The 70530-nt window shown below is 55.2% G+C and overlaps 1 protein-coding gene across 1 annotated transcript; it reads left to right on the top strand.

Annotated features, from left to right (window-relative positions):
- Positions 1–31344: 31344 nt before the first annotated feature.
- Positions 31345–48463, top strand: LINGO1 (leucine rich repeat and Ig domain containing 1; the record flags this gene model as incomplete). The annotated part of the gene is made up of 2 exons (XM_079912450.1): positions 31345–31996; positions 46607–48463. Exons 1-2 carry the CDS (start codon positions 31991–31993, stop codon positions 48461–48463), a joined length of 1863 nt encoding a protein of 620 aa, XP_079768576.1. The 5' UTR covers positions 31345–31990.
- Positions 48464–70530: the final 22067 nt, after the last annotated feature.

The following is a 70530-nucleotide window of genomic DNA, read 5'->3' as shown; positions in this document are numbered from 1 at the left end:
CTGCCAGCACGTCATCCCCTGATAAGCTGACTGGCTCAGCGCGTGCACTGGAGCCCCCAGAACCCCCCGGGCTAGGGGCGCACACATGCTTACACGTGTGAGTCCTCCCGGATCAATAGGGTAAGGAAGTGCAAAAGGTATAATTCAATCTGTCGGCCCCGTCACTAGTTACTGTGCTGGCGGTGGTTCCTGCCCCTGCTCTGCTTCTCCTCTCGCCTCCATTCAGAGGGCCAAGCAGGATCCTGGCTGGAAGGAGAGCTGGGCCGCATGCAGCGTGGGCAGTGTCCCGGGTAGGAATGACCCGTGAAGACTGAGGCAGAATCTGGGACAGCCTCTCCCTGCCCAGAGCCATTGGCCCTTGGAGGGTCTGTAAGAACATCTGAGTCAGCATAGCCATCGTGCAGACAGGGAAATCGAGGCCCAGCGAAGGTAGAGGGCCGCCCTGTCCCAGCTTGCTCAGCCTGCTCTGAGAAGGATAGGGGGCAAAAAGGAGCAGAGGGTGGGGAGGTCAGGGAGGAAAGGGGTGTAGGATCTAGAGTGGTGTGAGGATGTGACCAACTGTTCACCCGGCGAACGACATCTACTCCCCTGGGCCAGAGAAGGGCTTGTCTCCGCCCTGCCCTCAGGGATGGTGGCCCAGCTGGGGAATGGAGTGACCTGCACTGTGTCTCACTTGGAGCCTCATATGGCCTGGCAGGGTAGGCACTGTTATCCCCATTTCATATGCACAAACTGAGGCCCAGAGGGAGGCCTTTCCAAGGCCTATGTATAGGGAGGGACAGTGCCTGCGCATAGGAGACAGACCTGCTCCTGGTGAGGGGTCTCCCACAACTGAACACTCTTAGCAAAGGGAACTTCTCTTGCTCCCTTGAGGCAGAGCTGGGACCAGCTCCTCTGAGAGGCCGACGCTTGCCTTTAGGACACCAGACTCCTCAGTTTGTTCCTTGTGCTGGCCGAGAATTTCTTCTGCAAGTCTGACCACAGTCCCTCATGCTTTAACTTCACCCTGCCACTCCTGTGGGATCTTGTTAATCCAAAGGCCCTACTGCCTCTCCTCGGTTCCTCTACCTTCTTCATTCCAGGTGGGTACGGGGGCATGCACACTGGCCCCCGCGGCCTGGCTAGCCCGTGAGGGCAAGGGGCGAAGCTGACCTACCCCAGCCTTCCCAGCCAGGCCTGTTTGAGAATCAGCTCACCTTTGCCCAGCATTGCCATTCTCATCACAGTTTCTGCCCATCTCATTTCTGTTAAACTCATTTGCCATCTGAAGGGCTTCATTTTCTACTCTGTTTGCCCATAATCACCCTCCAACCCATCCCCATCTCCCCAGCCTCCCCCTGCAGTGTCCAGAGCAGTGGCGGGCAGGCAGCCAGGCTTGGGCACAGCTCAGTGCCTCCCCTCTACTGCCAGCCTTCCCTCCTGCCTGTCTTGGGAAGAGGTCTGTGTTCCAGGCAGGCATCTCGCCCCTACCTCTGTGGATTTCCCTGCTACCAGACCAGACTCCTGGTTTGGTCGAGCACTAGGGTCAGACTCTTGAGCCCTTGAAGGCTTTTCACCCTTCACTCTTTACCTTCTCCACCCACGCAGGCTAGGAAGACCTGGGCGACATCACCCTGAAGTACAATGCTCAGAGGCCAAGGTCTTTCTTATTATGTGCCCCCCACACGACAAGCTCCAGATTTACCCTCATCCCAAGAGAAGCTGACCTTAGATGGTTGAGCAGGAAAGCAAGATGGTTTTATAAACTAATTCATACTAAGGTGTGAGTGATTGGTAGCAACTTATCCTGCCTATGGTATTTGGATTTGAACAGAAGAGCATTAGAGTAATAGTGTTAATAATAATAGCAATAATAATCACTAACAGTTTTTACTGTGGGTCAGGCACTGTTGTTAACACTGTACAAGTCTTAAAAACCTGTATTAAGCCATTTAATTAATCTAATAACCCAAATTAATTGGGAAGAGTGTTGAGGGGAAGAGTGTTGAGGGGCAGGAGGAGAATGGGGGAGCAGACGGCAAACCCCTGCCTCCTCCAAACCTCTACCCCAGGTGTACAGAGAAGTACCAGTACATCCCCATTGTACAGGGATTACCTCCCACTTGGCACAGAGAAGAGAGTCCAGTTGTTTGCACTGCAAACCATGTCAGGCATTCACTTGAGGTCGCCTTGCAAGGGCAAGAGCGAGTCTCTGCTCCTCCCTGGGGGCTCACGGTTCTCCCAGGAGACACCTGGGAGGTTGGTGCTCCAGGGTTGGCAGCCTTCCTGCAGGAACCTCAGAGCATCCCTTAGAAAGTCCCTTGGTGCTGAGGGTCATCTCACAGGCCGCCTGAGAAGTCAAAGGCAACGTCCTCCGTGGTCTCTGAACCCCTCCGAGTCTCCTGTGGCCGAGCAGCTGCCCGGCCCTCTGGCCACACACTTGACCCTACAGTAGGCTGGACATGACCCAGAGCCCGTCTATAAGCTTGACTTAACGTGAGCTTCAAACAAACCCTACAGGGTGAGTGGAGCTGGGATGAGGATCCCCGTTCTGCAGATGGGGAGACGGAGACTCAGAGCAGAGAAATAACTGTGCTGAATCCTCCTATCCAGAAGGATGCCCTGATGAACTCTGTAGTGCGGGGCGAGGAGGGCTTATTGCATTCTGACAGGGACCTCACCACTTTAAACAGACAAGTGTGAGTTAATGGTGGCATTTCAGTCCCCACCCCTTTCCCTCTCCACCAGGCGGTCTCCTGTTTCCCCTGGAGACCCCCCGTTGGAGGAAGCTGAACACTTGCTCCTAGGCTACCCCCTCACCTCACCTCCGCCTCTCCTGCCTGCCAGCTTGCAAGGTCAGGTGGCCTGGTAATTCAGTAATTGTTCTGGGAGACTTCCATTATAAATCTCCCAGCCGTGGCCAGCTTTTCCCATACAGCCAGCTGCCCTATCCCGCAGCCCATTCCGTTCAGCTTTCCCTGGTAATGACCGCTCATCTATTCCTTGTTTTCCTCATCCCCACAGCCCTGTGGGCGGGGCCCCAGGGACTCTGAATTCAGAAAGAAGTGACATGGCTCTGAACTGACCTCAACCACCAAATGCTGTATGGTCTCAAGCAAGCCACTTCCCCTCTCTGAGCCTCCGTGTCCACATCTGGGACGTGGATCTGGTCAGATGGCTTTGGGGGCGCTAGTGTGACAATGTATGGGAGCTGGCAGGGTGGCCACTGTGATGAGGGTTCCCTTGGGAACCATGCTTGAGGGGCCTCAGGGTGGAGGAGCCCAGAGTAGGGCATGATTGCACCTGCCTCCCTCAGCAAGTCAGGAAGACTTCTCAGAGGAGGTGGCATTTGGGCTGGGCCCTGAAGGATGACCAGACTCTCCTACATTTGGGGGTGGGGACAGTGATGTGTGGTATTCTAGGGCCCTACATGGAGGCATGACCAGCCTGGGGCCTTAGGATTTCTTACTTGCAAATCTGACCACATCAAGCCCCTACTTTTATACCCTTCAGTGGCTCCCTGACGCCCTCGGGCTAAAGTCCCCGTTCCCTTGGGAAGCTTCGGGGGCCTGGCAAGATCTGGTCTCTGCCAGCTTCACATACTCGAGCCACTGTCTCCAGCCTTGATGAATTTTAAAAAAATTCTCTACAGGCTATAACCTTTGCACCAGCTGCTCCCTAATTTGACTCTATGACCACGATAAAATTTGACTCTGTGACCAAATAAAACCCCTACTCCCTTCCAGGGCCCACAAGGCCCTAGGATCTGCCTACTCCCTCCCCCTAGAGCCCACCCGCTCTCTCTCCGCGTCCCAGACCCTCACACTGAATCCCCATGTTTGCGACTCAGCTTATCTATGCCCAGCTTAAAAGTAGCCACCAGGTGGTCCGTACCATCCCGGTCCACCTGGGACCGAGGTATCTCCAGGGTGCAGAAGCTCTAAAGCTAAAACCAGGACAGTCCCAGAGACATCAGGATGACTGGTCACCTTAATTCCCCTCCAGCCCTGCTGCCAGGCCCACCTGTTTTCTTGTCTTCACCACCCTTCTGCTGGAAGACATTCATTCACTGAGTGAATGAATGAGGGGCATGGACTTGGACCTGGGCAAGCCCCTCCTCCTCTCTGGCCTCGGTTTCCCATCGATACCATGAGGGTGGGCTCCCAGCCCCAGTGCATCCAAATGCAGCAGACTGGAGAGGAAGGGCCGTGCCCAGCTCAGTGAGGGGCTGCGCATGGGCTGGACTGCAGGGTGGGCAGAGCTGGCGGTGGCCTGGCAGCAGGGTGGGGCAGCACGGCGGGGGGAGAGCAAGGATCTAAGCGCTCACCTTCTTAGACATCCCGCCGTTACCTGAGGGCCATTTCTGGACCAGGACACTGGTCCAGACCTAGGACTGGGGGTGTCCAGAGTGATGACACCAACTGCCGAGCCCCACTCCCCTCCCACCCCCGGGGAACAGATGGCCCAGGCCTGGGCGGGCGGCGGAGATGGAGACTGGCATTTGTGTGTGTGTGCGGTTTTTTAAAAATCAGACACATTTTTGTCACATCTTGCTGCATCAGAACAGTAAAGGAGGCGGGAGTGTGAAGAATGTTTTAACTCGCAACTTTGTAACAGTTCCAGTTTCTCCAGGCCTCCTCCCCCTCCCCCAAGCCCCTGCGGAGGAGCCTCAAAGCCCATCTGTTCCTGAATCCCTGCTCCCGGCTCCCCCCGCCCCCATCCATCCACCCATCCACCCATCCTTCCCTCCATCCTTCCTTCCTTTTCTCCCATCAGCTGAGAGGGAGGGAGAATCAGAGGAAGCAGGTTGGTACTCCAAGAGGACACTGGGCAGGGAGGCAGGGGCCCTATTTCTGGGGCTACTTGACACCAGACTTGCTGTGTGACCTTGTGTAGTTTCTGACCTTCTCTGGGCCCCAACTATGTGCTCCTAAGGGCACAGGCCCATCCCCTTTGGGGTTCCCTGACTCTGACACTCATAGAAATGTCTGGGGAGAGGGGATTAGAAATGGGGGAATACAGGAGGGATCAAGACAGGGAAGTTTTGGGTTTAGAGCATCCAGGGAGAATGGCCCCAAGATGGTGAAGGGAGCCACATTCATGAAGCCAGACTAAGTGGGTCCCAACCTTCACTCCCCTCAGGTTTGGGGCTTGGTCCCCCCATTAACTCCCACTACACCTAACCCACCCAGGGTGGTTCTTTGCAGGTGATCTGAGTTCTGGGCAGCTGCTCCAGGGTCAGGTAGAGGGATCCAGGCAGTACTAGGGACCTAGACGTCCCTCCACTGCACCGCTGTGCTTGTCTGTCCTGCAGGGCCCTGGGAAAGGAAGCAGAGTGGGTGCCAGGCCCTGGAAGATTTGTTTCTCAGCCGCCTGCCCTGCTGTCTCCAAGCCTGCCTGGCACTAGCTTCCATTTCATTAGTCATGGAAATGCTAACTGGCCTGGAAAACCATGAGTCCACATAGTAGGCTGGTAGGCGCTGCCCTGGGCATGGAGAGCAGCTAGAGGCATGAATGGGCAGTGCCCTGGGGCAGCTCAGCCATGGCAAGGGCCCAAGCCGTGCTTCCTCATTCCACAGCTCAGAGACCAGAGCTGCTGGGTACCCGTGCTGTGTCTTGGGATGGGGGCGAGTAGCTGGTGCACGATTGCCAGGAGCCAAGAAACAAGCCCCAGTTCCATACTGTCTCCTGTATCCATCCACGCCTAACATGGAAATCCTAAAGTCCAGGGAACGTACCGGGGAGCAAAGGCAGAGGGAAGGGGGAGGCAAGGGAGCTCCCTCCTACCCTGTTAGGCCAGCCCACTCTGCTCTGCCTTTAAGGGTGAGAAACAAAGTCTGAATCAGATCAGAAAAGCCCCCTCCCCAGGGCTGAGGCAGCTTATGAATATTGCCCCCCCCTCCCTGCACCCTGGGTAGGACTTAGCACCCCCAAAGAGTCCCTGCAGGAGGTGGTCTTGTTTGCTCAGGAGGGTAGGTTCTGCCCAAGGCAGCCGAATAAACCAACATAGTCTCCGTTGAGGCCTAGGCCTGGGACCCCAGGGCCCAGCTGAGTCAATGCCATGTGAATCTCACCATATGGGCGCAGGGCGGCTGCGGCAGGGAGGAGCTGGGGTTGCCATGAGAACCCGCATGCTGGCATTTCCTCTTTGGGGGAGGCTGAACCATACTTCGCAGGCGGTGTAGGCTTCTGAATCCCATTTCTCTGTGTTTTTTAGGAAGGGAAAAAGGGCAGGGGAGGGGGGTGGGAAAGGCAAGGAGGGAGAGACGGAGTAAGACCGAGGGAGCAGTAGGAGGGCGGGAGCTCTGTGGGGCTGTTGAGGGTTGATTGGGGTCCTGTGTTCCCCAGAACTCAGCCCAGGGCCAAAACAGGCCTGGTGTCCCCTGTGACCCCCTGTCCAGGCCTTGGGTAAAACTTTCCCTTAGAACATGTAGCCCTGGGCACTGCCTGAGGGTTCACATCAACTCCGCGGCCCTTTCTGGGTTCCTCATCCTATCCCTGTCTCCTGAGTGTTCACCCTGTGGACAGTGACACGGGGGCAGAGACAGCAGAAGACTCGGGCCCTTCTCCTGGTCAGGGGCAGGCATCAAAATCTAACCGGAGTACGTCCTAGACTCATTGGGTGGTCGTGGAACTCCACATGGCCAGGGCAGATGCGGAAGGCTGCCTGGAGAACAGGGAACCGTGCAGAGGTGGGAGGTGGGAGGTGAGGCTCGGAAGGATTGGGGGAGCTGAAAGGAGAGGACTGTTTCCACCCATCCATCTGGTCAGGGATTGAGGGGGTAGGTGTGCTAAGAGTACAGGCTCTGGGGACATGGCTGTGAGTCCAGCTCCCTCTTTTCATACCTGTGGTACCTCCGGTAAATGAGCCTCCCTGAGCCTCAGTTTCCTCATTCTGTAAAATGGGGCTGATAGCCCCTACCTTGAAGGGTTCCTGTGGTGTGCACACAGCACCGGGGCTAGAGTAGGTCTCATGAAGTGGTAGCTGCCACTGGTGTGGTCATTCAGGACATGATCTCTGGCATTTGCTGGGGACATAGGGATGTTTTATGTGGTCCTGAGCCTGGAGGGGGACATGCCCTGAGCAGAGGCGTGGTGGTGGGACCTAGTGTGGCCATGTTCCAGGTAGGCAGCAGTATAGAGAGGGGCTATCCGGATCAAGAAGAGTGAGCTGGCAGGAAAGAGGCTGGGATGGCAACTAGGGATCTTGGCTCTGGGGCCAGAACCGGGCCATGTGGGCAGCTCTAAGGCAGGACCGTCACCTCCATTGAATCTCCAGCTCTCCCCTAGCTCCTCTTCCTGGAAGCCCTGCCTGGCGTGTCTGGGGCGGCCAGCCTTCCTTCTCGGGAAGTCCCCTCCAGACCCTTGGAAAATGGGGCTACTGAGCAACACTGTGACACCAGCTCCACCAGAACTTCCTGACGTGTGATGCTGGAAAAGCCTCTCCTCTCTGACTCTAAATGGGTTTACAGAGAGCTATCCTTCCCTCCTCCAGGGGCTGGTAGGGCCCTGTGAGAGGACGGGGCAAGCTTCCTTTAGGATGTGTCTAGAGAAAACAGGGCAGGGAAGTCTGGCTTTATTCCGGTTGAGGAGGTGGGGAGGGCAGAGGTGGAGAGTTGGGGTGGCCTTAGCTCTGGGTGTTGCCTCCAGTGATAACAGAGCCCAAGTATCAGGTCCTACTATGTGCCAAGATCTTTGCATCTCATTTCATTCTTGCAATAACTAGGGAAGTAGCATTATTCCCATTTGACACCTGAGAAGACTGAGGCTCAGAGAAGGACAGTAACTTGCCCAAGGTCACCCAGCTAGGGTAGCAGAGCTAGGACTAGAACCCAGGTCTGCGTAACTCGTAACCCTATCCATGACCTCTCCAAGCCTCTCTCCTCTGACCTCCACCAGCCCTCACAGACTGAAAGGCCCCAGTCCGGCCTCTCCAATGGGCCACTGGGAGGGGTTACAGGGACACTCTGCTCAGCAGGTGGAAAATGAGGAGAAATGGATGCTGAGAAGCAGGCCCCGATCCCCAGTGGCTGGAGTCTGACCACACCCAGCCAGCCTGGGGCAGACACAGGACCCCACCTTAGGAAGAGCATGGTCTTGGCATCAGGTACATTGAGACTGACCGAAATTTGCTTCTTACTCACTCTGGTTCCCCAACAAGGTACTGAACCTCTCTATGCCTCGGTTTTCTCATCTAGAAAACAGAGCGGCACTGTAACAGTCAGACGAGATAGGTTTTGCTGCGATAACAAACAACCTTCAAAATCTCAGAGACTTAAAACAGCTTAGGTGCATTTCTTGCATGACTGTGACAGGGGGAGGGAGGGTCTGTTCTTAATGGTCACTCAGGACCTTAGGCTGAAGGAGTTGCCCCCATTTCAACATGTGCACCCATGATACCGTAGCAACAGGAAGAGGCATGGCCAAGCTGGCAGTGGCTCTAAAGCTCCCTCCTGTAAGCGACACAGGTAATTGCCACTAACAGTTCATTGGCCAAAGCAAGTCACATGGCCATGCCCAGCTTCAAAGGCAATAGGGAAGTACATTTCCTTACCACATGCCTGAAAGAAGAAAACTGAGATCTTAGCAAACATTGCTTACTGATGACCACCGGCACTGCCCCACAGGGATGCCATGAGCATACGATGTGCTAATACAATGGAGACCCTGGCACACAGAATGTGCCTAATAACTGTTAGCTCTCTTCCCCTGCACTTCCAACTCGTAGGGAATCCAACCCCCTTTCCTTTTCTGGCTGTCTCCCCTGATGTCATCAGAGCTGACCGACAGTCCCCGCCTTGAGGATGAAGACTTTTTTTTTTTTCTGGTACGCGGGCCTCTCACTGTTGTGGCCTCTGCCGTTGCGGGGCACAGGCTCTGGACGCACAGGCTCAGCGGCCATGGCTCACAGGCCCAGCCGCTCTGCGGCACGTGGGATCTTCCCGGACCGGGGCACGAACCCGTGTCCCCTGCATTGGCAGGCGGACTCTCAACCACTGCACCACCAGGGAAGCCCGAGGATGAAGACTTTTGCTTCTGGGACAGAGCAGAGCGGTGTCTTCCTCTGGGGCACATGGCATGGTGGCAGCAGAGCCAGGACAAGCAGAAAGCAGACAGATGTCCTCACTCCCAGCTGAGCACCCCTCCCCACACCCTACCCCCCCCCCCCCCCCCCCCCCGCCAGTGCCTCTTTTAACAAATGAAAAAAAGCAGGAGATACCAGTAATACCTTGACTTTATTAAGGGCTTTATAAGACCCAGATCAAATTACACCTCCTGCAATTGAACAGTAAATTCAATTCTGTTCAACAAATGTTGCATTTGACATGGAGAAGGCCTGGGGTGGTCTGCGTGACCCACCAGGCTGAGGACCCCTCCTCTCACTCAGCACCTTCCCTCATCACTCAGGAAGGTGCCACCCCCCCCTGGCTGGAGGCCATACATCTAACTTAGAGTCCAAGATGAGTAACCAAGAGCTGGGGCAGGGAGGGGACGGGGGGCAGGGACAGTGACTTAGGACTTGGGCTTGAGTCCATGGCCACGTAAGGCTGTGTGACCTTGGTCATGTCCCTTTCTCATTTTGGCCCTCAGTCTCCTCCAATGAAGGGATTGACCTAGGTCCCCACCCCCACCTCTGACATCAGGGTTCTGAGAACTTCTTTACCAACCAGCATTTCCCCCTCCCCAAGGTGAGGTGGCTTTCCCTTACCCTACCCCTCACCCTATACTCACTGGGCCAGTAAGACCCTGCCCTCCCCTGCAGTAGCTCACAGTCAGAGGAAGAGATAGGCAGGTAACCAGGCAAAGACCAGGTAGTGAGACAGAGACACACTCCCTCCAGGGAGGCTCACTCCTTACCAGCCATGGCACAAACCAGACAGGCTATAGGTTGAGCCCAATTTCCTGCCTTCTCTTCCCTGGTCCTGCCATTGACCACTACTGGGCTGGAGAAATCCAGGAGGACTCCCTGGTGAAGGAGGAATTGGATCTGGACCCTGAACCACTTAGCTGGACAAGGAGCGGGAGCAGGTTCTAGGTGGAGAACAGCAGGAGCAATAGCTTGGAGGTGGGGTGCATCTGGACTGGGTGTGAGTGACAGATGTCACCTGGAGGATATATTTACATGGAGAAAGGTGATTTCCATGTTCTAGCAACACACACACACACACATACACACATACACACACTTTCCCCAGCTGCAGCCACAGGCAAGGGATGTTGGGATTGTCCAGGAAGACAGAAGAGCTGTCAGCCAAGATTTCATAGTGCAGAGCAGAGATGCTGCTGGAAGGCCCAGACAGGCTTCTGAATCCCCGGGGACTGTAGGAAGGGACCCCCCCCCCCCTTCTACTCAGTGAATCAATAACAGCAACAAGAATAGTAGTAATTCTTTTTGGCACTTTACTGTTAATGAAGTACTCGAGTATTCATCGTCTTATTCAATCCTCACAGTGGCTCTTTGAGGGGTGCTCTGTCCCATTGATTCCCTGATTCACAGAGAAGGCAAACGTTTTGCCCAAAGCCGGTGGGTCCAGGAGGTGTGCTCACGCCCTTTGACTCCATGGTGTATTCTGCCTGCTCTTCAGAAGCCACGTGGGCCCTCATGAGGGGGAAGCTCCTCAACTCCTTGGTGAGGAAAGGGAGCAGGGTTCTCGCATGAGTGGGAAATGGATTCTAGAGTCACTGCTCTGTGGCTGTCCTTGACTTCTCGAGTTTGAGAGGTCTCCCAAGGCTACCTTGCCCAGCCTTCAGCTGAGAGTCCCCGAGGGCTTGACCAAACCCAGAGATCCAAAGACCCCAGGCCCCAAATTACTTCAAAGCCTCTTTCCCTTGAAGCAAGACTGTGGCAAAAGTAGCCAGTTCATTGGGTGAAGGGGTCAGCCACGACCCTGCCCCAGAATCTATATTTCCACTAGCCGGAATTACTTACCCATCAAGAAGTTTTGAGTTTGTATGTGTTCTTCATTTGAAGCTGTTTGGAAAGCGTGACTTCCAGGACTTCAAGCCGTGAGGTTAGCACGAGCTTCAGAATCATGGCTTATTAAGTTAGAGCACGACCTAAAGAAATCTAAACACGTGGGTACAATGTGGTACTTTCTTGGTAGAAATGGACTGTTATCAGTCACTACTTGATACAAATTTGGGCTTTTATCATTTGACCTTAAGAAGGAACTGTGACCCCTTTTTCCAAATTTGTGTTGCCAGACGCTCTGGGTGTGCCCTGGGCCACATGATGTTCAGAGTCCTTTGATCTCCTGGGCCAGCAACCTCCTCATTTGTATTTTTAGGTTGGCTTGGCTTATTTTGCTGCTTAGCTTTCAATACCAGCCTGCAAATGATCAGAGACAAGGTGTCAGCTGCCTCCTTAGAGCTTCCATGTAGCTTTCTGAACACCATACATTCAGTCCTTTGTCATTCATTCATTTGTTCAAAAAAGTATTTCTTGAAGTCAGGCACTAAGGATACACAATAAAAGAGGTAGTGAACTCCCAGCTACTTTCCACAAATGTAGGACTCTCTCTTCCCCCCAGTTCAGTTTTCCATTAAAAGTGGCCTCTGTGCGTACCCAGATGCATGAATCCGCCATAGCTACTTTTTTCCAATCAGGATTTTTCTTATCCACATTTCTCTCCTGCCTGACCCCTGCCTTTGAAGCCCAACCCTGAGGCCAAATTCACTCTAGACCCAGCCTCTAAAATGACTACTTGCCCTCCATTAACATAGGCTCAGGGGTGGCTTGGGAGAGCCACTAGCTTCCACACCATGCCCTGTCCACTCCAGCACCTGGACCCCCCAACACTTACTCCATCTCCCAATCCTTATTCCATCATCTGTATTAGCCATGCATGGCCTCTCCCCTCTGTGACCACCATGTGGGACTCCCTTGCTGCCTCTGGCAATCCTTCAGCGTCCCCATCTCATCCCCTCCCCATCCTGAGACTTCTCTACCTTCAGACTCAGCTCCCAGTCTCAACCTGGCCTGGCCCCACCACTAGGCAACTCCTGTTTGTCCATCGTGGTGGCCTCCAGAAGAGAAGGAACTGGTGACCTCCAGGACAAGGGTGCAGTACTGGACCCAGCCCCACCTTCTAGCATCTGCTGGGCTGACTCACTCTGTTCAGCCCAGAGAAACCTGCAGAGTCCAGGCTGCCCCCTGCCGGATGCCCAGAGTTGCTATGGCGACCCTCTGCCTGTCTTCCCTGCGTGGAGACAATCGAAAAATAACAGCAAAGACTGTTTTATTCTGTGTCCCACCTGGGAGCCATTTAAGCCTCCCCACTCCTTTTGACACGTAAAATTTTTTTTTTTTTTTTGCTTTTAAGATTATCCTGAAATCTCACTTCCTTCTCTTCCCCCTCACTTCAAACCTCTGTGGCAGAGTCTCCAAAAAGGTCATGAAGAACCTAGGGGTAAGATGGGAATAAAGACACAGACCTACTAGAGCACGGACTTGAGGATATGGGGAGGGGGAAGGGTAAGCTGTGACAAAGTGAGAGAGTGGCATGGACATATATACACTACCAAGCGTAAAGTGGATAGGTAGTTGGGAAGCAGCCGCGTAGCACGGGGAGATCAGCTAGGTGGTTTGTGACCGCCTAGAGGGGTGGGATAGGGAGGGTGGGAGGGAGACGGAAGAGGGAAGAGATATGGGAACATATGCATATGCATAGCGGATTCACTTTGTTATAAAGCAGAAACTAACACGCCATTGTAAAGCAATTATACTCCAATAAAGACGTTAAAAAAAACCATACACACATGTGTGTACGTGCTGTGCACATGCTTACACACCACGTAGACATGAAATTGGCCTCCCTGGTGCTTATCAATCAACAGCAAAGCCCCAGGGACCAGGACTCCTCCACCTCACATTGCACATCACTTTACAGTTTTCAAAGCCCTTTCACATCCTATCTCGTGTGGGAACCGCACAGGAGGTATTAACACAGCCTCTGTTTTTCATGGGAGAAGATTGAGGCTTGGGGTCTTAGGTGCATTGACCAGTATTATTTGCTGGCTGACTAGGGCTGGAACTAAGGCTTCTTGACACTCTTGTTTTATTTTTCTGTCATTGACCCCCTGGGATGATAGAGTTGGGGGTGGTGGTGGAAGGATCCCCACCCTTTCATCCTCCCCGCTCTCCCCTTGGTAGGGCCTCACTTGCCCAGTCCTGAGCAGTGGAGCCCAGCCTGGGTCCAGCTGGGCACACAGGATTCCAAGGTCCCCTAATTGCACTTCGTGTTCCCTTGGCTTCTGTTTTCCAGCTAGAGGGCTTCCCCAGCCACGTCTGGACGCCAGCTGAGCAGGTTCTCCACCTTGACCCAGGAGCCAGAATCCACTACCCCCAGCTTCTTTCTGCACCCTCTTCCCCGCTCAGAATCCTCCTCTCCGTTCCACATCGTGCCCCTGGGTCTTTCCTCTCCCTGTGCCACCCTTTCTCACCGTGATTTCCATCTCTGATAGTCACCCCCATATTGCAGATTCACATGGGTATTTGCCTCAAGCTTGCATCTGTAGTGAACACGTGCGTTACCACTGACCCCACGTGTGCATTTCCATCGACCAAATGTATTTTTCATCAAGTCCTCTGTCTTACCAAAGACTGGACATTTACACTGAACACAGCATCACCACCTATCATGTTCACTTTGAATTCATGAACATTTACACCAGCCACAATTAGCCTAGAACATTCCCATTGACATGAACATGTGTGTTGCTATTTAAACACATTTACGTTGGACAGCCAAGCAGGGCTCTGGGTTTGCAGATAACAGACTGCTATCCTATATTACTCCCAGGTCTGATCCAAACAACCTTTCTTAGCTTGCAGGATTGATAGTCATTCCTTGGATGTGTCTTAAAAGCACTTTCCCTAAGTTTGGACTTGAGGGTACACAGATCTAGACCCACAATAACACATGCATAGCTGAGGGCCACCTGGCCTTACAGGGGTGCTCCAGGGTGTGTGTGCAAGATTCCTGGGAGCCACTGGGCTGTGTAACAGCAGGTTTGAGGCCCAGGCCAGGGTTCCTGTTGTCCTCTCCTTGTGTCTTCTGGCCACAGGGAGCAGACTGGGATCCCAGAGGAGCAGGGCCCTGGTCTCCAGCCCTGCAGAACAGAGTGAGCAAAAGGTAACCTTTGGGAAGGAGGCATGGGTTGCTCAGCATGGTCCTGGGGGGCCTTGGCCCCAGTTCATGTGTTGCTATCCAGGGCCCAGGCTGTCCAATCTCCCCCTTTCTTAGCAGGGTCTCTGAGGCCCGGACAGGGCAGGTCATGAGGACGAGCCAGGCTTAGCTGGCAGCTCTGTACCCCTTGGCCTGAGGAATCAGGTGTGGGTCAGGATCAGGCCAGGTCATCCTGTGATTAGAACTGCTGTTTAATGTTCTCTTGGCAACAGCAATCAACACAGAGTAGAGCCCAGCTTTGGAATGAGAATGTAGACAAGTGTGGGTTCAAATCTTGATTCTTCCATTAGCAGGCAGCTGGAGGGCAGGGGAAGGTTGCAGCTCGCAGAGTGAAAATGGGCATGGTTGTATGGGGGGACATTCCAGCTCTACGGGCCCAGCTGTGTGGTCTTGGGCTAGTGACTTCCCTTCTTTGAGCCTCAGTTTCCCCCTCTGTAAAACAGGGTCAGTAATGTATCTGCCTCATAGGTTCATTGCATGTGAAATGTCTAGCACAGTGCCTGGCATGCAGCAAGTGCTCCTTAAGTGCTGACTCTATGGTTAGTGTTAGTATTGTGATTATTGTTGTATCTGGGTGATCTTGGGCCTCAGTCTCCTCATCTGTAAAATGGGCTTAATGATGCTACTGAGGGCCCCAGCTGCCCACCTGATGCCCAAGTCATCCCCATTTACTACCCTTCTCCCCCAGCTGCTGTATGACTGCCCGGTCTTTCCTAGATTCCCATAGAACAGAGCCCAGAGAGGGGGAGGAAAGAAGGAGACAAGGAAATAGATATCTTACCGTCCATCCATCAGTTAGCAATGGTGGCATCAGTTTTCATGAGAAGGGGAATCTGCAAAGTAGTCAAAAAAAATATTTTCTCTTTGACTCCAGCAGCCCAGCTGTTCTCTTTCAGGAAGAGTGCTGAGGGCTGAAAATAAAATAAGGAACAATGATAGAAAGACACAAGGAAAGAAGGGAGGGAGGGAAGAGAGGGGTGGGCAAAGCAGACAGGGAAGAGAGGGCATGGGGCACAGCAGCAGAGAGGGGAGCAAGGTTTTGCCAGGGCCTTTCTCAGGCTGCCTGGGACAGCATTCAGCAAGGCTGCCATTGACCCAGCATGTGCTCTAGTGAAAGAAACCATCTGTGATCTTTAACACTGGGATTGTTTTTGTGAGTCTTCCTAGTCAATTTCAGGGAGGGGCTCGGATCCCTTTGGATTCTGGCTTTTTAGAAAAGGTTGCATCTCAGCAATGAGTTAAAACACTGCCCTCAGTGCTGGGGAGGGAGACCTTGGAGAGGAATTCCCAGGCTTCCACTCAGCCTCTGACTGTATTCTGACTCTGACCCCATGCTGGGCAGTTGTGGCCACTCCATGGGCCTTGTACAGACCCCACTCTGTCCAGCCTTCATACCTTTATACCTACTGTTCCTTCCTCCTAGAATGTCTGTGCCCCTCTCTGAAGGTCAGGATCCTACCAATCCTGAAAGACTGCCTCCTCCAGGGAAGCCACTGGGATTTCCTCCCTTCCCTGGGGTTCATCTCTCCTCCTTTCCTGCTCTGATCACTACTCATCTTGTGTCAGACCCTCCTGTGAGCTGGGCCTACCTATCCCCTGGCTTGTGCTCTGGCAAACGGACTGGGACCCTTTCATCTCTGGCTTCCTAGTGCCTTCTGTCAGGGGCAGGACAGCATGGGGGCCATAGCAGGGCCTGGTCTGGGAGCCTCCAGGGGCCTTGATTCTCAGCAGGGCACTGGCCCATCCCTAGACTCCCACCAGGAAAGCTACAAGAAAAACTGTCCTCCCAGCTTCAGCATTAGCACCTATAAAATAGGCAATTAGACAAATGAATTCTAGGTCCCCTACCACACACTCAACCAGCTTAGAGCCTTCCCCGACCTCCACACTCTACAGCTGGAATGTACCCAGGGGGCCACTTACTTCTCTATGACCTTGTGTAAGTTACTGTGCTTTTCTGTGCCTGTGTTTCCTCACCTGTAAAATGGGGACGCTCATAGCACCTTCCTCATAGACTTGTTGAGAGTATGAAATAAGTTAATGCCTAGATTACAGGAGGGCCCTGGTACCTGGCACAGAGTAAACGTTCCGGAAGCGTCAGGCATTTCTATTTTTTCCTACCATCTGTGGTGGGGCCTGCCTCTCTTCTGGGCCTAGTTTAGAGGAGCACACCCTACCTGACTGTCAGCTAATCCCAGCCCAGTCATTTGTGACTGTCAAAGTCCCCGCCCTTCCTGGGGTACTCCTGAGGACAGAGACACCTACCTCAGAGGCTCCAAGGAGGACATCGCTTATGCTGGAACCTCAGGCAGCGGGGATGCAGGTGGGAGCAGAATCACAGCAGACTCAGCAGGGGGAGCTGTCTGGGCCAGGGGTTGGCCCTCAAACCTTGCCCTGAATGTGGGTTTTTCCTCTCCGCATCGGTTCCCAGGAGAGAGGGCCGGCGGCCTCTGCTCTGGTCTCCTTGGGGGTGGGGGAAGCTCCAGGTTCCTGCCTGGGCTCTACCTGCTCAGAGATTTGTGACCTATATAGGGGACACAGAGAAAGAGGAGGGAAGGGGCACTTGGCCCTCTCAAGTGGGCTGTGAGCCGCAGCCCAGTTCCCTCAGCCCACTCCTCTTTCCCCATCCCTGCCCTGACTCAGCTCTCTTGGTTGCCATGACAGCAGGGCTCTGGGAAGCGGGACTCCGTATGGGGACAGAACCAGAGTTTGCCAGCCTGTGTGCCCGGAGCGGGGAGCTTCGTGTACGTGCCCGGGTCCTCCCGCACACTGGGGTGTGGTGGGGTAGCGGTGGGGGCCATGTGTTTGGGTGGGGTCCCTGCAGGGCTGCAGGCCTGATTCACACACACACTTCCCTGACATGTAGCTAAAGCACAGGCAGGAACAATCGAGGCCTTTACTGACTATGGGGGCCATAGATGTGTCCTTCCCCTCAGTGGCTGGGTGTCTGCCCCCATCACACCCCCACCAGGCTCATGCAGAGGGCCCTTCTCGTGTCTCTGACCCCTTCAGGAGGCAGGCAGGATAGACAGTGCAGTCCCAATGTGTAGATGGGGAAACTGAGGTCTCGTCATGCACTCGCTCATTCCCTGCACTCACCCTGGACTACCAGCCAAGCTGAGGCTCTTCTGGGGCATCCTATGACCCTGGGCTGTCTCCTCGTCCACTGGGAAGGCAGACTAATGTCCACCCCAAGGGGAGAATTATCAGCAAGATGTTTAACTTTGCTTCTCTTTATTCTTCAGTTCCCAGAGCTAACTAATGGCTTAAGGAAAGCCCGCTAGCCTTTCTAATGGGGGTCTGGAGCCCGCTCTCCAGGGGGACCAGTAAGCTGTGCAGTGAGTGAAGGTGTGTAACAAAGTGAGCGAGGGTCTGAGGCAGCCGCCCTGCCTGCATTAGGGGACAACCTGCCTGGGGATGGGAGGGCACACGCTGTGGGCCTGAATTTGTTCACGATGCTTCCTACACTTCAGACATTAGCTGGAATTTATCTTTAGCCATGGGATGTGCAGGTACCCCCTCCACCCCAACACACACCTCCTGCGTGTTAACTAAATGTGAAGCTGTCCCTGCCAAGTTCAAGAATGGAGAGAGAGCTGGGCACTGGTGGAATGAGTGGTGATAGGTTCCACCTCTCCACTTCTGCTTGGGCTGCCTCTGGGGAGAGAGACAGTGAGAAGGAGTGGGCCTCGGGCTCAGCCCTCCGCTCCACCCCATTCTCCCAACCCCATTGTGTGCCCTGGGACCCTCCCTGGCCCCTGCTTCCTGGGCTGGGATGTATGGAGTCTTTGCAAGCTGGCTGGCCAGGGCTCCTCCCTCCCAGACCCCTCAGCCCCCTGAGTCGAGGAGTGGATGGGTGGTCGTCTCTACCCCGCTCTCTTTGGGGGAGGAAGGAGGCTCCCAGACAAGCCAGTTTCGGGGGTGTGCATGTGGGAGGAGCGTCTGGGTGTGCGGAGGCGGGGGTCCACAAGTCTGTGAGTCACTGAAATTTCCTGAGGGCACACCAGACCTCTCTTCCCACTTGCCTGATGAGCCACCACGACAATGCAGGTATTTATGGCTGGTTTTCGCACCCCAGCAGGTGGTGTGAGCACACTGCATCTGAGTGTATGAGTCCATGTTTTGGTTCAGGGTGGGGGGCCCCCATTATTTGGGGCCTTCCAGATCTTTGCACCTCAGGCTGCCAGCCTGAGCCACATCATTTGCCCCACGGAGAAGTTTCCATTTGGGGTTCCTCCTTCCACCCCCAAACCTCTGTGACTATCACCAGGGCCAGACCTGGCTGTTAGTCCTGGCTCCACTGACTAGGACAAGTCACCTCACTTTTCTGAGCCTCAGTTTTCTTGTCTGTGAAATGGGCACAGTAACGCCCTCTGCACGGGTTGCTTGAAGGGAGTGAGGGAACCAGCCCGATGCTGTGTCCCTCAGCTTCAGGGGTGACCAGTGAGAAGTCAGCCAGGGCTCAGCCTGCCCCTGGCTCAACCCTGCTTTGGGACCCATTTCCTGTCATCTCAGGGGCACATGTGCTAGGTTCTTTCTTGCCCTCCTGGTATCACTCATACTTCTATCAGTGCCAACCTCATTTCCCAGGTTAAGGAGCAGGTAGATACTCAGGTCTGCCCTTGGGACTCCTGGAACCAGGGTACCTCCCTCACCCACCTGCCCTCCAGGCTCTGGTCAGCCAGTTGTGGGAGGTGGGCTTCTAGGACAACATGGGCAGAGAAGGGATAGAGAGGGAAGGCCTCCAGGTATAGACCACAATTGCTGCTCCTCTCCACACAGCTGGAAGCCCTGAATGAGGGCTTGGGTTTTCTGTCTGTGGACTGATGGAGCTAAGAGAATGGGGGAGATGCAGAAAAGTCCTGCTCAGGACACCTAACCCTGACACACACAACAGCGAGGACACATCACGTTTAACAGTGATACACACAGAGTAGATCTGCAATACAACACCATTATCATAAAAAACCATAACACAACAACCTGAATACACACACAAAGCAGACATCCCTGCACCAGCTAGACTCATGGTCACGACAGTGCACCCTCTTGAGGGCTGACTATGTGCTGGGCCCTGTTCCCGGGGACCTGAATAGATTATGTCATTTAATCCTCACGACACTTTGGAGCAGGTTAAGGGACTTGCCTAAGTGCTCTGCCCAGAGGGTTCCCTGTTCCAGAACGTTCTCCCACTCATTACACCCACCCATTTCCCTGTTTGCAGATATATCATCCCCCTGCCCAGTCCCGTACTAGAGGGAGAAAGGATAGGAGGGCAAAAATCCCAGGCGTCCTGCCTGGGGGCGGCACCAGACTCTCAGGAGGGATGCCCTGGTTTCCCACATCCCTACCTGAGATTTTCCTCTGACTTGCTGCCTCTGGGCCAGAGCTGTGCCTCCTCTCAAGGTAGAAACCCTAAACCATTGAGCTTGGGGTGGGGCCTCCTGGGGTGGGCCCTCCCTGACACCGGGGCTATGCCTGGCGGGACGGCACACTCAAGAATGGCAGGAAAGGAGGTGCAGGCCCACGTAGCCAGAAGAGGCCCTGAGGGAGTGCCGCAGACCTGAGGCTCCTGGGCCTTCCTCCCTGTGTGCCCACCCTCCACACTCCCCCATGAGCCTCTCCTTCCCTCTGTGTAGGCTGACTATTGCTGACGGTCTGCAGTCCTTATCAAGGGCTGACCTAGCTAAGGGAGGAGAGAAGGTCCTTCTCGCCTTTGAGGGTTGCCTCAGCCCCCAGTCCTACCAGGGCCCTGTGTTTCCCCTGACCCCCTGGACAGCCCTGCTTTCCCACCTGGTCCAGCCCAGGCAGCCTTCCTGCTCTCCACTCCTCAGCTCCCAGCACCATCCAGGAGGCCTGGTCAGATCCACTTGTCACTGGCCCAGGGGTCTGGCCTGCCTTTCTTTCCCCTGACCCTTTGAGAGAAGGAGGGTAAGCCAGAGAGACGGAGGGAGAGACAGACCCTCAAGGGGTCAAGGAGGGGCTGATGCTGGTCTCGGGGCCATGAGGGTCTGTGGGCTGACCTGAGCGGCCCACAGTACACACCAGCCAGTGGCCACACCGCTGCACCGTCTACATGCTCCCCCCGTTTAGTTTGGTGCAGACTTTGCAACCAGACAGATATGTTCCAGCTCCCCCCACATCTGACTTACGATCTTGGGCAAAAGATGTCCCCTCTCAGGTTGGAGGTGGGGGGAGATGTCCTTAGGTCCCAGGTGAGCACCCAGCCCCAAGAACCATCCCTCCAAACTGCCTCCATCCCTCTCTGACCGGGCCACCTGGCTGTCACTGCAGGCAGCTACCCCAGCTGCCCCCACCCCGCTGGGCAGGTGATAGATAGGCAGGTGCTGAGGGCTGGGAGTCCTTAGGCAGGAAGGGCGCTCCTGGGAATGCCACACCACAGTGGCTGTCAGAGTGCGCTCATCCCAACAGTCACGGCACAATGCCCAGCGCCCAGTGTGACAGTGTGAGTCTCCCACTTCCTCCCAGGGCTGAGTCCAACAGGTGTGGGGAGAGGCAGGAGGCCCCAGCTTCAGGCATCAGCACTGACTTGCTGTGTGACCTGGGGCAGCGATGATGCCTCTCTGTGCATCTGCAAAACAGGCTGCAGTGGGACAGACCAAGCCTGTACAAGATAAGATAAGGGGTACAGAGAGGACCCCTGGAGGAGAGGCCCAGCCCGAAGCATAGCTGATAGAAACTCTCAGGATTCCCTTCTTTCTTCTGGAAGAAGGAAACCACTGACAGAACGAACGCTCTCATGGGGGTATTTCAGGACTGGGGAGCGGAACCCATCTGTTGCCCGAAGCCAAGCCCAGTTGTCACCCCCTTCTGCTCCCTGTGTGGCCTCAGGCCGGTTATGGAGGGCGATCTGGCTGCCTCTCCAGGGCACCTTCCCTAGTCCCCAGGGCACCTTCCCTAGTCCCCTCCTCTTGTCTTGCGTGGCCCTCGGCCGCTGAGCACACCATGGGCACCCAAGTGCCCCAATCAGGCTGCCTGGCTGCACCTCCTGGAAGAAAGCATCTTAGAGACTACAGACCCCCAGCCTGAGAGACAGCGAGGTTCAAGCTCTTCATCATCAAGGAGGCAAAATGCTAGCGTTCCCAACCATCACTCCTACCCCTCCCCACTCCCCCTGAGGCCTCTCTGTTGGCAGCTCTAGCTCTAGAGCACCCCCTCCATCTTCTTCCTCTCTTCCCCTGGGGTGAGGGTGCCCTGTGTGAGGTGGAGCCTGGGGTGGGCCAAGACCTGGCAGCTGGACACCTTCCCCCTCCTCGGCTGCCCCCCCCTTCCTCCTAATGTCCCAGACTCAGGCTTAAATGAAGCGTAAACAGAGCCTGGCAGAGGGAAGCCTCATTAGGCCTGATCTAATTAGAAGCCCCCTGTGAGATTGGGGGTGGATGTGGGAGGTAGAGGAGTGTCCTATGCACAAGGGCTTATGTGCACCCAGAGTATCACATACATATGCTCCTAGGACCCCCTCCACAATCCTCCGTGATAGGCATGGCTATACCCAGGTAGCATGGATGGAAAGTGGCTCAGAGGGTGGGTGACTTACCCAAGGTCACACAGCTGGCAGGTGGCTTTCCTGTGATGTGCACCCTGTGTGTCTAGCCTCAGCATCCGGTTTTTCCCAGCACCCAGTTGGCCTAAGCACATCAGACTGGGCAGGCCTCAGAGTTTTTCTGGCTCCTTGTCCTCTGTGACAGGTTTGTCCAGCCTCTGCTTGCATGCTGCAGTGATGGGGAACTCATGGCCCGTTTTGGGCTCTTTATGTCTGTGGACCTCCTCTCTCTCCCAGCACCACCGGACTCCACAGTGGGTCAGGATGTTGGAGGGGGGCAGGGAGGGGGGCAGCCAGTCTCTCTGCCTCTCTCCACACCCACCCACATGCATCTCCCTCTGCAATCAGGGAGGGTGTGGGGGGACCCCACGCAACGCCAAGCAGCGGGCTGCCCCTTCGTTAGTCTTAGCTAACAAGCTGTTTATGGGTGTCACACGATACCTGCTTTCTTCTTTATAACTTCAATAATTTATGGGTATATTAGTGGCCAGGCGGCTGCCCTGGGTCCCAGCCAGACTGGACGGGGAGATGCAGCCGGGTGCCTCTGCCGATATTTACTCTCTCCCACTATCAGGTAGTACGGAGCGCTCCTTCATTTTTGCACATAATTACATACGCTGTTATGGTTCGAACTCCCCTGCTCTTAAGCCTTCTGGAGAGGGGCCCTGCCTGCCCAACAGGGCTGAGCTGGCGTGGGAACCCAGCTGGTTAGAGAACCCAGCAGGTAGACACTCTCCCTACTTGGGAGAGAGATGGTGGCAGCCTCAGCCCCACACCCGCTTCTCAGCTGAGTTGGAACCATCCTGGTCATTGCTGGCCTTCCTTGGGATCTGCTGTCTCTCCCCACCGTCCCAGGGCCTTTGCACCTGCTGTTTTCCTTGCTTGGAGTACCATCCCCCACCTTCCGTCTTCTGGTTGACTCCTACTCACCCTTTGGATTTCAGCTCAGCCATCACCAGCTCCTGGTTGTCTATCCTACCTGCCCAGTGCCTGCTGTGTGTGTGCACGAGCCCCCATGCTTCCCTTCCCTCAGCCTAGATCACGCTGCGCTGAGTCTTGTGCATGAGACAATGGGCTCTTTGGGGCACAGAGAAAGCTGTAGTGAATGTTTGTCGAGGGTATGAATGGGAGAAGGGATGGATGAATGCTTCCACCTGCTTCACCATTAATGAGCTCACTGGAGCACCCCCCCTCCCCCTCCTCCAGGAAACCTGACCTGATTGCTCCAGCCACACACATCTTTCTCTCCTCCCAACTCCTCCAGACCTTCCTGGTCTGAGCTGGGATCCCCAGAGGGCAACAAGGCCTGGGCCCTCCATCTCTGCCCCTAGCACCAAACAGAGGGCAGGTCAGGGTGGAGGGAGGACAAATCCTGACAATCTCAGCTCTGCTGTGCCACCTGGGGAAGTTGCTCACCCTCCCTGATTTTGTTTCCTCATTGGTTATGTGGGGATAATAACAGTTCCTACTTACTGGGTTGTGGTTGAGGCTTACATGAGATAATTTAGAAAAAGCACCTAATACAGGGCCCAGCATGTTGTAGGTGCTCAAGCAATAGTCCTTCACCTTAACTATTGTTTGTGAACTGAGTCAATGCAAAACTGAACTGAGGGCTTCCCTGGTGGCGCAGTGGTTGAGAGTCCGCCTGCCGATGCAGGGGACACGGGTTCGTGCCCCGGTCCGGGAAGAACCCACATGCCGCAGAGCAGCTGGGCCCGTGAGCCATGGCCGCTGAGCCTGCACGTCTGGAGCCTGTGCTCAGCAACGGGAGAGGCCACAACAGTGAGAGGCCCGCGTACCGCAAAAAAAAAAAAAAAAAAAATTGAACTGAACTGCATTGTGTTGAATTTAGCCATCTTATTCACACCTTCTCTTGTCCACACCTCCTTGATTTTAGTCTCCCCTACTATGTAGCTGGCCCCAGGCTTGGCTTATGGGGGGGGGCCTCTGCAAATATTCCAAATTGATTAATCAAGACTTTCCCAGCATCTCAATCCACACCTAGGAAGGGGGAAGGGGAAAGGGAGAAGGGGGGCAAGTCTCTCCCATGCTACAGAAGAATAGACCGAGACCAGGGTGGTAATGTGGCCTCCCCCAAGTTAGCAATAAAGTGAGGAACCAAGCCGTGGCCTCCCACTGCACTCCAGGAAAATATCCCTGGAGATCCCGTGCCTCAGTTTACCCCTCTGTAAGAAGAGAGAATAATAGAATGGACCCCATGGGGTTGTTGAAAGTATTAAATGAGTGACTTAAAACCACTGTGCGTGCTCATGGTAAACACTCTGGAGTATGGGGTTCAGGATAAGCCCAACCCTACCACCCTCCCCTCCTCTGTCCCCAGAGGTAACACTCCCCTGGAATCGGAGTTGATCATCTCAGGCATGTTTGTATGCTTTTCTTATATATGCAGATGTCCATACGTAATTTACAGGGTTTGGGGCTTATTTTAAAACCTTATATAAATGGTACCATCTTTGGTTTTTCCTCAGCTTTGTGTTTGTGAGAGAACCCACACTGACATGTGTGGCTCCAGCCTGTCCATTTTCATCGCTGCGTAGTATTCCACTGCATGGTTATACCACATTCTGTTTATGCCTTCTCCCCATGATGGGCACTTAGGGCATTTCCAATTTTTCACTAATATAAACACTACCCCTGGGAACATTCCTGTGCTTGTCTTCTGTGGACGTGTTTCTCCAGGGTGTATACCCAGGAGGGTATTGTTGGGTCATAGAGTGTGCATCTCCTCAGCTTTACCAGATAACCACCTAGTTGCTGTGTCATTCCTCACCCTGACAGGCAGCAGGCACTTTTCCTGCATTCTCTCAATGCCCCCAGCCATACTGGGAGGAAGGAATTTTTATGCCCATTTTACAGATGAAGCATGTATTAGTTATCTATTGCTGCATAACAAATCATCCCAGAACATAGTGGCTTACAACAACAAATATTTATTATCTCACAGTTTCTGTAGGTCAGGAATCTGGGTGAGCCTTAGTTGGGTGCCTCTGGCTCAAGGTGTCTCACGAGGATACAATCAAGACGTCCACCAGAGCATCAGTCATCTCACGGCTGGACTTGGGTAGGGTCTACTTTCATGCTTGCTTGTGTGGCTATTGGCAGGTCTCAGGCCCTTGTGGAGTGTTGGTTAGAGACATCAGTTCCTTTCCATTCAGGCTTCTCAACAGGACAGCTAATAACATGGCAGCTGGCCTCTGTCATAGTGAATAAGCAAGTGATGGAGAGAGGGTGCCCAAGATGGAAGCCACAGTCTTTTTGTAACCTAATCTCAGAAGTGATATCCCATCACTTCTGCCATATTCTGTTCACTAGAATTGGGTCAATTAGTCCAGACCACAATCAAGGGGAGGAGATTACACAAGGAGGGTATATACCAGAAGGCAGGGACCATTTGTGGCCATCTTCGGGGCTGCCTATCACAGGGCAGCTGAGGCTCAGAGAGGTGAAGTGGCTTGCCCAGTGTCCTGCAGTGGTTAGAGACAAAGCCAGGACTGGAACTCAAGACTGCTTGGCTCTAGGGCTGGACGTCTTCCAAGCTGCCTTGCTGCCTTTGGCTCAAGTTAATAACAGGTTCCGAGTTAATAAACAAGTCTCCTGCACAACAGAACTCAAGACAAGTGCTTAATAAATGGATTTGTTAATAGTGCTGTCTGTTTACACACATTAGCTCAAGTTCCCCCTGACGTGATCTGTGGGGACAGCCGAGCCCAAACTCCTGGGAGAAGTCGCTCTGCCAAGCCTGGAGTCCAGATTCCCAAGGAGCCAGGAAGTGTCCCTTTATACAGACTACTTTTTACATTTGCTGTTTTGTTTTTGCTCTCAATTTAATCATTTGGATATTGTGTGTGTGTGTGTGTGTGTGTGTGTGTGCGCGCGCACGTGTGTGCGTGTTTGATGGCGTGCACGCTTCCCTGTGTTCTTAAGGAGAGCTAACTTCAAGGTCAGGAACATCAGTGATTCCCCTGGAGGGACTTCAGGGTGGGCAGGGCAGATGAGCCCCTTCACTGACTGGCCCCAGGCAAATTTCCTGCTTCTCAGCCATTGTGGATGCAGCAACCAGGCACCAAGCTCAGCACACGGAGTAGGGGCCACCCCCGGGACCTCATCTCTCTGCGGGCTTCTGCCTTGGGTCCTCCAGGAGCCTTTTGGCCTCCCCCAGTTCTCAGTACAATTCCAAGTAGTGGAGGCTGCTACCTACATTGCTTCTAGATAAGTGAACATCACGGATGCTGGAACATTTCCAGTGGAGGCGTGGGTGATCGAGGCCCCCAAGATGAGGGGAGGTGAGAGCTGGGGATTCAAGAGTATCCCTGCTCACCCCACCCCACCCCGCCATGCCCTGGTTCCCTTCTCCAGAGGAGCCCATTGGTCCTTCCTGATGAATGGATCTCAGTTGAGTTTAATTTGCACACAGCAGAGTCTGGAATCTGGGCTTCGGGCTCTCTGAGGAAACTGGAGGAGACACAAGAACAGTCCCTGCCTTCAGGGTGTTCCTGGTTCTTAGAGAATGAAGAACTTGGTCCAGGCTTCTCCTGATGGGAATGCTGAAGGGCAGCTTAGGGTAGACCCCTGTCTTTACGGAGGAGGGGCTGCAGGGTCAGAGGGCAGAGAGCAACCATAACAGTAAGTATAATAACCATAAAAATACCTACGTTTATCAAGCACCTACTGTGTGCCAGGCCCAGCATCAAGTACTAGATATACATTTTGGTCCTTCGTATCCACAGTTTCCACGTCCACAGATTCAGAGGGCCGACTTTAAGGGACTTGAGCATCTGTGGATTTTGGTGTCTGTGGGGAGTCCTGGAGGGATGACTGTACATTGTCATGAGATCCTCACACCAGCCCCATGAAATGCGTTCTACTGATATTCCCATCTTACAGAGGAGGAAACTGAGGCTTAGAGAGGTGCCCAAGGATGCAAAGGCCAGCTCAAGAGCAGGAGACTGAGGTGCTTCGAGCAGGCTTCTGGAGGGAGGGGGCCACATAGCACCCTGCGTTGGAAGGGGAGTGGGTGAAAGGATTCAAGGAAGTGGGTCTAGGGTCTTAAAGCTGTTAATGATAAATAAGACGTGGCTGAAGTGGGGGCTGCCAGGGAAGAGGATGCCCCAAGGAAGTGAGGGTGGGCTCTTCACACCCCTGCCCTTAGAGTCTTGGCCTCAGCCTGTACCCACAGTGGGTGTCCCTCCATGTCAACCAGCACATCTCCACATCCAGCTGGGCCAGCCACTGGTGCAAATAGGTCTCCTTCAGCTGACCCCCGGCGCCCCTCCCTGTGCCAGCTGCCCCATGAAGGATGTGGCAGACCAAGAGCTAGGGTGCACCTGGACAAATGACCTTGAGTAAGTCCTTTCCCTTTTAGGTACCTCAGGCAGACCCTCTGTAACATGCCTAGGTGGGACCCTGGAGTCCCTGAGTCCCTTCTGGCTCTTAGGGAAGGACTTCAGAGGGAGCAGGAAGGCCTTAGGCCTGGCCACAGCTCCAGGCCTACCTCCTAGAGGGGACTTTCCTGCCGGCCCCCTCAGGTGTCCCCCCATCCCTTGCCCCCTCCACAGCTGCACCAGCACGGGGCTCTGACCTATGGATTTTCTGCCACTTCCTGATCCACTTCACTCCAGCCTGAGTCTTTAGGACTTTATTATACCAGCAGCCTCAGCATCCCCAACATGGAGGGCTGTGAGAGCTATGCAGGGCTTCTTCAGTGGCTCCCGGAGGCTATAGGACCTCCAGCTTCTGGGCTTCAGCCTTCTAGGGACTCAGGGTCTTTCAAAGAGCCCCCTCTTGCGGCTTCATCCTATTCTCCCCATAGAACCCTGAACTTAGAGACCCCCCAGGCCAACTCCTTACTGTGTAGCTCGGGAAACTTTCACCCGGGGGGGGGCAGTGACTCCCCCCAAGATGACACAGCAAATGAATGAGTGCTCAGAATCAAATGTGTGGCATAAAGTGGGACATGGGTTCCACCTGCCCCACAGAGACCTCCAGCTGGATGCCAGCTCCAACCCGCTTCCCCAGCCCTGCTCCACGCCCAGGGCCACTTGCCCAGCCCCCACCTGCCTCCCTGGCTCCAGGTCTCCGTTTTTCTTGCTAATTAGAGGTCTCAGTAATGACTCCACTGTCCCAGCCATTTTAGAGCTGTCATTAATTTCAAGTGCCTTCAGAAATAATCATCACTGTAAAACCCTGAGAACTGCTGGGATGCAAGCGGGCAGGACCAGCACAAAGCAGGCACGCATGCAGGCCTGTGTGTGCCACCCATTCCTTCCTGTGCCACAGGGGACTAGGCCCTGCCTCCTCAGTCTCCCACAGTGGGGGAGAGCAGGGCTTGTGCTCTGATACCAGACACACACAGAGCTTCTAAGCCCAGCTCTACCTCTTTCACAGAGTAAGCTTGAGCAAGTCACCAGCCCTCCCAAAAGCCTCAGTTTTTTCATCTGTACAATGGGGATAGCAATCTCAATCTTGAATTGGGATGAAGTATGTAAAGTATAGCTTAGACCCTGGCTTACAGTAGGAGCCAAATAAATGTTGGAGGGTCCTGCCCCTCCTCCACAGTCCCCTGACAAACCCATTCCTAGATTCTCTGCTTTGTTGTGAGCACTCAGGCTGTAGCAGACTGACTCCTTGCAGCCACTAATTCCTGCTTCACTGGGACTTGCTGAGTTTTCACCCTGAAGCCAGCAACATGCTGTCTCAGGCCTGCTCTTGGGAGCTCCTAGTCTGAGGACAGAGAGGGAGGAGACTGGGCCCTTGCCTCTAAGGGCATTTCAGCCTGAGGAGGAGAGACAGGAATAGATGCAAATGGTCTTAGTTTGGTCTTGAAGCACAGGTGGGAACCAGGGAGAGGACAGGCCGAGCAGGTGGACCAGTAAGGATAAAGGCCTGGAGGTGCGGGTGAACATTCTTCAGCTGAAGCTCCAGGGTTATGATCTCCAGGTTGTGCCAGTGAAATCTTGGACTGGGCCATTCTGATGTTCCATACTCTTCATGGCCCTGGGATCCCTGAGAGGGCTGTGTTGGGGACCACCCCGCCAGACAGGAGTGGAAAGATACCTGTCCCCAGTGACACCCTCCCCCTTTCATGGGGTCTCTGGTGACAAGGCCAGGGACCTGCACTCTCACCAGGCCCAGGCTGGACCCTCAAAAAGACCTTTTCTCCAAATTCTTCCCTCCCCGAAGCCTTCCCTTCCCCATTGTTCCCATTGGTGAAATAAGACAGGGAATGCTGGGAGGGGTCATTTCGTTTAGAGAAACGGAAGGGGAAATGGCTTGGATACTGTTCACATGGAGAACTAAGACTCTGGGGCAATTCCTCCCAGACACACAGCTCTTTGGTCATCCCTGCTGCCTCCAAGGTGCAGAGGGACAATTGTGGGCCCCAGAAGACCTCACCTCAGGACGCCAACTTCCTCAGCCAGCATCTGGGGGTTGGGGGTGGGAGCAGTGGGCTCTCCCCCATTTCTCCGTCGAGATCACTGAGGCAGGGAGCAGGTGAGTCGGGGGCGGAGATACGCCGTGGCCGTGCAGTGTCTGCGTCAGCCGCCGCACCAGGAATAGCCCCCGCCCCCGCCGCCGCCCCGCAGCGGGTCTGCTCGCCCGCCGGGTGCCTGGCGGAGCCTTTACGCAGGAGCGAGAGAGCGTCTATTCCTGTCTGGCTGGTGGGAGGAGGCGGCGCGGGAGGGAGGGAGCTCACGGGTAACTCACAAACAGCCGGGGTGGGGGAGCTGGGCAGCCTGGGATGGGGGTCCAGGCGGCACAGGGTTGAGGGGCCGGGGAACCGCCTGCGCTGGGCTGTTGAAGCGAAGGGGGCTCCTGTGTCGCCTTCTCGCTTCCCCTCCCAGCTTTTATAAGTCCCTCTGCCAAGCCTGCCCCCTGCTGGAATTGGCCCTGGAAGGCGATTCAAATTCCCTTTCCAGGCTTTACTAGCTGTTTAACCACAGGGAAATCACAGAACCTCTCTGAGCCTGCGGTTCCTTCTCTCTGTCACAGGGGGAGCAACAGTGCCTTCTCCCAGGGTCGCTGGAGGATGAATGTAGAGTGCACAGCACAGCATCCTCACTTACTAGGAGGGGGCTCCAGCTAGGCCTAGGATGAGGATGGACATAGGAGACAGGAGATGGGTCTCCAGGCATGACTGTTCAGAGCTGTGGTGTGGCTGTGAGACTGAGAAGTACGCAAACTCTGTCGAGCTAGAACAGAAGGTCTGTGCGACTCTTTGGGCTGTGTGTGAGGCTGAACAGTGGAGAAGTAAGATGGTGCTGGGGCGGGGGTGAGGGGGGAACTGGCGGCCCCACCATGCTAGCCAGGTAACTGCAGTGAATGTCAGACAGGCTCCATGGGGGTCAGGGCACTGGGAGCAGGATTCCCCATTTCTTCCCCAGAGACTGAAGGGCTTTGGGCCAGTCTCCTCCCCCACGTCTGTGCCCCCCAGCCTCAGTTTCCTTTTCTGCCTGCCGGGACCCCTACCCCTAATGTGCTCATGTGATGCACTCCCAACAGTGGAGAAGGGGCGGGCATGCTGGGTGGTGTCAGCATTGATGGTTATTCTAATCAAACTAGCTTAGTGTTAAAGGGCATCTGGCTTCAAGGAGATGGAAGGGGGTGTACAGTGGAAGGAGGTGAGGTCCCAAGGGTCGTAGCCCACTCTGCAGGCTTTGCCAAGAGACCTCCACCAGCCGAATCTCTGTATCTGCAGGTCAAGGAGGTTGTGGATCTGAGGAGAGGTCCCATTCCTTGGGCCTATCTGAGTATGTGCCTCAACTCAGGATCCCCTGGACCCTTGGGGAGCCAAGTCCGGAGGCTCTGCGTTGCCCTCTGCTGGTCTCTGGGTGCAGTGCCCGCGGCCAGAGCTGGCCAGAACGGCCTGCTGCCCTCTGCTGGACAGGAAGCCAGGCTGGGCGGGGACCCAGGCTGCAAAAGAGGGCGCGAGACCACGCTTGGGGTAGAGCCGCGGGGCTGGCGCGCCTTCTTCGGCGTGCCCCGGAGCTTCCCTCTCTACCTGCCAAGCTCCAAGGCCGCCAGGATGTGGGCCCTCCAGGGATTCGCAGACAATTCCGAGAAGAGGGGACAAGGCGCTTGACCGCGGCTCCAGGCCTCACCCTTCCCACGCCGTCCTCCAAACAACCCTGGTCGGTGGGGAGCCTTGCCGGTTCACGTGCGTGTGTCGGTCCACATGGCAGTGTGCAATGACCCCAGTTAACACGTGTGAACACACGCGCTCACATGTGCACGCAAGTGGCCACACGCGAGGGTGGGCACACAGCCCCAGGGAGGACCGCAGACCGGACTCCCCGCGGCCGCGCTGGCCTGGGACTCGGAGGAGCGCGGTCGTGTGCTGGGCTGGAGCTCAGAGGCTCCGGCCCCCGCGCAAGGCTGGCACGCCCCTAGCCCGCTCCCCTTTGTCAGTTTCGCTGCCCCATCAGTGCAGGGCGGTGGTTGGGGCGCTCCTCCCTCTCCGCCCCCTTCGCTGAAAGGAGCCGAGTCCTCCACCTTACTCCCCCCCCCCCCACCCTCGGTTTTGCGGCCGCGCCTTCTCCTCCCCCGCCCGGCTCCCGCCGCTAGCTCGCTCGCTCTCTCGCTCCCTCCCTCCTCCCTCCCTGGCTCGCTCCTCGCGCTCCCTCCCCGCGCCGCGGCAGAGCGCGGAGCCCGGGCGGGAGTCGGCGCGGGAGCCGGAGCGGGCGGCCGGCCGGCGACAGCACAGGCGGCGGCGGCGGGTCCCGGTCCCGGCCCCGGCCCCGGAGCGCGCGGAGTCCCCACCCGCGCCGCTCCGGCTCCTCTCCCGACGCGGGGCTCCGAGCAGCATGCGCGGCCGCTGCCCGCCGGCCTCAGCCCTGGCCCCGGCCCCGCTGCGGAGCGCGCCCGGCCTCGACCCCGGCCCCAGTGGCAGAGGCGGCGGCGGCGGCGGCTCCAGGCTGGCCCGGGGCACAGAACGAGGCTCGTAGAGCCCGCGTCGCCAGTCCTGAGCGCACCCGCCCCTCCGCCCGCCGGGGCCCCGGCCTCCCGCCTCCCCACTCCCCGGCCCTTGCCCCGGCCCCGGCTCCGGCTTGGCTCCTGCCCGCGTGGGGCAGACAGACGGACGGCTAGCCCCGCGAGGGCGAGCGGACTGCCGGGCGGAGGTGTCGGACAAGGAGGAGGAGACGAAGGAGGGGGCTGGGCAGGGGCTGGGCAGGGGCTGGGGCCCTGGCGGGGGAGACATGCGATTGGTGACCGAGCGGAGCGGACGGACAGCGCGCCCGAAATGCAGGTGAGCCCGGCGGCCGCGGCCCAGCCCCGAGTGGGCAGCCCCACGGCGAGCGCCCCTGGGGGCCGCCGTCGGCCCGGGCTGTGCCCATCTTGGGGCTGTGGGGCACCCCAGCGTCACCCAAACCCGCGTTGGGGGTCACAGATCTGATCGCCCCCCCGCCCAGCGAAGCCTCAGAAATGAAGGTTTCTTCTTTCCCGCCCCTCCCACCCAACAAATTCCAGGTTGTCTAGCTGGGACCCCCTGAGCTGGGGAGGGGTCACAGTCCTGCTCGTCCTCTGTCCCACCTCCCATTCTGAGCACTGGTCACCCTGAAGGGTAAGCCCCCTGCTCAGCACTGGGTGGTTGCCTCTCTCTATAGACCCCAGACACCCCCAGGCAGCCCTAGCCTGCACCAGGCACCCCCAGGCCGGTGGATGCAGGCACGGGCTGGGCGCCTCCTGACTCGCCTAACAAGGGGCAGCCCCTTTCCAGCTCCTGCCCAGTGAGGGGGAGAAAAGGGGAAATAGGGGCTAGGAGAGTGGAGGAGAGGGAGTTGGGGTGGAGGAGGACCCAGGAACCATTGGGGGCCCTCCCCTTCGTCTTCAGCCCAGGCTTCTCACTTCCCCCTGCCCCACTTTTCATTCCGAAGCAGAGCTGGTGGGAGGTAGGAACCGGCTGAGAAGAAGAGGTCTCCTTCTCGGCCCCCCACCTCTGCAAGGTGGGCTGTGGGCTTCCTGCTCCCCCAGGCACCTCCAGGTGGATCCCACTTTGAGGAGGGGTGGGGCCAGGCCCAGTGGACAGTCCCCTCCTGTCTCTTGCCCTGGGTCCCAGCCCAGCTCCATCCAGCCCTGGTTGTGCCGGCATCGGCATCTCCTCTTTGTTCTCAGAGGTCCTGGGGTCGGGCTGGGGGAGTTGGGGCATCTGAGAGGATGGCAACAGCTCTGCCCTGGTGGGGTGGGAGTGCAGGAAGCCCTGAGGTGGGGGCAGCACCATCTGGGCAAGCCTCTTTCCTGCCAGCCCAGCCCTCCCTCCGTCCTCCTCTGCTCGGCTTGGGCAGCTGGAGGGTGCGCAGTCCAACCTGGCCCGCGGCTCCAGCTCTGGCTCAGCCCTGCTGGTCGTTATGCCAATGGCTCCAGCACCAGTGCCTCCCATGCCCAGGGAGCAATGAGCCGGGGCATTGAGGCGGCAGAGAGCCTGGGGCTTCCGCACATCCAGCAAGGAGTGCTGTGAGGGAAGGGAGGGTCAGCTGCTCCCAGACCCTTTGTCCTTGTGTGGGCCAGGAGGGGCTCAGAGTCCTTACACCTCTGGGAAGATGCCAGCGCCTGGTCTGCTGGGACAGCTTGCCTGCCCTTCCTGCTTTCTCCCCATGGCCTGAGGCAGGAGACAGGGGATTAGGTGACAGAAGGGAGAGGCCAAGAAGTCCTCGGAACCCAGATAGGGGCTCCCGACAGCACCCAGCTGCCCCTCCTGGAGGGAGGCTTAGCAAAGGCGAGGGCGGGCCCCCTGTGGTATTCTTGTCTCTGCCCCTTTTCCCACTCCCTGCCAGTTTATGTGTGAGATGGGCCTTCGGTAGGGCTTGGTCAAGGCTGCAGTGCTCCCCAGTGCCTGGAGTTAGAGTGGGTACCGAATCCAAGGGGCCAGGTTTGGGGGGATGGGTGGGTGCTCAAGGCTAAGGTATCATGGCTTGTGGGCTGAGGGCATTGTAGAGACCACTCTACCCCTTGCAGTAGTCTTCTTCCTAGGGATCAGTTCCCCTATCCCCTGCCCTGGAGCACCCATTTTTCCTATACTAGATATTATTTTCTAAAACCCAGAATTCCGGGGGGATATCAAAAAGAAAAGAAAAAAAAGTCTTGTGAGGGTTGGTCAGCATAAAGCCAGACAGGATCCCTGGTACCAGCGATGGCTCATCTGGTACTGCTCTCCACGTGCCACCACAGCAAATGGTGAGAGGATCATGATTGGGTCCGGAGGGTGGGAGAAATGCATTCCTGCTGAGAGATGAAGCAGTGCAGTGGTTTGCACAGGGTCCCATGGAGGCATGAGGCAGTGTGTCAGGTGGAGGGATGAGGAAGTGGGTCCTGTGGGACTAGGGAAGGGCCAGGGAGGGGAGGCTGTAGGTGGTGGTGGTTTCAGAGTGAGAGCCTTGGTTTTGCTGGCTGGGGGTCTCTTGGTCTAGCTGTGAGAAGACCTACCCAGAAGGTCTTCTCTTCTCCTGGCCACTCCTCTAGGAAGCCTCCCTGACTGCTCCACGTCACTCACCCTCCTCCTCCATGCAGCTACGGTGCCTGGTTTGCACCTAATATTGTACCAGCCAATTCATTCATGCATTTATTCTACACATGCTGGCTGAGCTGCCTGCTCTGCTCTGGGCTAGGCCCTCCCATGGCCCCCATGGATTGCCTTGAACACCCGGGGCAATCCTGGACCCATCCCCTGGGCTCCCTTGCCTGGCCTTGGGGATAGGAAAGATGCTGGGAGGCACCAGGGAGCATCTGATTCTGGTAGCAAAAACTACCTGGAAGGAACACAGTGTCTTCAGCCTGCAATGGATGGACAGAGGTAGGTGGTGTCAAGGATGCCCCAGGCAGGGGTTGGGGAGAGCAAAGGCAGGGTATTCAGTAGCACACACTGGTACTCAGAGAAGGATGGGATTTGCTCCTGGGGGCTGCGGCAGTCAGGGGTCCTCCAGGAAGAGAGAGAGACTGGGTATCTCTTGAGGCAGTAAAAGATTTGGCAGAGACACAGAAAGCAGGATTCCAGAATCAGCGACGGTTATTTTGTAGAAAGACAGTGGGAAGGCAAGTTCATTTCCAAATGCATTTGAGGGATGCTGACCTTCATTTATGTGTTGAATGAATGAATGAATGAATATCCTTGGGCTCTGTGGACCCAGTAGAGCTGTTCTGACAACAGTTCCCTCCTCCTGTGTTCAGTTCCTTTAGTGTCATTTTATAGTGAGGTTGTTGAGTGTGGTACCTGGAGCCAGATGCCTGGGTTCAAATCTCAGCTCCACACTGCCTAGCTCTGTGACTGTGGGCAAGTAACTTAATCTTTTGGACCTCAGTCTCCTTATCCGTAAAGTGAGGATAACAGAGGGCAATTATGAAGACTAAGTGTGTTCATGTATGCAAGGCAGTTAGAACAGTGCCTGGTACACAGTAAACTCTGCAGAACTGCTGGCTACTCATAGTTTGTATCAGTGATGTGCTCTCAATCTTAGCCTTGTAGGTGGTACAGAGATTTGATTTTATAGCTGAGAAAACTGAGAGCCAGAGAGGTAGGACAACTTGCCCAAAGACCCCAGCTTACAAGCATGGGGCTCAGTCTAGAATGCCTTCTTCCCGAGCTCTGGTCTGCGACTCTTGCTCACCAATCCAGGCATGGTCTGTTAATTAATTAATGTAGTTAGTATTACTACTACTACGACTACTAATATAATGAACACCATGACCCTACTCCCTAAGCTGAACACTAGCACTTTAATAATGATATGCATCTTCCCATGTGTTTCTTCTCACCCCATCCTTTGGCAGCCACTACCCTAAATTATCTATTTAGTATTCCCTTGCCTTTTAAAAATCACATTTTAATATAGAGAAATTGTTCAGTTTTAGTTAGTTTTGAACTTTGTAAAAGGAACATGAAACCGTGCAGTCCTCTGGAATTTGCCTTTTTTCTTCAATACCGTATGCCTAAGTTTCATCTATATTGTTACAAATAATGATAAATGTAGTTCATTCATTTTCACTGATGCATAATGTTCTGTTGTTTGAACATAAACAGTGTATTTATTCTTCTATTAATGGGCATGTGAGTTGTTTCCCTTTTTACTCTTACAAACAGTGCTGCAGTGAACTTTCTTGTCCCTTCCCCTAAGACAACAGGCAGAGCGTCTCTGGGGCACACAGCTAGGAGCGGAATTGCCGTAGGTCATATTCATATTCAGCTTTACTAGGAAATGTGCCACAGTGTTTTCCAAATTGGTTGGACCGTTTATGCTTCCCCCAGCAGGAGATGAGTATCCCCATTATTCCCCACCCGCACCTACACTCGGTATGCTCAGACATCTTGACTTTTAATGATTGAATGAGTGTAAAATGATCTTATATTACGGCCTTGATTTGCATATCTGAAATTCACAGTTTCTGGTGTATGGAAAGGGGGTTGAGATAGGCAGCAGCAGCCAGTGTGTAATGGGTGCTCACTAAGCAATCATTCCCTTTGCACCTCAGTTTCCCCAGGTGTTGAGGTGCTGTCTGTATAAACCCTGGGCAAGCGGGTCAGGGATAGGCAAGAGCAGTCAGGGAGTTCTCCCCAATGAAGTGGGAATGAAGGAGGAGCAAGGAGAGCTTAAGTCCCTGCACACTTAGAGCCAAAGGAATCCTAGTGGCTCTGTATTCACCCACAGGATGGGCAGGGGTGGCCCTAGCTTGGGAGGTAGAAGGAGACTTTGCCTCATTATTTTAATAATGCACAGCCCCCGATAAACCCCTGGCACCTGGTGTGGGGCTTGGCCTTAGTGAGTGCTAAGAGTGTGGTGACCTGAGGAATGAACAATGATGAACATACGTATGTTCGCTCCTCCTTCTTTCCCACCTCCTTGGGGAGTCCTCCCTGATTTCCCTTGCCCACTGAGCAAGTGAGGGATGGCTGAGCAAGGCGTCTCCTGGGCATTTGCAAGGCCCTCAAGCCCCTGCCTACCCTCAGGGGCTGAGAAACCTGGTGCTGGCAAGCTAATCTGGAGCGGCTCCCTCTGCCAGCCTGGAGCACCAGCAATTGATTCTACAGCGCTTTCCCCACCCGGGCCTGGGCCCCTGGAGCTGGTTAGAGATGAGCGACGGGGCTGGCGGAATAATTATGCCTATTTCATGTGACACCCAAATTGATTGCCGCCAGGGTGACATTACCAGGGCATTGTTCCTTGTATCCAACCTCTTATTACGTGTTATTAGGGTGTGTGGTGTGTGTGTGTTTTTCTATTTTTTCCCATTTCAGGGAATTAATCTCTCTCTGCCACCTCCTCTGCTTCCCTCTGCAGAGAACCGGCTCGTGGCTCCAGGAGCGGGTGGGGGCCCGGCCAGCATGCTTCCTCTGTCTGGCCCAGCACAGGGTTGCAGATGCAGTTGGGGGGCTGGCCATGTCAACTCCCTTTACTGGGGTGCAAGATGGGAGTATCTCAGAGCTAAGAGGGGCCGCTGAGGTGTGGACCCAGCAGAGGAGTCTTCCTGCAGTGTCCCTGATCCACGGTCTCTGCTTGCATACCTCTCATGACAGCCTGCTCACTCATTATCTACCAAGGTACATCTTCTATCCTGAGCCGTCTGATCTTCTATTTGATTCCTCATACTGAACAGAATAGGCCTTTATGACTCCGCACATGGCTCTTTGGTTCTACCCTGTGGGCGTGCACTTGGACCCTTTATACCCTCTGCCTTGGGACACACCTTAGAGATTTGCAGAGATGCCAGGACCGTCCCAAGTTTGGGCTTCTCGTGAATGCACAGTCAGGTGATGGCATCAGTTGTGCCTGAGCAGAACACACCACCTGTATGTGTCTGACCAGAGGGGTTCATCACCTCTTGATACTGAGCATAGTATACATAGCAGGTTGGAAAAGGGCTTTGGCAAGAGATTGGCCAAGATTCAGCTGAGCAGAGAGGGCTTTGAACAGTCAGTGCCAAGAGAAGGGCAAGTGTTTTTATTTATAGTTTGCCTGTCCGTGGTATAAATAACTCGCTGGACCTTGGTTTGTGATGTATAGGGGGGTTGTTTTTAAGTCTTCTCCCTTTTCTGAGGCAGAAATCATGCAAACCTTCACCTGTCCCTGACGTGGCTGCAGCATGAACGGAGAGGCTATGTTATCCTTGCATGATGTTGGGGAGAGAAGGTTGCTGCCATCAGGAGGCCGGGCTTCTTCCGGACAAGTTGCTGGTGCTCTTGGGCCTCTGTTTCCTCATCTGAGTGATGGTCTCTAGGGTTATCATGCCTCTGGAGTTAGACAGGCTCAGTGACCTTTGGCAGGTGAAGTAATGGCTTGGAGCCTCAGTTTCCTCATCAGTAAAATGGGGCTAATGGTACTTCCCTCCCAGGGTATGTGGTGAGGGTTGGTGGGGTCATTCTGCAAAGCATTTAGTTTATGTGCTCCATATAAATGTCTCTTCCCTTCCTTCTCCTTGAATTCTCTGCCCCCAGCCCTATGAGAGCAGTACAAAATCTGCCATTCCCTTTTCTAAATGAGGAGTTTAGGGCCCCGAGGCATAAAGCCACTTGCCCACGATCATGCAGCTCAGCAGCCCTTGAACTTGAATCAGAGAGGCAGTATATAAGAGTGGTCAGGACAACCTGTGGTCTAACTGCCTCAGGACTAATTCCAGCTCTGCTACTTACGGCTGTGTGATTTGGGCCAAGTTACATCACCTCTCTTGGCCCCAGTTATCTAATCTTTAAAATGAGGATAATAGTACCAACCTAATAGGACTGTTGTGAAGATTAAACAAGTTCATGTTTGCGTTCATATCCTGCTAGCTTTGTGACCTTGAGCAAGTTTCAGAACCTCTTTGTGACCTTGAGCAAATTACAGAACCTCCTTGTGCTTCTGTCTTTTCCATCTGCACAATGGGAACAATAACAGGACCTACCTCAACAGATTGTGGTGAGGTTAAATTAATTTTTATATGTAAAGTACTTAGAATAATGCCGGCACACCAGAAAAGTCCTCTGTTAGGGTTTTTCCAATCATCATCATCATCATCATCACAGGTCTCTGGCCTTCAAATCCCACATTAGATCCACCACTCCCCTCAGCTCCTCCATCTCCACCCTGGATTTCTGAGGCTGTGACCTCCCCCCTCTCCCAAGCCCAAGGCTTGTGACCCTCCCAGGTGGGGATTGGCTGGTTTTCAGGCCTCCAAAGTCCGAAATGGGCCAACCTAAGCTGTTCCCAAGGTAGAGGAGCCTGAGGGCTGGAGCAACTGGGAGAGGGCCCTGGGTGCCCCAGAAAGAGGGGGGCTGAGGGGAGATGAAGCAGGCATTCTGCTAGGCACCTCCCAAGGGGCCCCTGGCCTGGGCGGTGGATGGGGCCAGAGTCCTTCGGGGGCATCTTGCTGTCCCCAAGGGCCTGGGTTGGCATCTCAGACCTGGAGAGAGATGGGAAGGGAGGTATGGGGGTGCAGGACCATCACTTTCCTTGAGACCCGTCAGGTCACCACATGGGTGCTTGTGTACCCCTCCTCAATTCTGGGACCGCACCAGTCCAACTAGGAGTGCTGTCCGCTCAGGCAGGCCCACAGCAGACAACAAGGAAGCTTCCCAGAACCAGTGGCTCCCTCCTGCCTCCCCCAGGCCGGCTCCTAGCTTCCCCACTGGCCTCTCACCTCAGAACAACCGTGTGGAAGGGCAGGCATGGTCCAGAGTGGTCCAGGACTCACCCAAGTTCACACAGCAGGGCAGGGTGCCCTGGCCAGAGCCCACTGCCCTTTGCCCGCTCAGAAGTAGCCTTCTCTAGGCCTTGCCCCACCCTTGCTCCTCCGCAACAAGCCAGCAGCCACTAGAGAGCAAAGCCTGTACATAGAAGCCTTTAAACACTAAGATGCTTTGCCATTAAATTTCATAATTTATCCCACAAGTGGCCTGGGGCTGTGAACTGGGTGGAAGGCTGTCAGCTCCTGAGATCAGCTGCGCTCAGTGGGGTAGGCAGTGGGGTGGGCAGGGGCGACCCTCCCTTAGGTGCAGGGGGCACGGGTGCTTGCCCAGGGCCACACAGGGGCAGCGGCCCTAGCAAACAGGCAGGCAGCCACACTGCGCCCAGTCAGCACCCTCCAGCCCGGCCATGGCTGAGAGGCCAGGTGAGCACCTTTGGGAGAGGACTGAGTTTCCAAGTGCACCTAAGAGATGGGGCTGATGGCAGTGGCCGTGGGTGAGGGTGGGTGCAGGGAGCGGCAGTGGCAGGAGGGGGGACAGCAGGCACACACATCCACATAGGCCACACATGGCTGCCTGCTCACAAACGTCACACACAGACACGCCGGGGGCCCAGCAACTCTTTGCTAGAACCAAGAGCAAGAGGAAAATAAAGAATGATACACGACAAAGGACATGCCCTCAATTTTCTTTCAGGTTGATTTTTCTCTCCCCGTTGGGGGCGAATGAAGGAGGAGGAGAAGGGAGAGGGAGAGGGCAGGCAAAGACAGGCAGACCAGCCCAGGAGGAGACAGACAGACGGAAGCGGCTCAGCTGCCTGCCTGCGGGCCACAGTCGGTCTGGATTTCTCCTGCCAGAGCTCAACCTGGTGCTAACCCCTCCTCCCAGGGTTTCCTTTGCCCCCATACCCCCTCCCCGTGTGCCAGGGGGCAGCCCCTGCCCTTCCCCAGGCTCTCAGCATAGCCCTGCTGGATTAGACTGGCCAGGGAAGACCAAGTTGCCCCCATTAGCAGCTCACACCTTAAGCCATTATCAGCCATTCACACCTCAGCAGGGATTAGCCCGGGAAAGCCAGAATGGAGGATCTTTAAAAGGAGTCCAGGGACCCGGGTCAGGATTTGGGGTAGGAGAGAGGCAATTAGGAGCCCCTGGATGCTCTCAAACGTTCCCGGACACGAGTCACCTCCACCCTGCACACCTTTGCCTGCACCGTTCTCCTGGCTGAAATGCCGCCTCTCCCGCCCCTGACTTTGGCCGGTGGAAATGTATCTGTAGTTCAGCCTGAGCCCACATGACACCTCCTCCTCCTCCTTGAAGCCTCTGTTAAGAGCTTAGACTAGAGTCAAGAGCTGTGCTGGGGAGCTGTCCCAGCAGCTGTGTGTCGGGGGCCCTTGAAGCTGGCCCTGGCAGTGCTGAGCTATAGCAGCCCCAGCCCTGTACTGGGGGCTCTCAATCTGGGGGCCCCAGAAGGGGAGGCAGCAGAGGCTGTAACAGAGGGAGGAAGGGAGAGAGGTAAACACACCAGCAGTGCTTGGCAGAGGGCCACCCAAGATCCAGAGGGACCCCCAGGAGGTGATCCCTTCTTCCTGGGGACTTGCAAAGAGCGGCTTGGGGTAGAAGACCCTTGAGCTGGATTCTGAAGGCTGAGCGGGAGATCTCCAGGCATGGGGCAGATGGTCGACCATCGCTGTGGGAGAAAGGCCCCGGGATGGAGCGACCATCGGGGCTTCCTAGACAGGCCTCACTCCACCCTGCCATTACCCTACCTTCAGCCACGTGGCCACAGCTGCCTCTGAACAGGTACTCGTATCACGAACGTGCTTTATCATTTCATGGAGTGGATCCAGCTGCTCTGTGCCCTGGAGCTGAAGGCAGAGAAGGGACTGCAGACAGGCAGGAGCTTGGGGACAGGGCAAGTCCTGAAGAATCTAGACCTTGCCTTGCCTCCAGTCTTTGGTGACACAGCGTAAGTCCCTTCACCTTTCCGAGTAATCGACCCACCTCAAGGGGTGGCGGTGGGAACGGGATGTGCTAACAGGCCCAGGGCTTTTGACAATCAGTAGGAAAGGGTAGTAGAGTTGGGCGGGGCCCAAGGCAGACTCTCTGAAGCCCTCAGTCCCCCATCCCAAGTCTGCCCTCCCTCCTCCCTCCTTCCTGCTGCAGGCCCAGTCTTAGGAATGTAGAGTGTCAGGACAAGATGAGATCGTGCATAACAGCCTCATTTACCAGTGAAGAAGCAGCCTGTCGCAGTAGTCCCAGGTCACACAGCCAGGCTGAGAACCCAGGGGGCCACGGGCCCCGGGGATGGCAGTGGGCACCTCCATGCCAGGGATCTCATGCCTGTGTGTACTGGGGATGCCTGTGGTCCCTGAGGAGCACTGAGTGGGAACACCATGAAATATTGATACTGTAAACCCAAAATAACAACCTTCCATCCTGTGCTGCAGCCGACCCCAAATTAGGTGAGATTCTAGCATTGACAGTGGCAGCAGGCAAAGGAGAATGGTATGGTGGGAAAACACTGAAAAAATTCAGTGTGTTCAACATACCATTTTCTGACAGTTGGGGAAAAGCTTTTGTCATTTAGGGGCAAGTTACCTACATGCAGCTACCTAAGGACTAGTGCCTTCCCTTAGTCCTGGGGGCCTTACCCTAGCGCTGCCATGACATGCCTGCCCCTCCTTTGGCTCTGAACTGGCCTGTGTGTCTGAAAGAAGTCCTGCTCCCCTTGTGGTAGCTCTTGGGGCAGGCAGCCTGACCAGGAGGAACGGAGCTCTGCTATTTCCTAGCTTTGTAGCCTAGGCCTAAAGGCAAAGGAATTTTCTTTTGGAAGCCTCAGCTTTTCTCATCTGTAAAATGGGTAGGAAGTATCTCTGAATGCTGGGTGAGGGTTTCTAAGACAGTGCGTATAAAGCCTAAAACCTGGTCTGTAGCAGGTGGTCTGAAGATGCTAGTCCCAGCCCTTCCCTAAGTGTAGGCGTCTGACCAGCTCGTATGGGCCAGGCTGGCTGCGTGGTAGAGGCACGCCTCTGCCCCCAGGGGCCTCCAGATGCTGCCTTAGGAGATAGAATGACCCCTGTCCTCCCTTAGGGTTCTCCAAGTCCACCCATGGATGATCCCATGCCCCTTCTGTCTCCACCAGCTATGCTCTTCAACCCTGAGCCCTGAGGGACAGCCCCAGTGTGAGGCCCCAACTGGGGATGCCGACCTCAGATCCTTCCAGTCCCAGTAAAGCTGCAGTTTGGGGCCTGAGCCCTTACTCCTCTTCATTCCTCATGCAGGTTTGAGGATGTTGACTTTCCAGCTGGGGAAGATCCAGTTTCTGTGTGTGTTCCCTCAGGGACCCTGGAATCAGCCCCTCCCTGCACAGCGGGGGGAAAGGGCAGAGAGGGCAGGCGTCCCTGAGGGGCACACAGTGGAGTGGCTGGTGTGGGGAGCAAGTGAGCCAGGCTGTATCTGCCGCACCACGTGAGTGAGGGTGTGATGGTGGCAGGTGGCCCTCTGCAGTGCAGGTCTGATGGCTCGGTTGCTCCCACTGCTCTGGGGTCGGGAGGACGCAGGCTGCTGTCGGCTCTGTATGCTGTGGCCCGGGCATGGCTCTCCTCTGCCTGCCCACCAGCCAGCCTTCGATGTTCATTTCCTTTGTATTTATTGGTCCGATTTTTAAAATCTTGCCCTTGTGGGAAGCCCTTCAGGGGGCAAGGATCCAAAATAAAGCACTGATTAAAATGCGTAAAACACTTCTCCTTGGCCACTGCAGGAATAACCAGCAGGATTAATGGTGCCAGGAGGGCGGGAGCAGCACGTTGCTCACTCAGCAGTTTTGGTGACCCCGTCAGACACGACCCTACCAGTATCCCTAGATGACAGGGGCCCCGTGGGGGTGTTCGGCCTGGAGACCAGGCCCAGTGTGCTGAACCAGCTTGGGAAGCCATGTTAGCCCCTCTTGGCCTCAGTTTCCCCATCTTTCAGGACAGTCACATGTAAAAGGCAATTCGGAGGATGTGCCCTTCTGGAGCTATCCTGGTCCCGTGGAGTATGGCCCATTGCTCTGGGGGTCTAACTGCCGGGTCTGCCACACAGGGCAATGCCAACTAGCTTTTCTATCAACATATTTGAATCCACCAGGTCTCTCTTTGCTCAGTGGGCCTGCTCCAGGGTCAGCGTCATCAGAGTGACTCCAGCCCCTGCAACAACTCTCTCACGCACACACACTTCCTGTCAAAGAACATTCAGTTGAGTCTTTTCCGTGCCACACCTTGGTCTGAGGCTGCAGACACATCATCTGCCCTCAGGCACCTCACTCTCTAGCAGGTGAGAGAAATGTACCCGTGGGAGTTTGACCCAGGATTAAACATACGACACAGGAGAGGCGCCAAGTGCTGAGGCTTTGGAGCACATTTCCCTCTTTGCTCAGGTCACTAGGAAGCTCTCGTCTTTAATCATTATATAGGATTTTGTGACCTTCTTTCTTGACTGGCTTGCCTTCTTTAGCTTTATCATCTTATAACATAATTTTTCTGGTCATTGGCTCAAATCATTTTTAGAATGAGATGTGCTATACATCAGTTACATAATGTCATTACTAATAAATCTAAGGTACTTCAGAGTTGTGGGCAAGAGATAATTTCTGACTGAGGAGATCAGGGGTGGCCTCATGGAGGAGATGGCTTTTGGGATGGATGGTCACAAAGGCCGCTGGGGCAGTGAGTCTGGGAGAGATCTCCAAAAGGAGATGGTTTAGAGCCAGGAATGTGCTGGACAAGGCTGCGATACCTGGGTGTTTTCCCTGGGGGGAATGGTGGGAGAGGAGGTAGATGGGTAGGTTGAGACAAGGGGGTGGAATCTTCGTATGCCAGATTCTTGTCTGTATGAGGGTCTTACCGACATCTCAAGGTAACCTGTGCACTCGCTATCCCCTCTCTCATTCCTTAGCACCCTCTCCATCAGCCTACCCCACGCCCCAGCGCAGTGGTGAGCTGGGTGCTAAAAGTCCTATTTACCTCTCCCGGTCCCCAAGCTCACACCCGCGCCAGCCCCAGCTGCCGTCCCAATTGCTTATTGATTGCCTGTCAGGATGTTTGCTTTTCTGGTGGGTCACTGGAGCATGTGTGACTTGTGGAAAATGGCCTGATGAGGGTGGGGTGGGGGAGGCCAAACCACAGAAAACTCTGGAGAGAGGATGAGAGGGGCTGAGGGGAGGGGGGTTGGTGGACAGAGCCCTTGGGAATAACAAAACCTTGCAGATTCTATAACATGTCAGTGACACCGGGAGCCCTCTCTAGTTAATCAGTCACTTAGTCGATCAACAACCAGGGAGTGCCTGTCAGTCTTGGGAGACCGCTGGAGCATTGTCATTGAAGTCCGACAGACCAGAGCCTTGGACCCAAATCCACCTCCTCAACCGGCTGGGTGTCCTTGGGTAGCCACAAGCTCTCCGAGCCCCAGTTGCCGTAAGGGTTGAAGTGCAGATGATAAGAACTATAGCTTTGGAAGTGGAGGCTGTGTGCAGGTGTGGGGAGGAGCTTGAAGGAGTGGAAGAAGGGCCTGAGCTGGGGCAGAGAGATGGGACCTTCCCAGCTTGGGCATCCCCTTCCTACAGCCAGGTCCCCTCAGGGCCATGAGTGTGGGCTATGTGGATGGCAGCAGAGCCCCAAGGGTGCCAGGCTGGGTGGGATGGATCTTCACCCCCACTAGCAGTAGAAGGGCTTCAGCTCGGCCCCCAGAGACCGTCTGGTCCAGCCTCTGGAGTTTGAAAGAGTCCAGACTAGTCCTCCCAGCCCCCTAAGGACCCTGCTGGGCCAGTTTCCCATAGGCTGGAACAGAGATAGAGGAGGGAAGAGCAGTCTAGCAGAAGTGGGAGCAAGTGGCCTGAATGCGGGCTAGGAGAGAGTAATCAGGGGGCGAGCTCCCGCACACCCCTCGCTCACACCACCTGCAGCCTGTACTCAGGCTGGACCCCTATCCTGGCACCGTCTCCCTTGTCATCACCACCCAAATCCTGCACGTTCCTCAGGACCCAGCTGTAACAAGCCTCACGTCCCCATTGCCCCAGTGTGGACCGGCACCTCCAGGGCTGCCTGCGCCGTCCTGGGCTGTGGGGGTCTGACTGCTCCCCCATCGGACCAGCAGCTGCACAGAACCCTCGTACTAGGAGGAGGGTGATTGGAAGCCGGAGAGACAGACGGATGAAGCCTGGGGGGAGTCTTTGAAGGGGAGTACACTTCCAACTGGGGATCAGAAAAAGCTTCTCAGAGCAATGGCCTCGAAGATGGGGTTTCAACACACCGGGGGAAGGGACATTCCAGGAGGAAAGAATAACAGGGGCCTGGGCTCAGGCGCCTGGGTGGGTCACCATGGGGACCCAGACGAAGGGTAGAGTTGGAAAGATTCCCCAGGGAGGCACTACGGCTGGGTCCTGGCTTTCTGGAAGGGGGTGCCCTCCACTGATCCAGAAACCCCACTGGGGAGCAGTGACACAAACACTGGCGGGAACCACTGGGTATGCTGGTTGCCCAAGATTCCTGGGCTTCGAGCTCAGCACAGTGTTGATGGAGAGGGAGCCGTGGTGTCTGTGTCTGGGGATGCTCAGGCTGAAGTTCTGAGAGGGTGGGCCCCAGCAGCCTCAGAAGCCCTTGCCTGGCACGCTGGGGCCCAGACATGCTCCTCTGCTGGCTATTCCTAGAGGCCTCAGCCTTTGAGCCCCTTTGATTCCCTCTGTGAGCCCTGAAGGCAACTCAACAGGTCTCGCTTTATCCCTGATGAACACCAGGGGAAGCTGAGGCTCAGCGTGCCAGGTGGGGTGTGAGGTGCGTGCCTGGAGTTGCATTGTCTGTAAAATGTAAAATGGAAAGGAGGTGGCTGCAGCCTAGGGTGCCAACCCCAGGCTCATCTGAAGTGACCCTGCCCCTTCCATGATCCCCCTGGATCCCGGGATGCCGGAGGGTCCTTCAGGAGGGCTCTGGGTGGGGTAAGGGGCAAGGAGGAAGCAGCATGGGGTGGCAGGAGGCCCTCTGGCCTGGGCATCTGGACCTCACTGTGGGGTCCCAGGCAGGTGTCATATGCCACTCTGGACCCCTGCCTCTCTCTGTGTGTCAGGGACATCCTGACAGGGCAGGAGGGCAGAGGGCACAGCGGGCTCTGGGCGGGGGTCCAGCAGACACTGCCCTCTAACCGCGCCCTCTGTCCTGTGCTTGCTTCTGGCCACAGGTGAGCGAGAGGATGCTGGCGGGGGGCGTGAGGAGCATGCCCAGCCCCCTCCTGGCCTGCTGGCAGCCCATCCTCCTGCTGGTGCTGGGCTCGGTGCTGTCAGGCTCAGCCACAGGCTGCCCGCCCCGCTGCGAGTGCTCCGCCCAGGACCGCGCAGTGCTCTGCCACCGCAAGCGCTTTGTGGCGGTGCCTGAGGGCATCCCCACTGAGACCCGCCTGCTAGACCTGGGCAAGAACCGCATCAAAACGCTCAACCAGGACGAGTTTGCCAGCTTCCCGCACCTGGAGGAGCTGGAGCTCAATGAGAACATCGTGAGCGCCGTGGAGCCTGGTGCCTTCAACAACCTCTTCAACCTCCGGACGCTGGGGCTCCGCAGCAACCGCCTGAAGCTCATCCCCCTGGGCGTCTTCACCGGCCTCAGTAACCTGACCAAGCTGGACATCAGCGAGAACAAGATCGTCATCCTGCTGGACTACATGTTCCAGGACCTGTACAACCTCAAGTCACTGGAAGTCGGCGACAACGACCTCGTCTACATCTCCCACCGAGCCTTCAGCGGCCTCAACAGCCTGGAGCAGCTGACGCTGGAGAAATGCAACCTGACCTCCATCCCCACCGAGGCGCTGTCCCACCTGCACGGTCTCATTGTCCTGCGGCTCCGGCACCTCAACATCAATGCCATCCGGGACTATTCCTTCAAGAGGTTGTACCGGCTCAAGGTCTTGGAGATCTCTCACTGGCCCTACTTGGACACCATGACTCCCAACTGTCTCTACGGCCTCAACCTGACGTCCCTGTCTATCACGCACTGCAACCTGACTGCTGTGCCCTACCTGGCGGTGCGCCACCTGGTCTATCTCCGCTTCCTCAACCTCTCCTACAACCCCATCAACACCATTGAGGGCTCCATGCTGCATGAGCTGCTAAGGCTGCAGGAGATCCAGCTGGTGGGTGGGCAGCTGGCCGTGGTGGAGCCCTACGCCTTCCGCGGCCTCAACTACCTGCGCGTGCTCAATGTCTCCGGCAACCAGCTGACCACACTGGAGGAGTCGGCCTTCCACTCGGTGGGCAACCTGGAGACGCTCATCCTGGACTCCAACCCACTGGCCTGCGACTGCCGGCTCCTGTGGGTGTTCCGGCGCCGCTGGCGGCTCAACTTCAACCGGCAGCAGCCCACGTGTGCCACGCCCGAGTTCGTCCAGGGCAAGGAGTTCAAGGACTTCCCTGATGTGCTCCTGCCCAACTACTTCACCTGCCGCCGTGCCCGCATCCGGGACCGCAAGGCCCAGCAGGTGTTTGTGGATGAGGGCCACACAGTGCAGTTCGTGTGCCGGGCAGATGGCGACCCGCCGCCCGCCATCCTCTGGCTCTCGCCCCGCAAGCACCTGGTCTCGGCCAAGAGCAACGGGCGGCTCACGGTCTTCCCCGATGGCACGCTGGAGGTGCGCTACGCCCAGGTACAGGACAACGGCACTTACCTGTGCATCGCGGCCAACGCGGGAGGCAACGATTCCATGCCTGCCCACCTGCACGTGCGCAGCTACTCGCCCGACTGGCCCCATCAGCCCAACAAGACCTTCGCCTTCATCTCCAACCAGCCGGGCGAGGGAGAGGCCAACAGCACCCGCGCCACCGTGCCTTTCCCCTTCGACATCAAGACCCTCATCATCGCCACCACCATGGGCTTTATCTCTTTCTTGGGCGTCGTCCTCTTCTGTCTGGTGCTGCTGTTTCTCTGGAGCCGGGGCAAGGGCAACACCAAGCACAACATCGAGATCGAGTATGTGCCCCGCAAGTCGGACGCAGGCATCAGCTCCGCCGACGCACCTCGCAAGTTCAATATGAAGATGATCTGAGGCCAGGGCGGGGGGGCGGGGACCCTGGGGCGTGCCGGGCAGGGGAAGGGACCTGGCCGCCATCCGCTCGCTCTCCAGTCCTTCCCACCTCCTCCCAGCCCCTCCACACACACTCTTTTTCTCCCTCCCACGCCGTCCCCTGCTGCCCCCGCTGGCCCTCACCGCCTGCCCTCTTTCTACCAGGACCTCAGAAGTCCAGGTCTGGGGACCCCACCTGCACAGGGGCACACGTTGACAGACTGGAGTCGGAAGCTGACACGGCACAGTCAATAATTCAATAAAAAGGTTACGAACTTCCTCTGTAACTTGGGTTTCAGTAATTATGGATTTTTATGAAAACTTGAAATAATAAAAAGAGAAAAAAAAAAAACTATTTCCTATAGCTAGTCGGAATGCAAACTTTTGACGTCCTGATTGCTCCAGGGCCCTCTTCCAACTCAGTTTCTTGTTTTTCTCTTCCTCCTCTTCCTCCTTTCTCTTCTCTTCCCCTGTGGGGAGGGATCACTCAGGAAAACAGGGAAGGAGGTTCCAGCCCCACTTGCCTGCCCACCCGGCCAGGGCAGTCGCCAGGAGCAGGTTTGGTGGTGGGTCTGGGCCCAGCTCTGGGCTGGCTGTTTGCAGAGAGCGGGTGGAGGGGACAGGGCTGCCCGATGGGGATGAGGGCCTGTCTGCTGAGCTGCCAGGCAGCACTACTGCCAGGGGGCGGGGCCTGGCTCGGGTGTGGCTGAGACTGGACAGGGGCTGGGGTCCTCCTGGAGGACAGCACGGTCAGTGGAGAGAGCCAGGGGCCGAGGCCTAACTCTGGTCCCAGCTTTGCTGCTGACTTGCTGTGTGGCCTCGAACAGGTCATCGACCCTCTCTGGGCCTCAGTCTCCACATCTGTATAAACGGAAACGCTACTCCCCGCCCTGCCTACCTCACAGGGCTGTTGTGAGGAATTGATGAGATGATGTATGTGAAACACTTTGTAACCTGTAAAGTGCTGTGCACATGTGTGGGTGACTGTTCTCATTATGGTCATTATTATCTCACTGTGGGTGGTGGGGCTCCTAAGGGATCTTCATGGTGTCGGGGTTGGGGGCATGCCAGGGGAAGGCCGCCTCCAGGGACTTCCAGAGGCTTCTCCAAGGACAGCTGCCTGGCGGTGACCACAAGCATTTCCTGGATGGCCAGGGCTCTAGACCCCCCGAGGAGTCCCAAGGCCCATGAGCATCATCGCTTCCACCACCTCTGGTGTGGGGTCCCCCCAGGCAGAAGCCCCTTGCAGCTTTGACCTGGACCTGCCCAGGGATTGGGAACACCAGATCTCTCCAAGCCTTCTTGCCATAAGCATTTATCAAGTGCCTACTGTATGCCACTTCCCGTGTAGAGTCCCCGGTCTTTGGGGCTAGGAAGGCAGTTCTGGGGCTGCCCTGAGGACTGCCCAGACCCAGGTCACCAACCCAGTCGCGCCCCATCTTCCACCAGGCTTTACTCTGAGCCTCCCCTGGGCTTTGAAGGGCTCTGGGTTTGGGCTTGGAGCCACCTGCATGTGAGCTGACCAGGAGAGTCAGAAGTGGCCCTGTTCATTCTCACCAAACCTAGACGCTCCAAACTCAACCCTGGAAAGGGATGCTCTGAGTGATGATAGAAGTATGAAGAGCCAGACAGGTCAGCTTGTGACTTTTCCGGAATCCATGGGCTCTAGAATCTGGGGCCGTAGCTCAGCCAGCAGACCATGTGCTCACCCCCCATCTCTGTCAGACAGGTGGGGGCACCAGGTTCGGGAAAGCTTGGCTTCACCCCTCCAAGTTTCCTCTTTCTACTGGGGGACTCCTTGCATTCAGCCCCACAGTGGGCCCAGGGTGACCCTGCTGCCCATTAACCCTCAGGCTAGGGGAGAATCCAGCAATGCAGGAACCCATGGGTACAAACTTAGCTGAACTTGGGAGTCGGGGGATGCAATAGGGAAGTTAGCCCTCAGCAGCAAGAAACTTCAAGAATGCAGCTCCTCCAATCAGGGCTCCTCCTGGGGCTCACACCCCCCCACCCATGCTGGCATGAACTGGGTAGCTGCATGCCTAGCAACTTCTAAACCAAGCCTCTGGTGGGGTGGCAGGGCGAGCAGAGTCTGGCATGGAGTTGGCACTCATTCATTCATTCACTCATTCATTCATTCAGTTTACAGAGGTACCCAGGAGCCTGCTCTGCTCCAGGCAGTCTGTGTACACTTGCCCTCATCTCCCAACCACCACCCCAGGCTGTCCCTGGTTCTGGGGAAGCCTCAAGCCCTCTGAACTGTGGTTCTATCCCGGGAAGAAACAGGATCCTTTCCCCACAGGATCCTAGAATTTTGATGTGGAAAAGGTTGCTGGTCCCGGGGTCGGGGGGCAGCCTAGACTAGTGATGATAAGACCCTGAGGTTTGAGGTCAGGTCTGAGTTTGAGGTCCTGTTCTAGCACTTACTAGCTGTTTGGGACTGTTTCTTAACCCCTCTGAGCCTCGGTCTTCTCGTCTGTAACATGAAGATGATCTTAAGCCTTTTGGCCATTAGGAGGTTAAATGAGGGAGCATAGGTATATTTGTTGGTTGATGTAGTGCCTGGCACTCAGTCAACCCTCTACCACTGGTGGTGGTGATGATGATTACTGTTGGGTCCAACTGTGATGCAGAGCCAGGAGCAGAGAGGGTGGTAGCTTAGCCAAAGTCACGCAGCGTCTAAGTGACAGGACCAGGGCCTGGAAATTCCAGAGCCGCAGACTCCTAAGCCTGGCTCAGGGCTTCTCAGGGCCAGGCCTGGGGACCCCCATCTGGCAGGAGACAACTTTGGGGACCTCAAGAGCAGGGAGAGGAGTCCTTGGACATGGGGGTGGTTTGTATGCAACAAGAGGCCAGTGGTATCGCATGAGGCTTCAAGAACTGGACAGGCCTGCCCATCTCCAGAGAGAGACCAGAGCACAGGCTCTCCATCGCCACAGCCCTGGATGCCCTGATGGGCACCCACCTCACGCAGAAGGCAGCCCATGGGATTATTACTTAACCCATCTGGGATGCCGGGATCCCTCGGGCTTCACGAGGTTCTAGTAAGAGCAGGGCCAATATCTTCCCGGCTACTGGGAAGGAACAGGACCCCTGAGGAAATTCAGTACAGAAGAAAATTGTGAGGTTGCTTTCAGATGGGGGAGAGAGTCAGTTCACGGGGATGTGGGCACCCCGGGTCAGGGGGCTGGGTAGGCCCAAGCCAAAGAGCCTGGGCCCCAGGAAAAGCCCAAGCTGGGAGCTAGGCAGCTTGGGTTTTAATGCTGCCCCTTCCTAACTGTGGGACCTTCATCTATAGAAGAGGGTAATGAACTCAACTGCTAAGAATCCTGGCAGATTTAAGGGGGAATAGCGTGGAAAGTCAGACTGGAGAGGTTATTTTCTCCATGGGCTGGCAGCCTCCGACAGAGAAAGAGAAGGCACAGACACTACTCACCACATGACCGCAGTCTGCCTCAGACCCAATGGGGTTGTGGAGTCAGGGTGTCCTGCCACGTCAAGCCCTATAGGGAGCTGGCTTCTCTGCTCACCTTTCAGCCTGGGTCCAAGCTACTGGGGAAAAGGCAAGATACTGAATCCTGAGAGTTTAGCCTGCTTTCCAGAAGACCAAGACCAGAGGCAGCCTCCAGGCCTGTTCCTTCAGGATACAGCATACCTTAAAGAGAAAGGGTGATAAGACTGGGAGCTTACCCTTGGACAAGCTAGTGGACTGGGCCAAGGATAGCATCCAGCAGGGTAAGTACTAGAGGGAGCAGAAAACACCATGACCCCCCCGGCTTATCCGTCAGAAGTGTGAATCTGAAGCTCAGAGAGGGGAAGTAACCTGCCTAGAGTCACACAGCAGAGTGGCGGATGGGGCATGGACTTTGGAGTTAGGCAGACCCTGGTTCAAACACCATCTCAGGTGTGGCACCTGTTTGGTGTACAACAGTGACCACTGTTATTATCATGACATCATTATGGACAAGCAGAGAAGTGGTGGTTGAACTCAGGAACTGCGTGGGGAACATAATGGGGAATCCCAAAGAGCTGGAACTCCAGTGGGGTTGGGGTAGAAACCAAACCTGGTCATACCCTCTGGTTTGCCACGAAAGGCCTTGGGGCTGTGTGGGTTGGATGGCAACAGACTCTAGGCTATCAGCCCTGACTGCCCAGGATGGAAAAAGAGTGGCCATGCCCTGGGGCCCTGGAGGACAAGGCCACAACCTGTGTGTGTTTTGGGGGATGGAGGTCACAGGGAGCAAAGGAGAGGGGGTCAGAGGAGCAATGTAGACCCCTGGCAAGTATTAGGAGTCCTGGGGGACCTTGAGCCTTTCGGGGCCTGAAGTGAGGTATAAGGAGCAAGGTCAGAGCAGACCAACTGGAGTTACGTGACTTATTTGGGCCCTCACAGAACCTGGTTCCATGGTCTATCAGCTTTCCTGCTCCTCTCCCCAGTTTGGTGTCCTTTGATGACAGGACAGCCTGCATAGGGCTGAAAGTCGTCCTCAGCTCCCATCCCAAACCCCAGCTTCAGCTGCCTTCATATTCTGGCTTGCTAGGATCTCTGATCTTTTCATTCATAGTCTCCAGAGGAAAAACAATCTGATTGGCCACCTGTCAGCCAATGGATGTGCTGCCTCTAAGTCAGGTGCTCATCTCCCGTCCCAACAACTGATGCCAAGGAGCTCCACCCATCCAGGCCAAGTCTGGGTAATGATGGTACAGAAAGGGCTAAAGGACTGTATCAGTTATCTGCTGCTGCGTGACAACCACCCCAAAACTTAGTGGTTTAAAACAACAGCAACCATTTATTGTTTGCTCATAATCTGGGCAGGCTCGATAAGGACCGCTCATCTCTGCTCTGCCTGGTGTTAGCTGGGGAGAACGGACTGGGGCTGAAAGATCCGGGGCCGCTTCTGGCTATGTCTGTCACCTGAGCCGGGGAGGCTGGAAGGGCTGGAGGACAGCAGGCTTCTCTCTTTCCACGTGGTCTCTCTAAGTAGGCTAGCTGGACTTCTTTATGGTAGCTCAGCGCTCCAAGAAGGGCGAAACGGAAGCTGCCAGGTCTCTTGAGGCCTAGGCCAGGAAGTCCCACAGCTTTACGTTTGCTGCATTCTATTGGTCAAGGCAAGTCACAGGCCCACCTAGATTCAGGTGAGGGAGGTCAGACCCAGCTCTGGGTGGGAGGAGCTGCAAAGTCACATCGATGCGAGGGTCGATGCGGCCGCTGTTGGAAGTCACCCTCCATAGGAACCTCCACAGGGCCTTTTTTCTTTCAGGAGCTATTCATTTGTGAACAGGCCTCTACGGTTTACCCAGGAGTAGGGGACTTAGAGAGTGATGGTGACAGGGCTACAGATGATCTACATGTGGTAAGTAAGAGCCAGGACTTGAGCCCAAGTTTGCTGCCCCTGGTGCAGTGTCCTTTCAAGCAGAAGCAGGAGGCAGGGGGCACCAGGGTTAATATAGCAATAATAGTAACAGCTGTTGTTTATCAAGGGCTGTGCCAGGCACCAGGCCAGACACTTTACCCACAATCTCTTATTTAATCCCGTCACAAGGATGTTCTCATGTGCTTCCTTTTGGATGAGAACACTGAGGCTCAGAGAGGAGACGTGGTTGCCTGGGGCTCACCGCCAGGTAGGTGACGAAGCCAGGATCCATACTCAGGGCACCAGTACTTCATGGCAGAAACAAGCACCAGACTGGTCTCTACTTTTTTTTTTTTTTTTTTTTTTTTTTTGCGGTACGTGGGCCTCTCACTGTTGTGGCCTCTCCCGTTGCGGAGCACAGGCTCCGGACGCGCAGGCTCAGCGGTCATGGCTCACGGGCCCAGCCGCTCCGCGGCATGTGGGATCTTCCTGGACCGGGGCACGAACCCGCATCCCCTGCATCGGCAGGCGGACTCTCAACCACTGCGCCACCAGGGAAGCCCTGGTCTCTACTTTGAGCCACTCTAGGCTCAGGCTTCTCAGCGGTGGAGTGGGCATGGTCCCATCACCTCCTGCGGCCTCCTTCCTTTGTGGGAGGGCAATGAGTCAGCGATGGAGGGTGTGCTTTGGCACAGGTGGGTGAGTGCATGGGTGGGGGTCACAATCAAAGCTTCTGCTAATCAATTCTCCCCTCCTGGCTCCCGGTCTACCTGGCATCTCTGTGGGGCCCTGAGATCAGAGCATGGTATACACAAGGCCCAGCAGCCTGTTCTAAGGACCTGGCAATTGGGCCCTGGTACCTGCCAGGCAACTGGGGACTATGGGGCGGGGGTCTGAGAACAGTGGCCATGTAACTAAGCCCTGGCTCTGACTGCCTGAGGGAACTGACTGCTTAGCCTGTGAAGGGATTTACTGCCTCCCCATAAACCTATTATGGCTCATCCTATGCCCCAGCCCAGGCCAGGTGATTTCTGTTGTCTGGGAAGGCTAGGCTGGGGACTTGGGGGCCACGGAGACTGAGGGATGCCCCAGTGTCTCAGCCCCAAACTCCTCCTCTCCCAGTTCCTTCACACCCCAACCCCCATGCCAGTTCATGCCCTGGATGTTACCCCAGCAGGAACCAGAGCATGCTGTCCCTGTACCCCCCACCAGCTCCACCCTGTCCCACACCCCCTCACTCCCAGCCTGGGCTGAGACACACCACCATGGAGACAGCCAATCCTGGGGATGCAGCAACACGATGTTCTGGAGGAACAGAGGAGGAGGAGGAAGCTGGAGGTAAAGCTGGAGGTGGAGGAAAGAGAAAGCCAGGCAGGTGAGAGGACTGCAGACCCTCCCAATGGTCCACCATTCCCAGAACCCAGTGTCCAAAGCTGAGCCCAAAGCAGTGATCAGCATGACTGTCTCCCTGTTTTTTTTTTTTTGCGGTACGTGGGCGTCTCACTGCTGTGGCCTCTCCCGTTGCGAAGCACAGGCTCTGGACGCGCAGGCTCAGCGGCCATGGCTCACGGGCCCAGCCGCTCCGCGGTATGTGGGATCCTCCCGGACCGGGGCACGAACCCGCGTCCCCTGCATTGGCAGGCGGACTCTCAACCACTGTACCACCAGGGAAGCCCCGTCTCCCTGTTTTGATGATGAGAAACACGGGTCTCAGAGAGGCTGAGTCATTGTGCGAAGTTGCACAGCTAAGGCGTGGCACCTCAGAACGCACACAATGCCCAGTGTATGCTCCCGTTTTGCAGATGAGGAAACTGAGATTCAGAGAGGGGGAGTGACAGGTCCAAGGTCACAAAATGAATCAGTAGTAGCACCAGCTCTGACTCAGCTGAACTGGGATGTGGTGACAGGGAGGCAACCACTGTGGCATCCAGAAAGCTTTCCCATAGGAAACACAAGGTCAGGCTGGCCCCAGGGGGCACCCAGCCCCAGAGGAGGGGGGCAGCTGGGGGCCCTGACTTTGCTCTCCAACTAGCAGACATTTACATAGCTCGTTAAAATATATAGTGTCGTAAAGAGGAGAGACACAGGCACAATAAACCCTTGTCCCTTCCATTTCCTGTCAGCGCCAGAGCCTCTTTCAGGACACGCCAAGGGCACAGGGAGCAGCCCTGGGTGGGAAGGGGAGTTCGTCTGCTCCCGCCCCCGGTAGCACAGAGCTGGGTCAGAGTGAGGCTGTCCGTGTGCCTGTCTCCTGGGCTCTGTCCAGCGCCGAGCACTGGGAGGGGAAGACACTTCTTTGTGTGACCTTGCACCGATCCCTGAGCGTTCCTGGGCCGACCCTCCCAGGTGCCTGAGGAAGGACTATACCAACTGGGTCTCCCTACTCCCTTCCAGCTTCAGGGTTCACCCCAGAACTCAGCGGTGTTCCCGTCTCACTTCCCTGCCCCCACACTGCTGCTGAAGCAAAGTAGAGTTACAGCCTCTCTAGCACAACAACGTTTACTGCCCAGCCCTGGCCTGGGCCCATAAATCCCCCTCGCCGTGCTTGATACCAACTGCTCAGTCACCTGGCACAGAGGCCCAAGGGGTCTGCTGGCCCATCCACCTGCCCCGGCCCTGGCCGCCTCAGGCCACCTCAACCTTCCTCAGATGCTTCTCAGTCTGCAGCAGGGACAGCCAAAGCCCCCAGAGGCCCAGTCATCAGAGCAGCCCCCTCCCCACACATACCCTGGAGGTCACCTTTCTGGAGTCTTCCTGTGTCCTCCTCAGGGAGCCTGCCAATCTTCTGCCACTTGGGGTGAGTCCCTGCCCCTCTGCCTCACTTCCCCTCTCTGCACAGCTAGGGTTGGACCAGGTGGGCCCCAAGGGCTCAGCTAGGCAGGATGGCCCATGAGGAGTGGGACAAGATCCTCGGCCCCATGGTGAGTCCAGGTAGAGCCACCAGCATAGAGGTAGGACTGGTGGAAGGCCCTTCAGCCAGAAGCGCCAAGCAGGACTGCCTGGCCACTGGCTGGCACCTGGCTGGCCAGGAGTCAGGAGAACAGCTGTTTCCTTTGTCCTGCGGGGCAGCTGGAAGGGTTAGGGACACTGCAAGGTTGATGGGCTCCTGTAGTTGCCCAGGCGCAGACAGGACTGCTGAAAGTGTGGGGTAGATGGGAGGATTGTTTTGTGGTGAGGCCCAGAGCTGGAAAGGCTATGATGGGTTCCCAGGTCCCAGCTGGGCGCTCCAGCTGGCCTCTAGCCCTCCCGCACGAAAGAAAGTTTCCCAAACACACTTGCAGGCAGGGGAGGATGGAGTGGGGAGGTAGATGAGGGAATAACACCTGGTAAGCACCCCACAGCTGTGGAGTCCAGTGTCCCACAGGCAGTGGGGGCCTAAGGGAAGGTTACCATTCGTGTAGAGAGAGAAAATAGGGGAGACAAAAGGCAGGTCCCCGCTTTCCAAGGCTCCTAAGGCCCTCAGCTCCAGTTCCCCTGGCTTAGGTTTAAGAAAATCTGCTTTGAACTCTTCACGCCTGCCCTTGAAGCCTCCCCTGCATCAGGGACAGAATCCCCGCTCCTGTTGGCTCTCGGTGCTCCTGTGGGAGGGAGGGCGACTTGAGCGTGAGGGGCTGGGGAAGCCGAGGTGGGTGTTCTGTAGGGTGCCATGGGGCAATGGGGAGCTATGGTGGGTGCTTGAGCACGAGAGTGACACATCTCAGAGTCTATGGAGGAAAGATCTGAGGTGCGGGAGCAGCAGAGGCAGAGCATGCACACATGAGTATGCACACCTCTCTGCTACCCATGCACGCACATGCACACACACACTGCAGTGGGCACACGTGCACATGGAAGAGCTCGTATCTATACAGCCTCACACATTCTCCCACACAGGCAGCAATGTATGTGTCCACACACAAACCTTTTCACCTATGCAAGCAGACACCCTCAGTGTACACTTTGGTACAGATAATAGCTGTTCACACTGGTATACCACACTGGATCCTCTCACCCGAGCACTCACACTAAAGCACAGATCTGCAGAACAGCCCCCTCCCGCAGCTCACGGGCGCACCCTGGATAAGCCACCCCCAGCCAAGCTCTGACCATCTGGGTCCTCCCAAGGGTCCACACCCCGCCTCCCATACCGCGGCTTCCCTCCTTCCTGGGATCACAGCGTGCCCAGACCAGCCCTGTGCTCAATGCCCCCGCACCCTGCACACACACGTGAGCCCGCTCACACACGTGCACGTGCGGACAGCAGCCGGGAGCCTTGCTCCCGCCTTCCGAGACGCGGCTGGCCAATGAGAGCGAACCGGGCGCTATCTCCTAGGAGACCAGCGGAGGTGCCCTGCTAAGGGCTGGGAGGGGCCGGCCGGGAGGAGCGTGGCCAAGGGACCCTCCCTTTATCCCCCTCCCCGACTCCGGACCCTTGTGCCGCGGCCCTCTTCCTTTACAGGGTTGGAAGGCAGGGTTAGGCTGAGGGCAGGAATGGTAGGGGTTCTTCAGAGGCGCCCAGATAAGGAGCCCGAAATAAATCCCAGTGACGCTGGTCCCCCTGGATGGGCGCGGCAGGTCAGCCCTGGCCAGTAGCGCCTTGTGGGGCCCACCCCACGAGCTTTGTGAAGGGACCTGGCTCAAAGACTCCGGGGTGGCCTTTATGACCCAGTATGGTCTCCTCTCTCCAGAGGGTTCTGAAGAGCTTGCACTGACCCCCTTTTCCTGAAATGCCCAAGTTCCTTCCCCTCCAGACCTCCCCACATGTTCTTGCCTCTGCTTGGGATGCTCCCTACCCCCCACCTCCCTCTTCCCCCATCACACACACACACACACACACACACACACACACACACACACACACACGCCCACTTCTTTTTTCTGCCAACCTTCAACTCATGGTATAGGTCACTTCCCCAAATAGTCCTTTCCTCATCACCACCACCCCGCCCTCTCCCCACCCCCTTCTGAATCAATCCCCTGGCCTAGGGCCTGCAAACAGTGGGATTAGGCAAAATCATCCCCTAAATATTTGAATCACATTGAAACACAAAGCATACCAAGAGATGCAGTCCTGTCAAAGGGGCCGAGTGTAGGAAGTTGAGAGCATGGGATCTGGAGCCAGATGACCTGGGTCTAAATCTTGGCTCTGCCACATACCAGCTGTGTGCCTTTGGGCAGTTTGCCCGTGTAACTTATGAGGATTAAATTATATCATGCCTGCAAAGCACTTCGAACAGTGTCTGGCACGGAGCAAGTGACCGATCAATGTTTGCTTCTACTATTATTCTTCTTATGGACTCCCCGTTATATATAATGCCACCTTCTCAATACGGCTTCCTGCCCCCAGCCTTCACTCAGCACATTCAGAACAAGCATGGGGCCCTGGACCAGGAGACTCACAGGTGGTGAGCAATGGAGGGTTTGTCCCTGACGCACAGCCAGACCCGTTCCAATACCAGGTGCCCTGTCCAAGAGGGAGACTTGTCTCATCAAGGTAGAAATTAAGAGCCCATGGTGAAAACCAGTCATAATTGTCTTTTACCCTATTGAGCGGACAAGCCCACCTTTCTTTCTTTAGGAACATTAAAAGCAAGCATGGTTTCTAATGGGCCCTGTAGTGAGGTTCTGCAGGCCTTTCAGCTTCTCCAGTTCGTGGCCCACCGACTGCTCACTCTGGGTCGGGCCTATGGTTCTCAGCCTCTGGGGGAGCTGCCACTGCTCATTCCACCTGCTCGTGCTGGAAGGGGTGGTGGTTGCCCGTCAGAGAGGGGAGGCCTCAGTCGCAGGAAGGGGTTCACTCAGGGTCTTATCACCACTTTCTCATCCCACACTCAGTGTGTAGTTATGCATTTGTCCAGGCTTACTTACGCCTACAGCCGTCCTGAAATCTCACTTCTTGGGCCTCCACCCCCTGCTCTGGGTCAGGTCCTAGCCCAGCTTAGCGGTTGCTCCCTGTCTGACCCTGGTCACTTGGTTTCCCCTTTCTGGGTTTCACTTTCCCCATCTAGAAAATGGAGTCATAATTCTTGCTTTTGAGCACTCCCTCCCTTCCACGTATTCATGGAGCACCTCCTCTCAGCAGGCACTGGGCTAGGCACCAGGGATATTATGAGGAAAGTTCCTGCCCTTGGGGAACTTCAAGTCTGGTGGGGGAGACGGACTCCAGCGAGCCAATCACTCAGATAATACACACTTTAAAAGTGTGATCAGAGCTACAGGTACCAGGCGTTATGAGGAATCACACCAGGTGGGGTAGGAGGGGGGCTGTGGTTCACAAAGCACTCTGTAGCCTGTGTGACAACAGTGACAGGGACGATGAGAGTAATCACAGCTCCCAGCTTCTGAGCATGCCCGTGTATGTCCCAGGGCCTAGGCCGCAGTGGGGTTGTTTTCAAATGGTCAGCCCCCTCCTCCCAGGCAAGCAGCAGCCCCACCCCCTTTCGCAGCAGGACCTCCACTCTGCCCTGCTTTGCATAATTGGCTTCCGGGGAGATACACTGGAAGCGGTTTGGCACACCCGGCTTTATGTCTCTGCTCCACACTAATCAGCCTGGCAGCCTGGGGCACAACACTGCACTGCTCCATAAAATGGTGATAATCATTCCCACCTTGCAGGCTTGTTGGGAAGCTTAGAGACAAAGCTGGTGGAAAGTAGCTGGCTTGTGGAATGTGCCCAGTAGGCACCAGCCTGCTGCTCCTCACTGGGCCCTCCAGAGCAGAACGGTGGAGGCTGCAGGGGGATGTGGGGCTCTTGGGCTGGGGTAAGTTTGAGCTTCCAGTGCTGTCAGTATCCAAAACGATTTGACCGCACTACAACGAACAGAAGCCCATATAAAGATGTTCTCTAACAAGGGGATTGCTGCAAGGATATAGTCTCAGGGAAGCCCATCACAGGAAGCTTCTTCTCTCCTCTCTTGGCTCGGCCTCTGGCTGTCCAGCGGCTCAGGTCACCTGTCCCCTCCTCTGCTGCCCAGTCAGGGGGTGTCTGAGCCCAGCTCCCCTAAGAGGACAACCTCAGCTCCCCATGGCAACTCACTCAGCCTTCGTGTTCAATTCTAAATTCTGAAGAGAAACTGTGATCTGCCGGGATTACGTGAGGGGTCTACCCTTTGTCCCATCAGCCGAGGCAGGGCCAGGAGATAGGGAAGGCCACCTCTTGTAGGCTGTGGGCGGGTTGGGGTCTGTAAGTAGGAGTGTGAGTGAAGTGAAAGTGTGGCTTTCTCTAGATCAGTGTGGTTCTCAACCCTGGCTGCACACTGAAATCACCAGGGGACCTTTAAAAACAAAACAAAACAGAACTGCTATTTAACTCCCACTCCCCGAGACCCTGATTTCATTGGTCTGGGGTGCTGCCTGAGTAACAGGATTCTCAAGAGTTCCCCAGACGATTCTAACGTGCCGCCAAGGTGCAGACCACCACTTAAAAGACTTCCCAGGGCTGAGTCCACCCTGTGGGTACCATCTATCCCTCTACTTTGGTCTCATTTTAGGCCAGGTGAGACTTTCACCCTCCATGGCCTAAATCAGTGATTCCCAAGTCATCCTCCAGGTAAGATAATGCCAGAATTCTGATTCCCAGGCCCAGTCCAGCCAAACTGAATCCAAATGTCTGGGAAGGTGCTCTGCTGATTCTTGTCACCGATCAAGTTGGGGACACTGGGCTAAATGGTAATTTACCACCTATCCCTGCACCTGGCATGCAGTCATGGGGGTTGGGGCAGAGGTTGGGAAATCAGCTCAAGTGCCATGAAAGCTTCCATGTAGCAAAGGGGGAAGAAGAAGAAAGCTTTCAGCCCAACATTGCATAGCTGCCATCAGTAGATACCAACCTGTATCCTCTGGAGAGAAGTGGGTGATGGGAGCAGGCCTGATGCCCCCAGGTCTCTGTGCTTAAAGAATGGAGTGGGGTATCAGTTGTTCTGCCTGCTTTGTGTGAGGTGCCCACACCTCCAACCTCGTGGTGTGACTAGGAACTGCTGTCTTCTTATGGAACCCACCCTCTGGACATGCCCCGGCCTAGGGGAAGGTATCCAACCCAAGCTGGGCTAACCTATACCCAACCCACATCTCCTTGCTAGTATGAGTGGACAAGAAATTGGTATGTACCTGCCCCAAGTCTGGCTAATCAGAACCCTTTTCTAGGATATTTGAACTTGGAAACAGAGAATACCAATATTGGTTTTTCTCTGGAGTTGAGGCTGGGAAATGTGGGCCTGGGAGCTACCAAGAGCCTTGTTTCCAATTCACAGAGGATGCAGAGAGAAGCAGAGGCAAGCTGTAGGGCATGTCCCTGATTCTACTTTTTTTCTGTGGTTCCTTGAGCCTGGCTCTTTGTGGGCCCCAGGTCTGGGTCCCAACGACTATGGGCACAGCAGAATTAGCAGGTTTGCTACCATTTGCTATGGGTTACTGACACCCCCTTCACTCCTTCCCAGCTAATTCCACACTTTATCTGAGGTCTGTTTCTTGTCACCTCAAGTCCTAGAGTCAGTCTCTGTCTTAGGGCCAGTTTCAGTGGATTTCTGCCCTTTCTCCCAAAAGTGCCTTTGAATGTAAGGTTACAGAGAAATTTGAAGAAACACAATTGCACAATGAACTACCAGGCTTCCCTATCCCGAGATGAAAACCATCTGTGTCTGTCTCCCTCAGGAGCTAGGAGGTCTCTCATGTCTTCTCCCCTCTGTATATCCGCTCTGTTCTCCTCCTCCTCTCTGCTGACTTTTCCCTCACTCATCAGCGTGTGCTTAGCTGAGCTTGACCACCCCAAGATGGTAGCCCCTGCCTGGAGCCAACACGATCTCCAATCTCAATTCCCTGCTGCTAACCTCATCTCTGTGCCCTGATTGCAAATTCCCACAAGACATCCTGTGATTGGCCACATTTTAGTCAGGTGACCTCAACCTGGCCCAATCAGCTGGGGCTTGGGGAGGGCTGCTATGGAAAACAAGGACTCATCCTCATTCACCAGATCCAGGACACACCACTACTGGAACCCTGGCACGCGAGGGAGATTACTTTTGGATAGCCTTAAATGAAGCCACACTTTCTCCCTGAGAGCTTGTTCCTCAGCAAGTCAAGAAGAGAGTGGGAGTCTCAACTAGGGGCTCAACTGATTCTGCTAGCAGGACCTAGTAGCTGGTGAGGAGGGACAGGAGGGGTGACCGTCACCCTCACCCTCGAGGCAGCAGCTGCAGGCCTGCTTTGCATCCTGTCCAGATATTTCCAGTAAATAAACATTGACGCTTTGGATATCATGTTAATTTCACAGGCGGCTGCTCTGCTGACAGTTTCCACACTCTGCCAGCGCCTCTTGTCAGTTTTATACTCACAGGCAGACGCCAGCCCCACTTGCAGGCCACCCAACAGACAGACAAAAGAACAAATGGCTCAGAAAGCCCTGGTGAAGTGACAGGAAACAGCGTAGGTGCCTAGGTTGGGGAGAGCAGCCCTGCCTAGTGTCCTAAAGTTGACCAGGGCAAGGACCAGGCCGCAGGGCTTAGAATCCACTAGTGTAACCTTGGTCAAGTCTCTCTACCTTTCTGGGCCACAGTTTTTGAGTTTGTGAAAGGAGTTAATATGCAGCACTGCTTCTCTGAGACCTTGACTGAAAATCTTGGGCAACCTCTCACTCTTAAAGACCCGTCTTAAACTTCCAGGGGAATCCAATCCACATGATGGCTATTACCTGGATTTGACCTTCAGAACAACCCCTGGAGGTATTTGAGCTGAGACTTATTCCCATTCTGCAGATGGGATAGCTGAGGCCTAAGGCAGGGCAGTGATTTGCTCTGTGTCATAGGGAGAGACAGGAGTAGAACCAAGATAGGAACTGGGGTTCCTGCTCCAGCTGCTCCAACAGCTGTCAGCCACATAAGCCAGGGTCCTAGGGTCACAGGGATGGTGGAGCCAGAGACCCCTGCCCTGTCCCAAGCACACCTGAGTCAGAACCTGGGAGCATTTAGGCTTCTCCCTAATATGAATAGTCATGAGGTCTCATGCATATGCATGATTCATTCCTATTATAGGCTGAGCTGAGGTGGTGCTTTCTGGCTAGGGTTCTCCTGTGCTCTCGGACCCTGCCTGTCTGCCTGAGTTCCTAGGCCTCTTTCAGGGAACCCACCAACAGCCCCACCTTACCTCTTGGCAGCCCACACTGGGAGCTGAAGGGGGCCTGCTGGCCAGGGGCCTCATTCTGGGTGCCAGGCTGACTCCCTTCTTCCTCTGGCTGCTGCTGTGGCTGCCTTTGCACCCTTCCTCCAGGTGGAAAGACACACTTGCATCACCTGGGCCAATCCTGCCACACAAGCCCCCACCACAACCTCCAGGCCTAGGTTGGACCCTAGGAGGGACCAGGCTGAGGCTAGGTCACAAAGTATTACAGTGACAGCCTGCCTCCTTGTCTGCCATCTACTCCCTGAATGAAGGCTTCACTAGCCAGGAGGGACACTGGGGGGCCCTGCAGCCCAGGGGTGGTGACGGAGCAGGAGGTGATATCTTGGCCTCCGAGACGGCTGTCCAGGGCGGCTCAGATGGCCCTCTTCCCCGGGAGCAGGGCTCTGGAGGACCCACATGGTAGCTCACGCTCCCACAATCCTGGCGCCTGCTTCTGCTCAGTAAAGACTCATTAATGGACCAAAGTGAATTAGAGCCATTAACACTGTTATCAGAGGCAAGCAGAGGTCGGCGCCTCCCTCCAAGCCCAGCCCACGGTCTGGGGAACTTGGGCAAGGTCTCATTTTACAAGACCCTCACCTGTAAATCGGGGCATAAATGCCCTCTCAGATGGCTTCCATCACACACAGGCCAAGATTCCCAAGCTCTTGCGTTCCAGGCTGCCTGACCTGCCCTGTCCCCAGATTCATGTACTCACACACACCTGCACCCCCTTGTTCCCTTCACACACTGGGCACCAACCTGTCTCCAGCCTTCGCCATGCTGTTCCTTCTGACTAAAAATTCCACTCTACCTTATCCCAGGCTGCTAACCTCCCGAGCAGCCTACAAAGCCCTGTGCCAATGTTACCAGCACCAGGAAGGCTTCCCTGACCATCCCAACCCAGGCTGGGTTGGGTGGTCTCTCTCCGGGCCCACCTCAAGGAACCACCCATAAGGGAGCTTACATTTTGGACAAACTTAAAAGAAGCTCTACTCTCCCCAAGAGGAATAGTCCTGGAGGGCTTGTTCCTCAGCAAGTCAAGAAGAGAAGAGAAGTCTGGACAGGGGCCCAGCCTCCTGCTGTCATTGGCAGTGTTGTTGTCTGTTTAGGTGTCTGTCATCCCCACCAGGCTACCATCCTCTTGAGTGAGGCCTAGTCCAGCTCTGTCTCCCCTAGGGCTTGGTACACAGCAGGTGCTTCCTCCGGCATCCTTTCTCCAAAAGGCCTTTGAGAAGAAGGAAGGGCACCGCCTCCCTCGCAATCCCTTCCCTACCCCCACCCCACTGTTCCCTGTTCAGCCCCTTCAGAATCACTTAATTTTTACAGATTTTTCCTCCTTGATTATAGCCCATGTAACAAATGACAAAGGAAGGAGGGAGGGAGAGAGGGAAGGAAAGCAGGAAGCTGCCAATCTCTTGTTGCCACATCCCAGGAGCTTCTGAGCCTGGACAAAAGTGGTGGGTGGGAGAGAGGGAGGGGGTGGGGAGGCTTTCAGCCGGGAGAACGGCTCTCAGTCTGGTACTTAGTGACCCCTCATCTCCCCTGGCTCCCAGAAGAGCTGCAGTGGGGCCTCTCCAGGCCAGAGGCTTTCTTGGCCACTCCACGCAGGTAGGAGCTCTCTAGACCTCTCCTTTCTCTGGCTCTTGATGAGGGAATTGTCTCCTAAACAAAGATAATCAATTACAACGGCTGTTTATTGAGGGCCTTCCGTGTGCCGGGAACTCTGCTCAACCGCTACTCTGATCCTCACAGCAACCCTTACCATCAGCTATTCTACACAGTGGGAAATGGAGGCCTAGGAGGTTGAAGTGATGCTCCACTAGGAAGTGGGTCTGATTTCAGAGTCTACGCTTTCCATGAAATTGTGCTGCTTCCCACATGAGCAAGCCTACCCCCTCTGAGGGATGGTCTGAGCATCTCTTGGGGCTCTCACATCGTTATCTCTGCTGCCCCAGCAAGGAGATACTATATACTCTTTCTTTTTTCTCTCGGGGTTGTCTATGGACAAGGGGAGCCACCAACATCCTTTCCCCTTTCTAACTGCATGTGCTGGGTGGGTGGAGATGGTCAGGAGCAATTTTATTGCAAGGGATGTAAAAGCAAAGCACAAAGGAGCCAGAAACAAACCCCCCAGACCCAATTTTTTATAAAGCATGAAAGCTTTTGATGTTTTTGCCAAGGCCTAGTTTCTAATCTGTCAAAACCACAGCATCCTGCTCGAGGCAGGCAGAACCTCATTTCTGCTGGGCCTAGTTCTATGTGCTCTGGGTCATGTTGCCTCCCACTAACAGACTCCTTGGAGACGAACTGAACCCTGAAGACTAAATAATCCAAACCCCAGCTTCCCCAGGCCCAGGCTGATTCCCTCTTTCCTTCACGAGCTTGTTCCATAGAGGAATCTGGATTTCTCCGATTTAAGGGGTGGGTGAATGCCATCCATCTCTCCTGCCCTCAAGGCTCTTGGCAGCAGGAACAGACAGTGGTGGTTTTGACCTCTACAAGGAGGGGAGGAAGCAGCACGCTACTCCGTGTGTGTCGTTCCTGCCCCTGCCCCCAACCCACGGGCCCCATGTTGAGCTGTGTAGTGGGTTATATGAGAAAAGGCGCATCTCTGCTCTTGACGGCAGCCAGGCCAGTTAGGGGACAGCATCCGGGGTAGGAACAAAAGGCAGCCACATAAGGTTTGGCAACCATTCATTCATTCATTCATTTATTCGTTCATCAAATGCTTATGGAACACCAACTCTGTGCCAGGCAGTGCTCCTATTGTTGTAGGCACTGGGGACACGGTGAAGAGCAAAGCCGACAGAAGTTCCTGCCTTTGTCAATCTTATAGTCTAGTGTAAGCATTTTCTGTAAACGGCTAGAAGTAGATATCTTATGCTTTGTGGGCCTCACACAGACTCTGCTGCATATTCGTCTTTGTTTGCTTTCTGACAATCCTGTAAGAACGTAACATTCTTGGTTCATGGGCTGCAGAGAAACAGGCTACTGGCTGAATTTGGCCCACAGGCCATAGTTTGCTAGTATAACGCTGTCCAACAGAAAAATAATGCATGTCACGTGACTAAGTTAAAATTTTACTAGCTGCATTTAACAAAGTAAAAGGAAACAGATGAAATTCATTTTAATAATATAGCTTATTTAAGCAAATATATCCACAATATTATCATTTCTACATGTAATCAATATTTTTTAATTGATTAGACATTTTACATTCTTCTTTTCTTACTAAGTCTTCAACATCTGGTGTATATTTTATACCAATGGCATATCTCAGTTCGGACTCTCCACATCTCAAGTGATCAAACAGTCACCTGTGGCCAGTGGCCACCAGATTGGACAGCATGAAGGTCTACAGGAGAAACAGGCAATAAGCAAGGTAAATAAATAAAATACGACAGATATTTGAAGGTGATAAGTGCCACGGAGGACCATAAAGCAGGGAAGGGGGATAGAGAGTGCTGGTTAGGAGTGCCTTGGGCTCCTGGGCTGTTCCTAAGTCTGGGAATTTTACTCAGGCCAAGGATCTCGTAATTCCCAGGGAAGCAGTAAGTAGGGAGGCCGTCTGCAGCACTGTCGGATCTTATCAGCAGACAAGAACTAAGAGGTATCATCCTGCCCAACTCTTGCCCTCCACAGATGGCAGTCCAGCCCCTGCTCACTCACTACCCTGATGGGAAGTTCATTCTCTCCCCAAGCAGCCTGTTCTTCCCAGCTGGGGTCTCTGATTTCACTCCTCCTCCCTTCTCGACTTTGCACCCTGAGTGACATTTTTAAAAACAAAATATTTTAAATGTTAAAATTCTTCAGTGGCTCCCCATCGCTCTTAAGGTAAAGTCCAAAGTCCTTACGGTGGTCTACACTGGTATGTGCCTTCTGCTGCTAATAACAAGTATCAGGCTAGTACTGGCTTAAACCATAGAGAAATGTACTGGCTCACAAAGCATGAAGTCTAGAAGTAGGTGGGCCTCCTCTCAACTCTCATTGGCCTGAAGTGGGTCACACACCCCTCCCTGAGCCAAACACTTATGAGGAAATAGAACGACAACTCCATTCCCTTGAGCTGCGTTCAGTCCCTCAGACTGCATTGCTGGGGAAGGGGTGGGGAAGATGTAAAGCCCCACTGTCCACCACTGGCCTCACGAGATGGGTCCAGCTCAGGCCTCCAGTTTACACCTACCATGTCCTGCCTCACACGCTTTGATCTAGCTGGCTCTGGCCCACCAAAACGCCCCTTTTGCTTCTTAGTCTTCACACATGCTGTTCCTTCTGCTTGGAACACTTTTCCCATTCTCTGCCTCCCTCCCCACCTTTGGTTGGCTACTTCTTCTTGTCCTCTAAGCCTCAGGCCAGATGCCATCTCCATAGGAAGACCATGCCTGGTTCCCAAGATCAGGCCAAGGGTCCATGAAGAAGGACAGAGACCATAGCAGACTCACTTCCCAGTGCCTAGCACAGAACCTGCATAGAGTAGGTGCTCAGTAAATACTTCTTGAATAGGACTGTCTTTGGGTACCTTTCCGTGTGGAGTTGTGGTGAGCCTGGCAGACAGAGCAGGTCTCCATGCCACCCAGGGCCTTCCAGGGAAAGACCCAGGTTCAAGCACCAGATCTGCCTCCTCTGGCCTTGGGTGTGACCTTGGACAGGACTTTTCCGGACCTGACTGGGTTTGGGGGGTGGTGGGTAGATGGGATTGCTGGGAGCTAAGGCAGGGAAGCAACCCCAGCACTGTGTAGCCGAGGCCCACCTGCTGCCCCTCTGTTCATGGCAGGGTCTCTGTTGCCCGCAGAGCTCACATAAGGCCAGGTCTCCTCCGCGGAGAGAGCTCTGAGCCTCTAAGAGAGTGGGAGACAGGAAAAAAGCAGGATTGAAGTTCCATCAGGCACTCCCTGAGCCTGGTCCCTGGAGCCCCTGTGCCTTTGTTCCCTTTAATCAATATGTAATTAAACCGAAATCCCAGCTTAAGAATTTCCAGCGGTGTTAAGACCAGGCTTTCCAAGGGGCTGGCAGAACTGAGGCTCCTGAGTCCTCCAGCTATTAGCCCCTCACCAGCCTGGCCTGCTCCCGCCCTGCCAGGCCTCAAGGTCACCTTCCCCAGCCGGTCAGACCAGAGTGGGACTCCAGTTTTCCACACATGCTTTCTGGAGGAGGTGGCGGGGCACCTGAAGGGCAAGGGGATCAGGAGGAAAGTGCGTGTTCGCTGACCTCTGTCACCAGCCTGGGTCATCAGGGTTCTGGTTACCCTCACATGACAGCAGGGAAACTGAGGAGAGGGAGGCCAATGCAGAACTGGGCTTCAAGCCTGGCTGGCCCCATCCACCCACCTCCTGTCTCCTCTCTCCTCTGAGGGACCCAGGGCTCTGACACCCCTGACTGCTGTGTGCTGAGCACTTACTATGTGCCGTATGCTATTCTGACTGCTTTACGTGTGTCAGCCCATTCAATCCTCAAAACAAACCCATGAGGGAGGTACTAATGTTAATTCCATTTTAAGATGAGGAAACTGAGGCACAGAGCACCCAGTGTCAGCAGCTAGTTGATGGCAGAGCTAGGATTTGAACCCACGGTGCTTGCTCCAGAGCCCTTAAGCGCTAAGGGCACTGGCGTTGGGACCTTGCTGCTAAGGACTGCCTTGAAGGGCGTGGACTCTGTGCAGGAGCCAGCAGAGACCTCAGTGCCCTGGCTGGGTAGATCCCACACCTGCCACAGTGCTCCTCCACAAGCCCAGAGCCTGCTTTTAGGTGAGAGGCTGAAACTCCTTCCAGGGCTCACATGCTCAACACCTAGCAGTCCCCAGTCCTCCTGTACAGGCAGCTCTGTGTTTAGGGAGGTCTGGAAACCTGCCCTCAGACTAACATTGGCCGACAGACATATAACATGAGCCACAAGTGCAAGGCCACACGTGGAATTTAAAATTTCTAGTAACCACATTAAAAAGAAAAGAAAAAAAAGAAACAGGTGAGATGAATTTTAAAATATATTTAACCCAATGTGTTGAAAATATTATCATTTCAAGGTGTAATCAGTATTAAAAATTATTGAGCTATTTTACATTCTTTTATGGTTCCAAGTTTCTGAAGTCTGATATGTATTTTCCACTTACAGCACATCCCAGTTCAGACGAGCCACATCTCAAGGGCTCAGTGGCCACATATGGCTGATAGCTCCTGTGCTGGACAGTGCAGCCTTGGACAGTCACACCCTGTGTCCTGTTAAAATGCTATGAGGGGCTTCCCTGGTGGCGCAGTGGTTGAGAGTCCGCCTGCCAATGCAGGGGACACGGGTTCGTGCCCCGGTCCGGGAAGATCCCACATGCCGCGGAGCAGCTGGGCCCATGAGCCATGGCTGCTGAGCCTGCGCGTCTGGAGCCTATGCTCCGCAACGGGAGAGGCCACAGCAGTGAGAGGCCGGCGTACAGCAAAAAAAAAAAAAAAAAAAAAAATGTTATGAGAAAGGGAAGATGGGATTCCTGCTTTGAGGGCACCGTGAGCTCACTCAAGCAAGGGGAGCTGTGGGAGAAAAACCGCAGGGAGGACTATTGGGTAACAGGTACATTTC

The sequence above is a fragment of the Stenella coeruleoalba genome (genome assembly GCF_951394435.1).
Source record: "Stenella coeruleoalba genome assembly, chromosome: 2".
Taxonomy (NCBI): Eukaryota; Metazoa; Chordata; class Mammalia; order Artiodactyla; family Delphinidae; genus Stenella; species Stenella coeruleoalba.
This window is presented reverse-complemented; position numbering and strand designations above follow the sequence as displayed.